The 68,755-nt window shown below is 33.6% G+C and overlaps 11 protein-coding genes across 30 annotated transcripts in view; 5 read left to right on the top strand and 6 right to left on the bottom strand.

Moving 5' to 3' along the window:
- The window catches only part of LOC111405117 (PHD finger protein ALFIN-LIKE 4-like), a 6,845-nt gene extending 6,688 nt beyond the window's left edge, over positions 1 to 157 (top strand). For all 3 annotated transcript variants that reach the window (XM_023033845.1, XM_023033846.1, XM_023033844.1), the window contains one exon: positions 1 to 157. This exon is cut by the window's left edge. The gene's annotated coding sequence lies outside the window, so the exon portion shown is untranslated.
- Positions 158 to 296: 139 nt separating this feature from the next.
- On the top strand, positions 297 to 2,682 carry LOC111405119 (PHD finger protein ALFIN-LIKE 4-like). 2 transcript variants are annotated; one of them, XM_023033848.1, is made up of 3 exons: positions 297 to 1,080; positions 1,664 to 1,799; positions 2,061 to 2,682. In XM_023033848.1, exons 1-3 carry the CDS (start codon positions 764 to 766, stop codon positions 2,322 to 2,324), a joined length of 717 nt encoding a protein of 238 aa, XP_022889616.1. In that variant the 5' UTR covers positions 297 to 763; the 3' UTR covers positions 2,325 to 2,682. The 2 variants fall into 2 exon arrangements, with proteins under 2 accessions (XP_022889616.1, XP_022889615.1); XM_023033847.1 differs by having other exon boundaries at positions 585 to 1,080; positions 2,058 to 2,682.
- Positions 2,683 to 2,861: 179 nt separating this feature from the next.
- LOC111405120 (60S ribosomal protein L18a-like protein) lies at positions 2,862 to 6,003 on the bottom strand. 13 transcript variants are annotated; one of them, XM_023033855.1, is made up of 6 exons: positions 5,874 to 5,987; positions 5,431 to 5,505; positions 4,667 to 4,742; positions 4,196 to 4,322; positions 4,005 to 4,122; positions 3,769 to 3,869 (listed from the first exon to the last, which is right to left on the bottom strand). In XM_023033855.1, the coding sequence occupies exons 3-6, from the start codon at positions 4,674 to 4,676 to the stop codon at positions 3,798 to 3,800; spliced, it is 327 nt and encodes a 108-aa protein (XP_022889623.1). In that variant the 5' UTR covers positions 4,677 to 4,742; positions 5,431 to 5,505; positions 5,874 to 5,987; the 3' UTR covers positions 3,769 to 3,797. The 13 variants fall into 13 exon arrangements, 12 of the variants coding, with proteins under 12 accessions (XP_022889628.1, XP_022889626.1, XP_022889629.1 ...); XM_023033853.1 differs by having other exon boundaries at positions 5,436 to 5,505; XM_023033860.1 differs by lacking the exons at positions 3,769 to 3,869; positions 5,431 to 5,505 and adding an exon at positions 2,862 to 3,427 and having other exon boundaries at positions 5,874 to 5,999.
- Positions 6,004 to 7,065: 1,062 nt separating this feature from the next.
- Positions 7,066 to 10,575, bottom strand: LOC111405116 (uncharacterized methyltransferase C3H7.11-like). Of its 3 annotated transcripts, XR_002704729.1 has the most exons (10): positions 10,197 to 10,566; positions 9,982 to 10,071; positions 9,561 to 9,665; positions 9,221 to 9,328; positions 8,820 to 8,891; positions 8,657 to 8,707; positions 8,006 to 8,068; positions 7,792 to 7,916; positions 7,419 to 7,526; positions 7,066 to 7,330 (listed from the first exon to the last, which is right to left on the bottom strand). XR_002704729.1 is itself a non-coding variant. In XM_023033842.1 (9 exons), the coding sequence occupies exons 1-9, from the start codon at positions 10,515 to 10,517 to the stop codon at positions 7,493 to 7,495; spliced, it is 969 nt and encodes a 322-aa protein (XP_022889610.1). In that variant the 5' UTR covers positions 10,518 to 10,567; the 3' UTR covers positions 7,066 to 7,492. The 3 variants fall into 3 exon arrangements, 2 of the variants coding, with proteins under 2 accessions (XP_022889610.1, XP_022889611.1); XM_023033842.1 differs by having other exon boundaries at positions 7,066 to 7,526; positions 10,197 to 10,567; XM_023033843.1 differs by lacking the exon at positions 7,066 to 7,330 and having other exon boundaries at positions 7,422 to 7,530; positions 10,197 to 10,575.
- A 10,396-nt stretch (positions 10,576 to 20,971) lies between these two features.
- On the top strand, positions 20,972 to 22,003 carry LOC111405115 (mitochondrial import inner membrane translocase subunit TIM23-1-like). Its single transcript, XM_023033841.1, has one exon. It carries the CDS (start codon positions 21,088 to 21,090, stop codon positions 21,661 to 21,663), a length of 576 nt encoding a protein of 191 aa, XP_022889609.1. The 5' UTR covers positions 20,972 to 21,087; the 3' UTR covers positions 21,664 to 22,003.
- A 3,690-nt stretch (positions 22,004 to 25,693) lies between these two features.
- LOC111405112 (telomere repeat-binding factor 4-like) lies at positions 25,694 to 30,604 on the top strand. Its single transcript, XM_023033837.1, has 7 exons — positions 25,694 to 25,851; positions 25,931 to 26,086; positions 27,032 to 27,213; positions 27,515 to 27,599; positions 28,695 to 28,778; positions 29,916 to 30,156; positions 30,315 to 30,604. The coding sequence occupies exons 2-7, from the start codon at positions 25,937 to 25,939 to the stop codon at positions 30,365 to 30,367; spliced, it is 795 nt and encodes a 264-aa protein (XP_022889605.1). The 5' UTR covers positions 25,694 to 25,851; positions 25,931 to 25,936; the 3' UTR covers positions 30,368 to 30,604.
- A 1,214-nt stretch (positions 30,605 to 31,818) lies between these two features.
- LOC111405114 (casein kinase 1-like protein 2) lies at positions 31,819 to 33,099 on the bottom strand. The gene is made up of 4 exons (XM_023033840.1): positions 33,081 to 33,099; positions 32,950 to 33,007; positions 32,610 to 32,737; positions 31,819 to 32,355 (listed from the first exon to the last, which is right to left on the bottom strand). Exons 2-4 carry the CDS (start codon positions 32,978 to 32,980, stop codon positions 32,095 to 32,097), a joined length of 420 nt encoding a protein of 139 aa, XP_022889608.1. The 5' UTR covers positions 32,981 to 33,007; positions 33,081 to 33,099; the 3' UTR covers positions 31,819 to 32,094.
- A 2,071-nt stretch (positions 33,100 to 35,170) lies between these two features.
- Positions 35,171 to 39,891, top strand: LOC111405113 (telomere repeat-binding factor 4-like). 2 transcript variants are annotated; one of them, XM_023033839.1, is made up of 6 exons: positions 35,171 to 35,534; positions 36,499 to 36,680; positions 36,982 to 37,066; positions 38,166 to 38,249; positions 39,200 to 39,440; positions 39,591 to 39,891. In XM_023033839.1, the coding sequence occupies exons 1-6, from the start codon at positions 35,478 to 35,480 to the stop codon at positions 39,641 to 39,643; spliced, it is 702 nt and encodes a 233-aa protein (XP_022889607.1). In that variant the 5' UTR covers positions 35,171 to 35,477; the 3' UTR covers positions 39,644 to 39,891. The 2 variants fall into 2 exon arrangements, with proteins under 2 accessions (XP_022889607.1, XP_022889606.1); XM_023033838.1 differs by having other exon boundaries at positions 35,180 to 35,560.
- Positions 39,892 to 41,036: 1,145 nt separating this feature from the next.
- Positions 41,037 to 45,661, bottom strand: LOC111405111 (casein kinase 1-like protein 2). Its single transcript, XM_023033836.1, has 14 exons — positions 45,363 to 45,661; positions 45,214 to 45,254; positions 44,041 to 44,110; positions 43,783 to 43,931; positions 43,595 to 43,690; positions 43,450 to 43,520; positions 43,102 to 43,163; positions 42,933 to 42,996; positions 42,764 to 42,848; positions 42,556 to 42,682; positions 42,358 to 42,440; positions 42,230 to 42,287; positions 41,890 to 42,017; positions 41,037 to 41,635 (listed from the first exon to the last, which is right to left on the bottom strand). Exons 1-14 carry the CDS (start codon positions 45,436 to 45,438, stop codon positions 41,375 to 41,377), a joined length of 1,371 nt encoding a protein of 456 aa, XP_022889604.1. The 5' UTR covers positions 45,439 to 45,661; the 3' UTR covers positions 41,037 to 41,374.
- Positions 45,662 to 48,554: 2,893 nt separating this feature from the next.
- LOC111405109 lies at positions 48,555 to 51,396 on the bottom strand. Of its 2 annotated transcripts, none has more exons than XM_023033835.1 (2): positions 51,312 to 51,396; positions 48,555 to 49,065 (listed from the first exon to the last, which is right to left on the bottom strand). In XM_023033835.1, exons 1-2 carry the CDS (start codon positions 51,330 to 51,332, stop codon positions 48,685 to 48,687), a joined length of 402 nt encoding a protein of 133 aa, XP_022889603.1. In that variant the 5' UTR covers positions 51,333 to 51,396; the 3' UTR covers positions 48,555 to 48,684. The 2 variants fall into 2 exon arrangements, with proteins under 2 accessions (XP_022889603.1, XP_022889602.1); XM_023033834.1 differs by lacking the exon at positions 51,312 to 51,396 and adding an exon at positions 49,589 to 49,673 and having other exon boundaries at positions 48,563 to 49,065.
- Positions 51,397 to 59,011: 7,615 nt separating this feature from the next.
- Positions 59,012 to 60,898, bottom strand: LOC111405108 (beta-fructofuranosidase, insoluble isoenzyme 1-like). Its single transcript, XM_023033833.1, has one exon. It carries the CDS (start codon positions 60,701 to 60,703, stop codon positions 59,159 to 59,161), a length of 1,545 nt encoding a protein of 514 aa, XP_022889601.1. The 5' UTR covers positions 60,704 to 60,898; the 3' UTR covers positions 59,012 to 59,158.
- Between the last annotated feature and the right edge of the window lie 7,857 nt (positions 60,899 to 68,755).

The raw sequence follows: 68,755 nt of genomic DNA, 5'->3' as shown, positions 1-68,755 counted from the left end.
CTCAAACTCTGCTAACTGCTGTTGTTGATCAGGCCGCTCTCGTTTTTAATTGTCTATTTATCTTTAGCATTAACCTGTGATTTCGTGTTCATTATCAGGGGGTTCGTTCTTCGGAGTATAGTATTATTTCATTCTAGATTTCGCAAGTAGAGCCCCATGTTACGTCTTCTTCATTCATATTCTATGGGGTCTGGTTTCTGAGATATGCATTTCTCTACCTGAAACATTATTTTAAGGTTTTTTAGATTAATTCGTAGCAATTTATTTTTTTAAAAATTTTTTTTTTTTTATCAAGGATTCAAGATAATGATTTCTCTTTATGGATATATTTCCATTTTTAAGGTTTCTAGTATTTCTTCCCTTTAATCTTTCCCAAGCCACTGCAGAATACAATGTATTCTTCTGGTGAAAAATTATTAACAAAGGCTTGAAGGTTAAAAGTAAACCATCTCCAAGCAAATAAGTATCTAATGGAAAATTTATATTTTAGAAAATTGGTAAACTTGATATCCAGTCTCAGTTTAGTCATTATCCATTTTTTGTTGTGCCATTCACATTATAAGATCCCTATAAGATATTTTCCCATTGCTTTGCATTCAACTAATATCTGTTATGATGTTGCAACATCCATGTTTAGCATTATGGTATTCACATTTGCCAAAGTATACTTGCATGGTGATTTTATTGTAAATTCATTTGTTCCTCTATCTGTCACACAAGTGCTGGTGAGTTATGTTGTCGTAGTCCTTTCCACTTGTAAACTATGTTATGTTTTGCAAACTGTCATCTTTTCTTTTTTTCCACCCATGCTATTATTATTTTTAAGTACGTGTGCTGCTTGTGCTTTATAGAGAAGGAGAATTTGTGCTTGTATGGACTTCCTAGTGAGCAGTGGGAGGTCAATTTGCCTGCTGAAGAAGTACCTCCAGAACTCCCTGAGCCTGCTCTAGGGATCAATTTTGCTAGAGACGGGATGCAAGAGAAGGATTGGTTATCTCTGGTTGCTGTTCACAGTGATGCCTGGTTGCTTGCTGTTGCCTTTTATTTTGGATCTAGATTTGGTTTTGATAAAGCTGACAGGTATATATTAAATGCTGTCTTTATTTCGAAAATATTTGGTTTAGCTTAAAAAGTTATACATAATTAACCTTTAAACTAAATATTTTTGTTATTGATGAGAATTGTAAATAAGCAAGTTACTTATTTTGAGATCAAAGTAAAGCTACTTTTAAAAAAAAAAAAAAAAGTAACTTTTTTCTATTTAAGTAAGTTATCTAAACATGTTTCGTAAAACTGTACCTTGTTTTATGCTCAGCCAAACATGTTCATGGTTTGAACTTCTAAACACAGCTAGATTCTGTTTGTGCGATATGCGTTGGCTCCTCAAGTTCAAAATGTTTCCAAGTGTTGTATGAAAGATAGTTGTGTGGATGGAAATCAGGAGGTTTATATAATTTTAGTTTTGAAAAAGGGTTGAGGGGATGAATAATTTCTCTGGGCATTAGACAGAGTCATCAAAGCATACACAGTTGATGCAAATGATTTTAGCCCTTTGACATACTGTTTAAGCATCTTCCTTATTACAATTGAATTTTAGTCAAAGATCATTGTTCTTTTTTCTCATTTTCCAATTATGAATCAAATTTGAAATTTTGTTTCCCAGGAAACGGCTTTTCAACATGATCAATGAACTCCCTACAGTATTTGAAGTTGTGACTGGTGCTGCAAAGAAACAACAGAAAGAGAAGTCTTCGGTCTCCAACCACAGTAGCAACAAATCAAAGTCAAACTCTAAGCCGGTAAGTGTGTTTCATGTGCAATACATCAGTCCCCAGGAAATGGTGTTTTTCACCTTTTATATAACAGACCTTGGTATATCTAATCGTAAAATGTAAGTGGATTTTAATGAGAAGCTGGCCAGGATAATTGCCCTTTTGTCAAAAAGTTATAGGAAAGGCTTAGCTAAACATGCTTTATATACGTATGTTATAAACATCCGTCCCCCCTCCCCTTCTTCTTGTTGATATAGTCACTTGGCATTATTTTATGACAAGCAGCAGGGATTGGAATCTCCGGAAAAATATCCAAAGTCACAGCCGAAGGATGAAGAAGAAGAAGTGTTTGATGAGGAAGAAGATGAAGAACATGGGGAAACACTCTGTGGCTCCTGTGGAGAAAACTATGCATCAGATGAATTTTGGATCTGCTGTGACATTTGTGAGAAGTGGTTCCATGGCAAGTGTGTGAAGATTACCCCTGCTAGGGCTGAGCATATCAAGCATTACAAGTGTCCTTCTTGCACCAACAAGAGAGCTCGACCCTGATGTAGAATATGGTCCTCAAACTCTGCTAACTGCTGTTGTTGATCAGGCCGCTCTCGTTTTTAATTGTCTATTTATCTTTAGCATTAACCTGTGATTTCGTGTTCATTATCAGGGGGTTCGTTCTTCGGAGTATAGTATTATTTCATTCTAGATTTCGCAAGTAGAGCCCCATGTTACTTGGAATATCATGTTTTTTCTACCATTCAGTAGGAATTTCAGCTCTGTAATGTTCTGTGATCAAGACTAGTACTTCATTTCCGATTAGAATGTTGCTTATGAGGTCCCGTGAGGTGAACTAATATGTTTGTCAACAGTTACATGTGCCCAGAGAGAGTAATGAATTAACGTGCACCTGATAGATTGTTGACTTATGAATTGAAGAATCTCAGGTGCGTGTACAGACAAACTAACGTTACTAAAACATCAACATTCATTCAAATGCTCCTAAGGGGGATGAATCTATTCGAAATAAATGAAAATAGGGATTACATTATGTTGACATCCAAGGTTTGTCCACGACATGGGAGACCCAAAACAAACGTTTCAACAAGATTATTGAAGGAAATGGGTAATCTCTTGCACGAAGAAATAACTCGTGAAAGAAAATTAGCACAATCGACACATGATTATAACCTTCATAATGACCCATAACTTGAGAATCTTTCATTACAAATCAACACTCTAGAGGTGTAAACCAAGCCGTACCATATGTCAGTCTGTCTCCCTAGAACAAGACAAAACCACACGCCCAATGTCATGAGAGTATCTATTCAAGTTAGAAAATAAGAAAAAATGTTACTAGGGGAGAGGAGTTCAAACCCAACTCAAGTCTTAGTGGATCTACCTTACTTCCCTGGGGATATTGGGTAAACTAAAACACATATGTACTTAGTGATGCAGAAACCTCCCGGAGAATCATCAATTAGGAGTTTTGACTATAAAACTACATGAAAGATGGCCTAAAGTAGTTGCCATCTTTTGTAACTTGTAAATATTAGCATAAACACATTATTTTTTTAAGGATAACGCAGAAGTGCATCAATGAGCTTTTAGAAGACAACAACAGCAATCGTAATCACCACTGCCACAGTAAATATCAAAGCCTGCAAGATAAATCAGATTGTATGAAGCAAGATCCAAACTACACAACAATGTCATAGACAAGCAGTAATTCAAAATATAATTGGCAAATGGCAATTTTCCATTTATGAAAGAATCTAGCACAAAAGTTGCAACTTTTAAGCTTTACCAAACATGCTGATAATAGACTTACAGCAAGGTTAAAACAACAAAATATCTCAAATTGTCCAAACAAGATTAACACGACACCATTATCAGGGGGCTCCTCTACCATTGAACTAATAGCCCGCCATCAAAGCCTCCCACCAGAGACTCCATGCTAAATAGTTTTCCTATTGAAAATAAGATGTTTCCATAACTGTAAAAGGTGACAAAATTATAACTCTACAATGCTTAAGTAACAAAGAGAAAAAATAAAAAAATAAAAAAATTGGGCAAAGTATTTCCTTTTTTCTTTTTTCCACGCTGCACAACAATGAAAAAGAAGATGTCAAAGCTATCAGGATGGGCAGCATAGGATAGAGAGAGACTGGTGTGCTTACGTTAAATTTTTGCCTACTAATGACACCAAAAGTAAATAAGCATCAAGGGAGCACTTACAGCTATTACATTTGCAGAAAGCCCCATTCGTTCTCTAGGATCTTTGTGATAATACTTTCCGAAGTAAAGAATAGTGGCATAATACCACAACAAAGGGCATACAAACCCGAGTAGAAGACTGCAGAGAATACATACATGTGAAAAAGGGAAATAAATTGGAGTTGACGGCACATAAGGATTTCAAAACTCACAAAAACCATCCAATTCCACAGCCAAAGCAAGGGAGTGGTTTGTCATAGATGCCTAAATGATTGTCTTCCACACCTCTAATGGAAGCATAATCTTCATTCTGATGCTGATTGTCATCTTTTAGAAATCCTGTACTCATTAAAATTCCTTGAGCCACTTAGCTAGAAGGTAGAGCTTACAGCACAAAATTGACTACCAATTTGAAGGTAATCGTCATGAGAAAAAGAGATCTAAAAAGAAAAGGAAAATAGAATTTGTATAAACAAGCAACTATCTAAAAAATGTACTAAAAGGAAAAAAATATAATAACATAGAAAACACGGTTTGGAATGATGTTGTCGAAACAAGCCAGTTCCATTGATGTGGTGGTCACACTCGTAACAGAACTAACAATATAAATGCCCAATTTGCATAACAGAAAACATTCCAGGAGAGGAGGTTTAAAACACGAGTAATTGTACACGGTAACATACTTTGATCCATGTTTTCCGATATAATGAATTAGGTATGGAGCACGATGATATCCTTAATTTTCCTCCTCTCTAACTCCTGTAACAAATAGCATCAACCAAGCAGCCATCATATGTACTAAACTTCATAAAACATTTATCCAATGTTTGGAATGTTCAATTCTATCCAGTACAGCGTAACAAACATGTGATTAATAGTTCAAGAATTAGAAGAAAGCTAAGGCAAGCAATCAGTATACAAATCCATGTCCTATAGAAACTCGATTTCGGCATTTCCACAAGACGACATGCCTAATTTTTTTCTTGAAGATAGCGGTACATGAAACATATCAGATTCCTCGTAATGAGATTTTATTATCAGTGTGAATGAAAAATACATCAGTTAAATTCAACATGCATAAAACAGAATACCATTATGGCAAGCCTGGTCAGCCGATAATTCAGCAAGTGCACATAAAATCTACACATGAAAGGGCACTACAAACATGTCTTAAGAAATTAATCAATTGTTATGCCTGAAAAACGTTGATCAGATGGGCATATCTACTGAGAACAGTAAGTTAGTATCAGAAAGTACCTAAGGAAGAAAATTACAATGAAAACTTGTTTATTATTTTGTCCACTTCTATCAAGTTCCGTGCCAAAAGGCACTTGAAGTCCTTCCACAAAATTTCCACTATTCTTAAAAAGAAATAATTTTATTGGATACCCAAAAAACATAGACAATTTATTACTAAAAGAACTTCGACCAAAATTCCAGAAAAAACCTTACTGCAGATTAACACCAGATCAAATGTGATCGCTGCTTTACCATCATATATTTAATCCAGCTGCAGCTTTTTCTTTGGAAAAACACAAAAAGTAAGCAAAACTTCAGCCTACTCTGAGAGTATTCTGTTAAAAAATTTCTACAGCAATAAGAAAGATAAAACAGTTCAAAATTTTAACATGAATTGCACCGAAAATGGGAGGGAATCAGTAACAAGCCAAAAAAAACCAGTTCTTTGACATGTAATACTGATATATAAGAAATCTAAGAAGAAAAACCCTTGAAGAAAATAAGAAGAAAACGTAAATACTAAGCGGACCGTTTGAGAGAATATTTCTAACTAAAGCCAGATACTTACAAGTAAAGAAAAGAATGAAAAGGGTTTAAAACAATTAACAATTTGATGATTCTGGAGAAAAAAACATATATGTCATTTCTTACCCTGAACTGAAGAGATGAGTTACGGAGAAGATTAGTGTAAAAAAGGCAACTGGTACCTTTTTATACTCCGACGTTGCAAACGACAAGAAACCCAAGGAAATCTATGGTAAATTACTTTCCATTAGGGTCCCAACCTTGGGTTGAGTTGCACTCATTTTATCAAGTATTTATAATTGTGGCACTCCTGTGAAATTAATGGAAATCATTTTTACCCACAAGATGAGTTGAAGAAAGGAAACACGTTTCATGATCGTTGAGTAAGGGCCAGTTTGGAAGCGATTTTTTCACCAAAAAAATTGATTTTTTATCGTTATTTTACTATTTCAGTCGTCATATTTGACTTCTTCTCTCACAGGTGAACCCCACTTTTTTCAACGGTCAAAAAATCAATTCTCAAAATCACTCCCATACAGGCTCTAAATATGGAGTGTTCGAATTTATAAATGAAAGTTGAAATCATGTTCAATGTTATTTAAACATAACAAAAAAAATTGACATAAAATAAATTTAAAAGTACATAGGTTGGATGGACAACTTTTGTCGTAATGATTTTTTTAGGAACAATTTGTTTCAAATTAGTTTAGTTTTAATAGTACAAAATTAAGCCATTGTTTGGTATTTATTTAAATCAAATTTCAATTTAAATCTGATTATTATTAATCACATTTTTTATGAATCCTATAACCTTTCAACTACACATTTCAAATATTTCTATCAAAATCTACCAAAATTCTAATTTTAATCCCCACCAAATAAGGGATGAATCTTTTTCTTCTTTGATTTTAATTATTTTAATATTCATACATTGTGTATGTTAAACACATAAAATTAAATTTTTCGTATCAACAACCAAATAAATAATAAATTTTTTATTATAGTCAACTTTTATTATTAACTTTTTTTTTCAGTAAAATAAAAAATTAATTTTGAAAATGTTATTTAGCAAACATTAAGCACCTATAGCACTAGGGATGCTAAGCGCACTATATACATTGGTGTCACTATCACATTATCAAATAAATAAAATTTCATTGGACAACTTGACAACGAAGCAACTGCCACGTATAATGTGCAAAGCACTAAAAGACAATTTTCTTGACTGCATTACAAAATGTTTGAATGGAAACTATCATCAACAAGAAGATATTAATTAATGGAAGATTGAAAACAAGAATGCAAAAAACATAAGATCGATTACAATTTACACAAATATGATTATAAGTAAAATTATAATGTCAGTATAAACACACTTTTGGGTAATTTTAGAAAAGACAAAACAAACAAGAGAATTTGCATTATGAATTACAAAAAGAATTAGTCCATTCAAGGGTACAAATGACCACAAATAAAAGAACCATCTGAGGTTCGTTCACGCGAAACCGCAAAATGAGCCAATTCTAGGCATGTTCCAGGAGTAAGCACCTGAAAAAGCAGGCTCGTGTCGACGAAGACGACGACTAGGACAAAGGAAAAAATATCAATTATTTGTCAAATGATACATGGAGTGACGACCAAATAATGTAACAAATGACTACTTGTAATAACCTCGTGCTTTCAGTAGTTAGCTAGCTGCCAATCTGGTCTCCATTCATATAAGAACGGAATAAGGAAGCTTGTGATCATGGCTTGCTGAAAATGGCACGAATCCAACGGCTATCTTGCAATAGAGTACATAACATCACCGAAGGTGTAGCAAGGGGAAATGCTAAAATTTAATTTTGTGAGAAAAAGTGCAACTTTTTTGCCCCCAAACATATTAGTTATGCTTATTTTTTCTTAATTTTTAAGTTAAAAAATTTACTTATCAAAATAAGTAACATACTCATTTTCAACTTTGATGAATAAAACTTTATTTACTTATAAATAAAACTGGATATAACAACATACTGATCTCTAATGTCATAAGAAGTGGACATACCGCTGAACTGAAATATTATGAAAACGATTCTCCATTTGTCTGCAGTATGTGTTCATATCCACAATGTTAAAGCCAGCTCTTATGAACAAACTGGACAAGAAATCCTCGGAGAAATAAAACGAGCACTGTAAATTAAAGAAAACCATCAGAACTAAGGCTAATCAAGTAACTCAACAACATGAATTTCACAATCCAAAATCTGCCAAATACTTACCGTGCCATCCCCTCTAAAATAAAAATTATCACTGATCATCTGGTTCTTGTTCTCTAATTTCGCCTGAAAATTTTGCTCTTCAGATATATGCCAAGAAGGCATGAAGCTTGCTATTCAATAGCAAGTTTATATATACATATATAAGTAAATAATAACTGTTTTTACAAATCAAATTTAAAAATAAATAAGTTACTTTCCAAATAACTTTTTGCCTACTTAAAAAGGAAAAAATAACTTAGCCAAACATGCTCAATATGAAGCAAGACGGATAGAAAGAAAAGAAAGACGGGACAGACAAGAAATATGGATAACAGGATGCAATTAATAACGGATATCAACACGTCTTTTGCACTAGTTCTTCAAAAGAAATGGCCTTGAATCCATTGAATCTGGGATATTTGACAAATCAAAACAGTCCCTGGTAAAAATTTCACTTATCACTTTGAGAATTTTGTTGGCTAAGAATGTAATCAATTATGCATATCAAAGGATTTACTCTGGGATAAAGCATCATCTTAATTGCTTGGTCGAGAGGAAACATAGAACTACTATGAGAAGGTGAACACGAATTGGGAAAAAAGAAGTGCATCTGCTTTATTGTTTTTACATCTTAAGTCAACAAATGATCTGGACCTATGGGAAGGAACTAACTTGAGCAGAATCTCCAACAGCATAATCTCTGAAAAGAATGTGACCATTTGGCTGCAAATTAAGATATCCATGAGATGATAATTCCATGTAAATAGAACATCCAAGAAATGAAAGGAGAAAAGTAAAAAGAATAGTAGTAATGCAACTGAAAAATTAACACTACCTTTAGTACATCCTTAAGGTTTTGTACCACTGAAAGCATCTTATTCGGAGAAACTGCAGACAACATAAAAATCTGCAAAACCAGTTAACAAGTAGTTAGGCAACTGTTGAAGACAACATTTAAATTAACTATATATGGGCATCTATAATAGCTAAAGTTGTTAGATGAGATGCTTAGCACGGTATCAGAGCTAGGCAAAACAACTGATTCCCAGTTTTGCCGCCGTCCATTCAATAAAATTGTGCACGTGTCACACCTTTATCAAAAAAATAATTTTCATGACAATAATTCCATAATATTTCTTCCTGACATTTCCTTCATTGTCTGTGATTATTTCAATATCTGACATCCTCCAGATCTTTAACAATAACATTTACTCTTGTCCCATGAATTTAACTTACCAAGGTAACAACATCAACAGAGGATGGAAGAACTTTCTCAGTGAGGTCATCATTTGCAACATCACAGAGGAATACATTTATTTGGGCTTCACTGAAATTTGAATGCGACTGCAATCGATCAGACACCAAATGTTAAGCATGAAACTCCCATCAGCTGATAGACTGCAATAGCATAACTATTATTTGCATAAACTTAAAAATCACAAATCAATTGAAAAGCAGCAAGTGTACAAACACAAAAGTTCTCGTATCCTTGAAGCATCTTGATTTTTTCCATTTCCGCTTAAGGGGTTGTGAGATTATTAATCTCGAAGACAAGGTGGAAAAAAAGTTCACAAACCTTAACAAGAGTTACAGCCTGGAGGGAAAAATCACAAGCATGAACAAAGAGTTTAGGATATGCAGCAATGAGGGGAAAGAGACTGTTCCCAGCTCCACAGCCCACCTGAAATTCACTCAGCAACCAATTAAGAGCATGTTCAGTTAAGGTTAAAAAAGTAAAATACTAAAAGTATTTTTCCCAAAATAAGTAAAGACTATTTTGAAACGTAAGTTTTTGAAATGAGAATCTTTAAAAATAAAAAATAAAAAAATGTAACAAATATCAAACGTGTTCAGACAAAAAATTTACTCAAAAGTAGCTCTAAGCTTATTCAAACATATCGCAATATTTCAGTGGCACATTATGTCAAACACTACAGCTACCGTCTACAGTAACTTGTACCAGCGTATCGTTTAATATGTAAAATAACCATCTTCACCTCTAAAAGAACCTTCGCATTAACATCATCATCCGTAACCGAAAAATAATTGCCCCAGTCCTTCTCCAGGTAGTGCCTGTTCTTGAAAAACTGCGTTGCAATTTCGAAAACAATTTCAGCTTGAATATCGAGCTATAAGTTATAAAAAAAAAAAAATTTAAAAAAAAAAGAGGGGCTGCCAATTAGCTTCAAGTGAGACCGAAAAATCAAGAAACCTTGTTCTTATGGCGCTTGTAGAACTTGTCCCAGTAATTAGCCGACTTCCTGCAGAAATAGTGTTCATTGGTATCGTTATCATATTTAGCGGAGGCTAATGAACCAGCTCGAATGATAGGAATTTGGGGGCAGTTTCTCCGATCACCGGCTACTGTTGGAATTGCGCCCTTGATAAAAATTGAAGATGATAACATTTCAATCGCGGGAACACGGCGGCACACCGTGTTGATTGTTGTTTTCGAATTTGTTGTACCCAACAGATTTTCCATAACTTGCCAAACCAGATGAACAATTTCAAAACAGTAAAAATAGAATATCATTTCAGAAAATGAATTGCACAAAATAAAATAGAAGCACGAAGAAGTCCAGAATTCGGAATGAGGAAGATCGAGTTGAGAACTAGGCTCTTTGTCCTTAAAACGTTTTTACCCCGTCGGACGGTGCTTACGGTATGTGGTAAAGCGTCTCCTAAGATACAACGATCAGATACTTGTAGAAGCAGCACTTCGACTGCAATACAACGAACCAGAACGGAAGTACTCTCTGTAGACTATTGCAAAGAAGAAGAGTATGTATGCAGAATGATTTCGTGATATTTCTGTGTGTGTTTTAAAATTGAAAACATGAGGACTATTCAAATAGAGGAGAGAGTTGACGGTTGAGCAGTTTTCATCCACCACTCACGTCCACTTAACGCACAGTTTTAGCAAACTGATGGGTCGGTTAATAAACTATCAAAGGGATGGAATTAATTGAATTTAAAATAAAACCAAAAAAAAAATTTTAATTAATATTAACACAGACCCATACCCACATCCACTACTCGACCCGGCCGGCCGATCGGACGGTGGCACGCACGCGTGTGGCCTTTGGATTAGTCTAAACATTGTCTAAGACTCCCCCCTTTCAAATACTATTGGTATCCCTTGGGGCCCAAACCCATATCCAAACTTGAAATTTATTAAGTGGTTCAAGGTTGTGTTTGCAACCTATGTGGGATTGGAATATTTTTCCAATTCTTTCGCATTTATTCCTCTTATTTATTAACCAACTTTCAACTGTAATTTCTCATTCATATTGAAGTGGTTTTTCATAATTAAATATTCTACACTCATCTACTCGTAACGTAGAATTTAATTAAACATTAATTTCGATACATCGAACATCAGGTCTCACTTAAAATTGTGGTCAAAGTTAACCTAATTAACCCACCATTTCCAACAATCCCCCACATGAATGGAAATTATCATAACTATGCAATGCAGACACGAACAGAAAGTACAGGCGAAAGACTTATTGCATCAAGAGAGGTAGCTTTTGGCTTTGAACCTGCCTTAGTGGAATACTATCGAGTTTACTTGGCTAATCAGTGAACTGATGTCTTAAACTGTTCAGCCGTTGGTGTAAACCAAGGCAATAGTATCCACACAATAACCTTTCTATTCAATTCTTAGGTTCTCATAGTTGTGTTCATTTTGGCCCTGAACAATTCTTGGGATTCATAAGTGTTTTAGAGAATTTTAAGCCCCAAATTCTCATAGAAACGGCCCCACTTCACGCTTATATAGGTTATCTCCTATTAAGAGTATTCTGCTATACCCCACTTGATTTATCCAAACTATAGGAATCATTAAAAGTTACAACATAGTCTTTTACTTTCCGCAAACAGCACTTTTTATAAAGGGATGGTTAAGTGCTTAATTGAGTCTTAATAACTTAGTTGTCCTATTGAACCAAGATCTTAGGATCTCCAGTCAACAAGGTTGGGTTACCATCATCAAGATTCGTGCATGTTCGGCTTTAATCTCATTCCCTTTGATAGATAATATACTTGATCTCTTGTTAGACCTTTTGTAAGCGGATCCACGAGATTCTCCTTTGATTTCACATAATCAATTGAGATAATACAATTTGAGATCAACTGCTTTATGGTATTGTGTCTACGACGTATATGTCTAGACTTACCATTATACATGCAATTTTGTGCCCTTGCAATAGCAGACTGATTGTCATAGTGAATACTAATTGCAGGCACCGGCTTAGGCCAACACGGGATACCCTCTAAGAAGTTACGAAGTCACTCTACTTCTTCTCCAACTTTATCTAATGTAATAAACTCCGATTCCATTGTTGATCAAGCTATGCAAGTTTCCTTTGAAGATTTCCAAGACACTGCCGCACCACCAAGTGTAAATATATAACCACTTGTGGATTTAGAATCTTTCATATCAGATATCCAATTTGCATCACAATATCCTTTTAATACTGCTGGATATCTCATATAATGTAATCCAAATTTTAAGGTATGTTTTAAGTATCGAAGTACCATATTCAATGTCTTCCAGTGATCATTGCTTGGATTACATGTGAACCTACTCAATTTATTAATTGCGAACGCAATGTCAGGACGTGTGCAGTTCATTAAATATATCAGACTTCCAATAACCTGAGAATATCTTAATTGATGTGCAGGTTCACTTCTATTTTTTGCTAAATGTAGACTCGTGTCTACCGGAGTTTTGACTGGACTTTCATCAAAAACTCCAAATCTCTTTAGCACAGACTCAACATAATGAGATTGTGAAAGAACGAGGCCATCTGGTGTTTTAGAAATTTTAATTCCAAGAATTACATCTGCTATACCCATGTCCTTCATGTCAAAATGTTTTGTTAGCATTTTCTTAGTAGAGACAATGATATCATGATTGCTACCCAGAATTAGCATATCATCCACATATAAACATACTAAGACATATGCTGTCAGTGTACTCTTATTATACACACATTTATCACACTCGTTAATTTTAAAACTATTTGACAGCATTGTTTTGTCAAACTTTTAGTGTCACTGCTTTGGCGCCTATTTTAGTCCATATAAAGATTTAACGAGTTTACAAACCTTTTTCTCTTGTCCATGAGCGATAAATCCTTCAGGTTACTCCATGTATATTTTTTCTTCCAACTCACCATTTAGAAAAGCTGTTTTAGCATCCATTTGATTAATTTCGAGATTATGTATCGCAGCAATTGCAATAAGGATTCTTATCGAAGTAATCCTCGTTATTGGTGAGTAAGTATCAAAAAAATCAAGACCTTCCTTTTGTCTTTATCCTTTTGCTACCAAACGAGCTTTGTATTTATCAATAGATCCATCCGATTTTAACTTTTTCTTGAAAATCCACTTGCAACCTAGAGGTTTATATCCAGGTGGGAGATCAACCAACTCTCAAGTATGATTTTGCATTATCGATTCAATTTTACTATTGATAGCTTCTTTCCAAAAAGGAGCATCTGATGTTGACATTGCTTCACTGAATGTCTTTGGTTCATTTTCGATCATGTATGTTATAAATTCTGAACCGAAGGACGTAGACTTTCTATCCCATTTACTGCGTCTGAGTTCTTCTTCATTTTCATCATCATTTGCAGTATTGTAAGTTCGTTTTCTTGAACTTACATCACTTTTGTCTTTACGAGGAAAGACATCTTCGAAGAAACTTGCATTCCTTGATTCAATTATTGTATCTTCATGTATATCCTAATCTCGGATTTATGCACAAGAAAGCGATATGCACTACTGTTATGAGCATATCCAATAAATATGCAATCTACAGTTTTTGGTCCTATTTTTATTTGTTTAGGTTTTGGCACTTCTACCTTTGCCAAACACCCCCACATTTTCAAGTATTTATATGAAAGTTTATGACCTTTCCATAATTCGTAAGGTGTTTCATCCTTTTCTTTGTGTGTTATTTTGTTAAGAATGTGATTTGCCGAGAGGATGGCCTCCCACAAATTCTGTGGTAGGCCAGAACTAATCAACATAGCATTCATCATTTCTTTAAACGTGCGGTTCTTTCATTCCGCAATACCATTAGATTGAGGTAAGTAAGAAGCCGTTGTTTGATAAATGATGCCTTGTTGAGAACAAAATTCTTCAAACAGCGCTCCATATTCTCCACCTCTATCACTTCGAACAATTTTTATTGATTTGCTAAGTTGATTTTCAACTTCATTCTTATAATTTTTAAACATTTCCAAAGCCTCGTCTTTGCTTTTTAATAGATAAATATAATAGTACCGAGTGCAATCGTCAATGAAAGTGATGAAATACTTTTTCCCACCTTTAGTTTGTACGAATTTCAAATCACATATGTCGCTGTGAATTAATTCTAAAGGTAAAGTATTTCTATCAACTGAAGGAAATGGTCTTTTGGATAACTTAACCTCAACACAAGTTTCACATTTGTGATTAGGATCGAAACTTAGAGAAGGTAGCAAATTTAATTTTATTAATTTGCGCACAGATTTAAAGTTTGCATGTCCTAATCTTTTATGCCGTAAACAAGAAGAATCAACAATATACGCAGAAGTAGAAGCTTCATTAATCTTGTTCAATTTAGGTACAACAGTAAGGACGTTCATCTTGAACATCCCATCGGTCATGTAACCTTTTCCAACGTACATCCCATTTTTAGTTAGTACAAATTTGTCAGATACAAATACTAACTTAAACCTATTCTTGCTAAGAAGATAACTAGAAATAAGATTTTTCGAATGTCCGGCACATGCAGCACATTGTTGAGGACGAGTTTCTTGCCAGATGTCATCTTCAAGGTCACCTTTCCTTGCCCTTCAACCTTTGAACATGAGAAATTTCCCATGAACAGTTGTTCTCCATTGATAGTTTTGTAATCAGAAAACACATTCTTTTCAGCACAAATGTGGCGAGTGGCACCAGTGTCCACCCACCATTCCCTGGGATTTCCAACACTATTACATTCAGATATTACAGCAGATAGGTGCATTTCTTGAACACCTTCAGACAGATTTTCAGTTTCAACAAAATGTGTATGGTCATTTTACTTTTTAGGCTTGTGACAGTCAATTGCACGATGTCCAGGTTTGCCACAGTTGAAGCAGTCCCATTTGAACTTCTTGTTCTTCTGGTTGTTTTCTTTTTTCTTCGGAGCAAAGTTTGAGTGCTTCCTTTTCATGTTCTTCTTTGAACTTGATTCAACCATGTTTGCCTTAGCTTCCATGTTTGGTCCCCCGTTCCTCCTTTAAGATTTCTTAGTATCTTCTTTGATCCTCAAACGCACAATCAACTCCTCCATGTTCATTTCGTTACGTTTGTGTTTGAGGTAATTTTTGAAATCTCTTCATGAAGGCGGGAGTTTTTCAATTACCGCTGCTACTTGGAATGACTCACTTACAGTCATTTTTTTCAGCATGTAAATCATGGAGGAGTACCTGCAAATCTTGAACTTGGGAAATAACAGATTTAGAGTCAATCATTTTATATTCCAAAAATTTTTCGACAAGAAATTTTTTAGATCCAGCATCTTCAGTTTTATATTTTTTCTCTAAAGATTCTCATAATTCTTTTGCAATTTTCATTATGGTATATACACCATTCATTCAGTACATAATTTTTGCATAAGAAATCGGAATGTTTCCATGCGTCCAAGGCAATAATCGAAGCTCGATTATTTTCTCCTTGTTGAACAGTAGGAGGACCCTCCGTGAGAAACTTTGTTAGGTTCAGAGTGGTGAGATAGAACATCATTTTCTGCTGTCATCTTTTAAAATCGACCCCATTAAATTTTTCAAGTTTCTCTCCGTGAGGAACATGAGTTGAACCAGAAGGACCAGACATTGTCGGCGTCACAGTAGCCACAGTTGGCGTCACAGCCACAGCAGGGGGAATTGCATTGATCCCAACAGTGTTAGCCATTTCTATTTTCAAAACAGAAGATCAACCAGTCAGAATTTACAAATTAAAATTCTGCAGAATAGTAATTTCGCATAAGAGTCTGCAAAGTTTAGAAATAAGCAAGTGCAATTTTGGAAAATAATTTATAAAAAACGTCTTAAGATTGTTGATTGATGTTTTCGAATTTGTTGTACAGAACAGATTTTCCATAAATGACTTGCTAAACCAGATGAACAATTGCAAAACAGTAAAAACAGAATATCATTTCCAGAAAATGAATTGCACAGAATAAAACAGAAGCATAAAAAAGTCCAGAATTCAGAATGAGGATGATCGCGGCGAGAACTAGGCTCTCTGTCCTTAAGACGTTTGTAGCCCGTAATACGGTGCTTACAGTATGTGGTAAAGCGTCTCCCAAGATACAAAGATCAAAAACTTGCAGAAACAGCACTTCGATTGCAAGACAACGAACCAGAACGGAAGTACTTTCTGTTGACTATTGCAAAGAAGAAGAGTATGTATGCAAAATGATTTCGTGATGTTTCTGTGTGTGTTTTAAAATTGAAAACCTGAGGACTATTCAAATAGAGGAGAGAGTTGACGGTTGAGCAGTTTCCATCCACCACTCACGTCCACTTAACGCACAGTTTTAGCAAACTGATGGGTTGGTTAATAAACTATCAAAGGGAGGGAATTAATTGAATTTTAAAAAAAAAACCAAAAAAAAATTTAAATTAATATTAACCCAGGCCCACATCCACATCCACGACCCGACCCGACAGGTTGGTCGGACGGCGGCGCGCCCGCATGTGGCCTTTGAATTAGTCTAGACATTGTCTAAAACTCCCCCCTTTCAAAGACTATTGGTACCCCTTGGGGCCCAAACTCATATCCAAACTTGAAATTTATTAAGTGGTTCAAGGTTGTGTTTGCAACCTATGTGGGATTGGAACATTTTTCCAATTCTTTCCCATTTATTCCTCTTATTTATTGTCCAACTTTCAACCATAATTTCTCATTTATATTGAAGTGATTTTTCACAATTAAATATTCTACACTCACCTACTCGGAATGTAGAATTTAATTGAACATTAATTTCGATACATCGAACATCGGGTCCCACTTAAAATTGTGGTCAAAGTTGACCCAATTGACCCACCATTTCCAACACACCGCACACCTTCAATACAGTTTTCTTTTGTGTGCTCCAGGGAAAAGGGAACAAATTTTCGAGCATTCGGCAAGGAACGTTGGTACATGTACACTACAAATTTATTATTCAACGATTTAAATTTCAAATAGTTTTTTCACAATTGACACTTGACAATAATACAAGTGTCAATCAAAGTATCAAAAAATCAGTATACAAATAACAATTTTCATTCAGCAAGTATCCTCGCCTCCAAATTTAATTATGGAACAGTTTAGGTTCGATTTTATTCGATTTCATTCGGTTATCCGGTTTTATATTATAAACTTTTTTTAATATTTAAAAAATTACATTAATTTTATTAATGACATATTTAATCTTAACTTTTACAAAATAAAGTAATCCAATCTTATTTGTTTTTTGCGTCCTTCTTTGCCGCGTTCTTCGTAGTTTTGATCGTTAAAATCACAGGAAGAATAATATAGCAATCTCACAATAATTAAGAGAGACACTTTCGAGTTTCAATTCAATTTCTCCGGAATGGTAGGAACGGCACTATGGTAGAACAACGGATTTTGATAAAACTTATGTGAATTTGATTAAGTTGAGCTTAAACTAAAAATTAGAAGGCAAAGCAATTTCCTACAAAATCCTTACCGACCTCTCACTGTAGGGGTTGGTCCCACATGTATTAAAAAAAAAAGTCGAAGCCCGCATTGTGAGTATCTGGCAGGGGTTTGTAAAACAGATCCTTGTAAGTGTAGCAGGGTTCAAATTAGAAATAGGAAAATCATATTTTTAAATTTGAGTTAAATTAACTAGTTAACAAATTTATTTAAAAAAATAAAATAATTTAGCTTATTTAAAATAAATAAATTAAAAAATTAAGAATATTCTGTTCTTATTCGATTTTTCAGTTCTTGATATTGAATCGAGAACCAACGCGATTCAGATACTCATTAGGTATTTAATTTAGGGAAAATTGCAGTAAAAGTCTCAAACCTTTGAAACATTAATAGACTTTTCCCAAACCTTTTCATTTGTTGCAACCTCACCCCTAATCTTTCTAAACGTTGTATGTGAGTCCCCTTTGAATGGTTTCCGTAAAAAATTCCGTCAGTTGACCATCAAAATCTTTTAATCAATTTTAAAAGGATAAAATGGTAACTTTCTATTTACCATATTAAACAATTAAAAAAACTAAAAAAAAAAAGATCTTCTTCTCCACCCACCCACTCCACTCCATTCCATTCCACCCCACCCCCTAAATCCAAAACCAGCAATAATAAATTCACCGTCATCGTTATCTCCCGCCACCTCCTCTCTGACTGAAACCAACAGTCTCAAGCAACAGCGTATTGAAAGAATCTTATCTGATCTCCCTCTCTCTCTTCTCAAACTGGTGGCAAATTTTACTAGGGATGTAAACGAGCCGGGTCGAGCCGACTCGCGAGGCTAAAGTTTCGGCTCCGGCTCGACCCGAGCTTTTGTTCGGGCTTTTTTCCGGGCCGAGCCGGGAAGACTTGTTTTCTTCCTTCTTTTTTTTTTCCTCTTCCCTAAACTACTGTCTTAAAGACAGCGAGCTGCTGCCTTTTAAGGCAGCCTCAATTAATTAATTTTTTTTTAAAAAGCTCGCGAGCTCACAGGCCGGCTCGGGCAAAGCCCATGCCCCCAAAATGGAGCTCGACCCGAGCCTAGGCTTGGGTCTATCGAGCCCCGAGCCGAGTCACGGGCGGCTCGAGTTGGCGAGCCTGATTGCCATCCCTAAATTTTACCATCTGGGCATTGGCAACATCGAGTGTCACAGTCAAAATGCACTGGACCGTAAACCCCCATTCTCTCACCACAACAAACACCATCTTTTTACCTATGGCTCGAATTGCCTGACACGAGCCTCGGATCGTCCTTCAACCCTTCATTCAACTCATCCACTTTCGACCCGAAATTTCCTTCGACTTCAAATCATCTAATTGGGTTTCACTGTAATTTTTGGCCAATGGATCTACAGCGTCAATTATCGTGGAAGAAATATTGGTAGCTGCTGCAGCCGCTGCTGCTTCTTGGCGTTTGCGCAAGTGTTCAAGTTTTGTAGCCTCCTTTTTGGACAATTTCTTACTACTTCCTTCTTCATTTTGCGATTGATCTTGTTGAGTTTTGGATTGAGGGGAGCATGCGGGGTGGGTGGGGAAGAAGATCCAATTTTATTTGTTTATTTTTATTTTTTTGATTTAAGTTTTTTTAATTGTTTAAGGTAATAAATAGAAATTTATCATTATACCCTTTTAAAATTGATTAAAAGATGATCAAAGTTTATTTTGATGGTCAACTGACGAAATTTTTGATGAAAACCATCAAAAAGAGCCTCGCATGCAAATGTTTGAAAATGTTAGGGGTGACGGCTGCAACAAATGAAACGTTTGAGGAAGTCTGCTAATGTTTCAAAGATTTGGAGTTTCTGCTGTAAATTTTCTTTTAATTTAAGAAGAATCGTTCGATTCGATTTGAGTTTGATTCGAAAGTTTTGCCCAATCCTAATATACTCCTTTATTTTCAATTTGTTTAATAGTAGTTCTATAATGGTGAATATATTCATAGTCTTACCTATATTGTCATTTCATAAAAAATGTAAGCTTTAATGTTTACATAGTGTGTAGAAGACGAGGATTCGTGAATAAAATTCGAAAAAAAAACCTTCATTGTGGGTATTATGATCTCTATTGGGTATTCTAAGCACGGGATCTTTTGCTCGAGGACTTCGGTTGGGGTTTCCCAACCTTCACTCGTCTTAATCCTCAAGTGTTCGTGCTCGATCACATTATTCAAGGTCAATACTCGATCTTCTGGATTCACGGGAAGTCCTACTCTCCAAGGACTCTATGTCAACTATGCTACCGTTCATCATAAAATTCTATTACGAGTAAGACATTCCTCCCAAGCAGGACTCCGTTGGATAAGTACATCCAATTGACACAATCCTATAAGGACTGAACTACCTACTCCTATAAATACCAACATTGGACATTATTCAGGTATGTTTTCATTATTTCCAGTTTATAATCTCACGCATATAATTCCCTTTCTAATTGAAGAATCGGAGGGGCGATGAGAACATACCTCGTTGCCCTATTTTCAAGTATCGGAAGACTACGATCGTGCTAATTGAGGATAGCCAAGCTCGGGAAATCATTAGGTACGATTTTTGGTAGCATCGTGTTCGATTTTATTCGGTTCAGTTTGATTCCATTCGATTTTCAGGTTTTATACTATAACTAATTTTTTTTAACATTTACAAAACTACATTAATTTTACTAATGACATTTAACTTAAAAAAAATAATGCAAACCAATCTAATTTGTTTTTTGCGTCCTTCTTCGTAGAGTTCTTAATAGTTTTGATGGTTAAAATTACAGGAAGAAAAAAAATAGCGAGCTCACAATAAGTAAGAGAGGTACTTTCAAGCTTCAATTCAATTTCTTCAAAACGGCAGGAACGGCACTACGGTAGAACAACAAATTTAGATGAAACTTAAATCAATTAGATTAAATTGAGCTTAGACTAAAAATTAGGAATAGAAAAATCATATTTTTGAATTTGAGTTAGATTAACTAGTTAACAAATTTATTTAGAAAAAAATAAAATAACTTAACTTATTTAAAATAAATAAATTTAAAAAATAGAAATATTCGATTTCTATACGATTTTTCGATTCTTGATCTTGAATCGAGAACAAACGGGTTCGTTGGTCCTTTATTCATTTACCCATTGAGTATTTAACTTCGATTCGGATCTGATTCGAGAGTTTAATCCAATTGCGCGCATTCTCGTTGAACCGGTCCGTTTAATTATCTAACTGAACCGATCGTATCTAACCCGTCCGATTTTTATTTTTCTCCCTCAAAAAGTCGCCGCTTTAAAGTCCAATAAGAAGAACAAAAACCTAATACACACAACTCTCGTCCTCCCCCGACGCCACGATCCCGGACCTCCAATCGGATCACTGGACCACCCAAACCCAAAACCAGTAATGGCATACCAATCTGGAGCTCCAAAACATAACACCTCGCACGATGATAGCGAATCAAATCGTCGACTCTACAACCCGTACCAAGATTTGCAGGTACCGATACAAACCCTATACAAGCTGCCCACCTCGCCGGAGTACCTTTTCCCGGAAGAATCCCACGCTCAGCGCAGGTCTTGGGGCGAGAATCTCACCTACTACACCGGAATCGGCTATCTCGCCGGCTCATCTGCCGGCGCCGCAAAGGGGTTCGTCTCAGGGGTCAAGTCAATTGAACCCACTGACACGCTCAAGCTGAAGATCAACCGGATCCTCAACGGGTCGGGCCAGGCTGGCCGACAGATCGGAAACAGATGCGGGATCATCGGGCTCCTCTATGCTGGACTCGAGAGTGGCATGGTGGCTTACAGGGACAGTGATGATGTCATCAACAGTGTTGTGGCTGGACTCGGCACTGGAGCCCTCTACAAGGCGGCGGCTGGGCCCCGGTCCGCTGCAGTGGCTGGGGCAATTGGCGGTGTGCTTGTTGGGCTTGCTGTTGCGGGGAAACAGGCCTTGAAAAGATATGTGCCCATCTGAATATTTACTTCTTCGTGTTCATTCTATCGGGTTTATGATCTTATAAGTTACAATAATATCAAGAATCTTTCTATTTGAAGCTGGAAAATGCAAATTTTGATGACTTTTTGAGGAATTATGGTACTGAAATTGAGTTATAGTATGTTTGTGCAGGTTCCTGCTTAATATTAGTGCTATAATGGTGAATATATTCATAGTCTTACCTACATTGTCATTTCATAAAAAAATGTAAGCTTTAATGTTTACATAGTTTGTAGAAGACGAGGATTCGTGAATAAAATTCGAAAAAAAAAACCTTCATTGTGGGTATTCTATGATCTCTAACGTGTATGAATTTTTATGTATTTTTACTCTTACTACTTTTTGAATAGTTCCTATTGAAACTACTCAATGCATGTTTAATTTAAATCCTTTGGTTGGTAAATTCCAAATTGGTTTTTATTTTGCTTCAACTTATCATGGCAGGATTTTTTTTTCTATTATCATTGTTTTCCTTATGTTTGTGCCCTTCGGAAGTTTGTGGGTTCATCAACCAACTAATATTTGGAGTTTTCAACTTTTATATATGCTTTCATATATAGTGTTAAGACATTATTTTTATGCATGAAAATATAGTGAGTGAAGACTTGAAAACCGAGGTTGTAAGGAGATGGTGTGATAATTATTAGAATTATTCTTAGCTGGGTGTTACCCGATAGTTGTATAAGCTCGTACTAGTTTAACGGTTTGATGAATGATGAATCCATGTTTTTTGTAGACGCACGTTGCAATGGATAACTTGTTTCTTCGCATTTCCTTTCCCTCGTGACTTATGAACTAGGCGGATTATAATTATCTATAACAGTAATTCGTTGGCTTGTTTCAACCAAAATGTTGTTGTAGGGATGAAAGGCTTTATCTTTTTGAGTTTTAGATTAATTTATTGAAATTCATGCATTAAATTTTAAATCAAAAATCAATGTGTTGAAAATAGAAGAGAAATAAAAATGTCTTTTGGTTCAATATGTATATTTTCAAATTTGTGGTGCAAGAATATCAATTGCGGAAATTCGCTGTTACAATCTCTAAACTTTGGGATAAATATCAATTGCGGTAATTATACTTACGCTCTACTCTAATTAATTACGCAATTGTATTTCAATTTTCTTCAATTAAGTAATTATGTTAAATTTAATTTTAATTGGATGATTTTGTTTGGTTCCCTCACTTGAATATTCGAGATTTGATGACTTAATAGTCCATGATGCTCACCATTCATATCAGCATGGTTGTACATATTTCTTGTTAGCAGCTAATGATTACGTGTGATAATTATCATTTATTGAGTGTGACATTTCGATTATCGTTGAAATGGAACAGTTTTCTTAATTGAAATCATAAATGTATGCTTGCTGAGTTACTTGATTGAACTTGGTGAAATATACTAATGAAATTTATCATTGAACTTCGCCAGCTTAAGCACTAGATTTCCCTAATTAACTGTTTTTAACATAAAAATCACGAAGGGTCCGTTTGATTGTAAGAATGAAATTTAAATAGAAAGAAAATGAATTTCAAGAAATTAAATTGTCTAGAATTTGTTTTATTGAGAATTGTTAATTGATTGGTATAATTTTTCACTTGAAAAATGTTGAAATTTCGAATTTTTTGGCGTTTGTTTGATTTTGTTTTCTATGAAAATTATCAATTAAAGGGATAGAATTTTTTTACAATTGTATATAGAATTTGTTTTCATTGCACAAAAAAAAAAATGAAAAAAAAAAAGCCTGGAGAACCCATTTTCTTGCCAAATCCATGAGAATTGCAATTCCTCAAAAAGGTGGAAAACGTGGTCATGTGAGAGTGAAGGTGAAAAACCAATTGTCAAGAAAATTTGGCCAATCAAACATGTAAAAATGTGAAAAATTCATCTAATCAAACTGGCCCGAAAACGTCCATGAAAATCTTCGCCTATGTTTGAGCACCCTTTTTTTTTTTTTTTTTTTTTTTTTTCTATAATTGAAAATGAGTTTGGTATTGGTGAATTTTTGAATAATATGTAACTAAAAAGTTTAAAAAATAAATAAATAAATTTAAATGCAATATATTTTACTAGGGGTACATGTAGATGAAAATGAGCTTTTCAGATAATGAGACACAAACATGAGCTTTACCTCGTAGAAACCATCATAAATTCCATCAAGATAGTCACCAAATCTTCACGCGATTATTTTATTTTATTGCTAATCTTATCGAACAGAAACATAGCTAAGTATTTATTTTATTTTATCGTTCATTGCTATCGGAGCGATGCATAAAAAATAAAATGGAAGAAAGAATTTCAATTCATTCTCTTCGTATCAACTCTGTCTGTGTCGTCAAGGATTGTTCAATATAGAGAGGGCACTACTGCCTTTTTTAAGGAGATGTAGAGTCATCGCGCTCCTCTGACTTTCGAGTGACATGTCTTTCTTTCTTCTGTTCTTTTTCTTTATTTTTTTGTTTCTCGCCATCATTTACATCTTCGTTTAGGGTTATTTTGCTTGTACAGCCCCTAGGAATCTACAAGCTTACAGTCCCCTCACATGAGATCATGTGGGGGGGGGGGGATGGTTGTCACTCTCGTGTAGCAAGCACAACACCTTGGTTTATAAAGAGGTGATGATGGAGTTGGCACTTCTATTATAATATCACTAGTGAAAGCATGTGAGGTTGCATATGTTCACAAGTGCAAAACTTCTTCAAAGAAGTGCAAGTTTAATCTAGCAATGATTTATCGTTCTAGATAAAAGCAAGCATTTCTTTTATTTCTTTATATTTTTCCCCTTTTGATTAAGAACCACGTTAGGACTACATAGTCATATATAGGACTACATAGTCCCAATGCTTGGCTCTCTAAATAGTTGTATTTTTTCAATAAGAAAAAGCGGTATTTTTAATTCATTTGGTAAGAATTAACGATGTTAAAGTATCTTTAAGAGACTATCTAATTTTAAAGACCACATTCTATCATTTGGAGAGTATCTACAAATTTAGAGATTTAAAATTTTGAAGTACTTTAACAAACTCTTTATATTTAATACTTAATTTTATTACTCCCAAAAATATTTATTATTTTTTCTATATTTTATTTTAACTAATTTTTTTAGATTATCTTATTATTTTTCTACATTAAAAATTGAAATAGCTTAAATGCATTTAAAATATATAGTCTTTCTAAATTAAAAATATTAATTTAAAAAATCTCTTACGCCATGTTTGATATGCCTCTATTTTTCATGGCAAATGAAAATTAAATTTCATTTCTCATTTTTTGACATGTTTGATGGCAGAAATTTTCCATGAAAAATATTTTTCATAAACCCATGCCACATAAGCATTTTTTTACTTTTTGATAAAAAGCAATTCCCACCAAAATGGTGGGAATTGCAATTCTAGCTTTTTCCCTTTTTTTCTGTTTTGTTTATTATTATTATTTGTAATTGAAACAAATTCTAGGAACAATTGTAAAAGAGGATATTCCTTAAATTAACAATTTCCAAGTAAAACAACATCAAACGAACACCAAAAAATAGATAATTTTCTTGATTTTTTTATTTTTTTGTTGGTAATGGAAACAAATTTTATTCCCAATAGTCAATACTAATAAAATCTATCCTTTTAATTGACAATTTTCATATAAAATAAAGTCAAATGAACATCAAAAAAATACTTTTATTTTAATATTTTTCACGTGAAAAATTATATCAATTAAACACAATAATTTACAATTCCCAGGAAAACAATTTCTAAGCAATTCAATTATCTAGAATTCGTTTTCAATTCAATTTAATTATATCTTTGCAATCAAACGAACCCTTAGAGCAGATGGACTATTTAAAATAGAAAACATTTCATTCTTTAAAAAATCTCTTGAAGATGCTCTCAAGTTGAAAAGTTGAGAAAGATGTTACAAACAAAATTGCCTAATGGATTAAATTGCAATAAAGTTAATAAACTAGGGACTAACAGTTAATTTCTACTTTCAATAAACAGAGTTTAAAAAGGCCCAAATCAAGGTCCACCGAGCGGGAGCGATAAAGAGGAAACGGCAGATTTCCACCCCTCGAGAGTTTCGCGCATACACTTCATTCTCTAAATTCTGTAAAATCTCTCAATAGTCGACAATTTTTTGCATTCGAACGTAGAAGATTAATCGATTTTTCAACGGTACATACCGAAATTTCCAATCAGTCCTTCGGACTGCTAACCGCGGCGAGGTGTAGTTAATTTTTTGTGATTCCGGAAGGGTAAAATGGGGAATCAGAAAGTGAAGTGGACGGCGGAGGAAGAGGAAGCCCTAAAAGCGGGAGTGGTGAAGCACGGCCTCGGCAAGTGGAAGAACATTCTCAGAGATCCTCAGTTCGCTCCCTACCTCAGTAATCGTTCTAATATTGACCTTAAGGTTTCCTTTTTCTATACCGCATGCCATTCACACAATTTCTCTATTCTATTTTACGGTCTGTTGATTTTCAAAATTTTCATTTTAGTTTATCTATCTGGACATTTTAGTTGAAACATCGCTATTACTTGATCACGCGTGTATATTATATGCGTGCTTGCTTTTGAATGGAGAGGCACGTTTCTGCTTAATTTAAAGTGCAGGTATAGCTAAGCTTAACAAATTTAATTAGGAAAAGGCCTGTTGTAAGTTTTAAAATAAGCTTAAAAAATACTTTAATTATTTCGTTAAAATAAGTTACTTTTTATTCTCATGAAGATTAAAAGTACTTATCTAAACATATTTGGAAACAAAAATTCACTCACTAGTGTGTTTGACGTACTTATAAGCTTTGTCAAAAGTAAAGTATCTTGTTACAAATCCGATCTTCTGCTTGAGGAGACATTTGTGCCACCATGGTCAAACAATAGCGATCCCTGAAACCGTGAAGAGAACTTTTGAAAATTAAAGGTATCTATGCTATAGGCTCTTGTATCCTCTTAGGAAAATTAACTAGACAGGATTACTTCTAGTCAAATGTATAATTAAATAAATGAAATTGTTAGAGCTGATGTTCCTTTAGAAGGGCAGAATCGAAGTATAGTGCTGCACTGCGTAACTGTTGAGTTCTACTGAAGCTTTATTATGCCATTCAAACTATTGATAAATAATCATGCTACTCAAGGAGACATGTATCTTGGTTACAATATGCAACTGAGGCAGAGAAATATCTAAAATTTGTTAAAAGAGAAAAAAAAATGACGCTTGCTATTATATATGGTGTTTTTTAGTTTTAAGCAATGGATAGGCCTCCCTTAATTTACCTGGCCTTTTGCCGCATGTATTTATGTTTTATACTTCCTGTTGCTCATGGTATTTACTTGTCTTCATTTTGTTTCATCCACACAGGACAAATGGCGGAACATGTGTATTAGCCATGGACAGTGCTCCAGAAAAAAATCGAAGGCTTCTAGAGGAAAAACAATTTCACCCGTGGCTCTCTCCACTCTCACCACAGGAAACTTAGTTGCTGAGGCTGACGCTGTTGATGATATTTCCAGAAGTCCATGGGACGTCAGAGATGCTCCAGGGTATCGCTTTGTCCTTTTACATGTTATAATGATTTCTTACAATGCTTATGTCAACAGAAAGGAAGAATATAAGAAGACGTTGGAAGAAATTATGTTTTCTGGAGGCTAATATCTGGTTTACTGTGTGTAACTCCAGTTTTTCTTTACTCTGGAAAAACTTGAATTTCTTTTATTCTTATCCATACAATTTACTGGTTTCTGTCTCTGTGTTTTCTCATTATTGCGGAGCTATCTTTGGTTTTGCTAAGAAATTGTCTCATAGGCATATATTTCTTTTTCACGGATGCATGATGTTTATTAGGTACAAAGCCATGATATTTGAAGCACTATCATCCATCAGAGACTCCAATGGATCCAATATTGATGATATCATGGGATTTATTGAGGTCAGATGGATGTTCTACTGTTCTCTAGTTTCTAATTTTTGTTTTATTTAGAAGGATTCATATGAAGTGATGAAAAAATAGTTTCTGAGATAAACAGCTTGTGCATCATTGTGTTTCGCAGTTTAATCAGCCTATCATGAGATCCATTTGAAAATGAGCCCTAGAGTTTTAACCTTTTGAGGAAGAGCTTATGAAGTCAACTAAGCTTATGATTTGTTTGTGAGAAGTTCAAGGCAGCATTGGTATCATGGTATCAAAAGAGTCTGCAGTATAAAAAATGGTGTCTTATAGATGGATTCAATCAGTGGGACTCTTGAATCATAAAATCGGCGTAATCTAAAAAGCCAAAATATTTGGAGACTCAACTTTTTTTTTATGGAGTTGTGGTTTTGTGTTTATATCCTAGGCTTGTAATATTGCCTCCTGTTTCAGTTACTATGAATCAAAGAGAAAATTCCAGACATATTTCCACGAACTTATTGAGTTACCTTTTATACTAAAGAAATCAGCTCCATTTCACTAATTTATCTATTATTTTCTGTTAATTTTATTGCGAATAAAATTTAATGAAGGAATACGTACCATAAAGAAAAAAGGGAAATCATCAAATAGAAACTCACTATACCATGTCAAAGAAATTTCTTCTGCAGTTTACGTGAATTTAAAGTGCCTTGTCATTTGAACAGCAAGTAAAAGGTTGATTTATTGTATTTTATAACTGAAATTTGAAAAGAATGTTTGTAGAATTTAATATCAATCCATGTATTTATTTATGTGATTCCTCTCGTCTCAGTGAGACCATTTGTCAAATGTGAATAACATTTGACAATTTCTTGCGTTTCATGGAAAAGAGAAGTTCTTGTAAGAAATGCCAGTTTAATTTGTCACCCACCACACCAGGTCAGTGACCTGGGTTCGTGAAATTCAAAAAGAAAATTGGTCACTTGCCACTTACAATTTCCATGCAAGCAGGTCGCAGAGAAGGGCTGCCAGAAGTTGGCCTAGTTAATACCTTTGTGCTTCCTTTTTTTTTTTTTTTTGAACTGTAATTGAACATGAATTCAATATTTAGTGTGACTCTCTTGTGTGTAACAGAAAAGGCATGAAGTGCCACAAAATATCAGACGAATACTGAGTACAAGGCTGAGGAGACTTGTCTTGCAAGGAAAACTTGAGAAGGTATATGATTCTCAACCCTGAATTGGCGTTTCAAATTATAGAAGGTGTTTGATAGGTATTTTTATGTAAAAATGCATTTTAGAATAGTAAACTGATGTGAAATGTGTGGTTAAGAAATAAGGAAATTTTTTTGATTTACGTCTAATATTATTTTAATAAAGAATGTGTGGTTGAAAAGAAGAGAGAAAAATGCATTTTGAAAAAAAATGGCTACCAAAAGGGGCCATAAAATTTTTTCGTGCACTACAACTTTATCTGATTTGATAGTGCATGAATCTGTTGGAGATGTGGGCTACCCTTGAATATTCACCATGATATGAACCAAAATATTATTCTCTGTTTGACCGTGTAACTAAATGCCTTAGCTTTTTATTTTTTTTGTTGGCTGAATCTATAATTGCTTTTGAATATTTTTCACGAACAAAAAAAATGCTGCAATCTATTTGTTTTCTCTACGCGCCAACAGATTGGATTGTTGTAGCATACTATTGAATTAACTACTTTCAATAAAATCATTTGGTGTGGCTGTTTCAAAACAGTCTATACTTGGAAACATATACCTGTATTTTTATAGTTGGGCTCACTGCACTTAATGTTTATGCATGAATTTGTTGTGCTGCTTTTAAAATGAAACTGAAAATGTTTTTCTTTAAATTATAGCATGGTTGTGTATATGAAGGGCAGGTAGTCCCCAATTTATTTCACACGTCTGTGTTTGGGCATTTGCATTGCTTTTGTTTAGTTCATTTTACCAGGTAGACTGTCGAGATTTTGTCAACCCATTCATTGTCAGAAAGAGGTTAAAGTTAGCCTTGATGGTGGGTTTGGCTAGTTGGTATCCATCATCGGCGCATGTTGCAGCTGTGGACCACTTCATATATGCTTAAGCCTTCTAAACGTGCGTCATTTCACAACTCAGCTGAAATCCATCCATGCTCGCTATTGAGGTGCAGAGAAAGCGAACATTACGAGCCTGTTGACATTTCCTATATTCATTATTCTGGTGGAGGGGATGGGTTTCATTGATTTTATTCTGGCGGACCCCCTCTTCGTCCCGTTCTCATTATTTCTGCATCAGTAGAGGACATAAAATATGGTACCTTTGGTAATCTGTCTTATATATACCATAACCTGCAGGTCCAGGACCGCTACAAGATCAAAGATGCTGCTTTGGGGACGAAAACACCTATGCCAAAACAAAAAGATATATCTGCTGAAACAGCGGAAGATGCTGCTATGACTGCTGCCTACAAGATTGTGGATGCAGAATATAAATCGTTCGTGGCAGCAGAAGCAGTTAAAGAGGCTGAAAGGGTCTCAAAAATGGCCGAAGATGCAGATTCATTACTGTTGCTTGCGAATGAGATATTTGAGAAATGTGAGTACTGCTATTGCTTTTCTTTTTATCCTAATCATTATCATCACTATCTTATTTATAAAAAAATCGAATTATTTCGAGCATGTTTGGCTAGAATTAAAAACTTTATAACCCTTCTTTTTTATTTTTTATTTTTGTATTTTTATTTGCATTTTTAGGTTCGAGAGGTGAAACCGTTCGCTTGGCAAAGTCATCCTATAATTTTGATTAATTACTAAATTCTCGGTGTACATAAACCCGGTCGAGAATGGAGATACTCTCCGCGGGTGGAACTATTTTGCTCTAGTTAGAAGGCAATAGGCTTAAGCATTTTGTAGACTCGAGGGTTGGTTTCTTATTTTGCTACGATTTTAAGAACCATTGCTCATTACAGTTGTGCATTCTACCCTTCTATGATTATCTTTGTAGCTGTGAAATATTAGTTTTTAATTAGTTAATTTATCGCTCTTGTTTGTTTTCTTTATTTATGTTCTAATTTTAGTTAGCAATAAGTATAGAGCGTAGCAGCATCTTCAATGCTAATGTCATTTGCATTAAAAGGATTGTCACATTAGTTAAAATAGGAAATGTCTTTAAGAATTACATTTCTATGCAACATGTCTAGAGTCATTTTTAGCTGACATTTAAGGAAAAAACTATATATTGTCAAAATAACTGTTCAGATGTAAAGGTTTTCATTCGATATTTTGTGATTTAATTTACATGACATTTAATTTGAATAGATTTTAAATAATAAAAATACAATAAAATGATTGTCATTATAATTTAATTAAATGTTAATATATAATAGATGAGATAGACAACATATTATTTTTCAATCAAAATGAAATGAGAGTTGCGATTAAAAAAGAAAAAGAAAATATAAGCACTAAGATAGACAACTTAATTAATTTCTCTATTTCAAATTATATAAAGCTTCTTGATATGATTGGATATGCTTGCATGTCTAGTTCAATTTTATTTAGTTACGGCATAACATTTTTCAGTCAACATGAAATCAAGTTGCGATTAAAAATAAAAAGAAAATATCAGCAGTAAATTAATTTGTCTATTTCAATTCCATGTCCATATATTTGGTATACAATAATGTTACATTGTTTCTCATCTCTAAATTCATAATCTTATTTCGAATTAAAAAGGAAATAGAAAAATAGAAAAAAAAAATATAAACATGTGTATATATACAATTTCACAATTTCTTATCTTAAAATCATTATTTGTATATTTAGTCCCTGTTTGAGACTTATGTGTTTTAACATCATTTCAAACACATTTTTCAACAAAATATTAATACAAGCAAATTCAAAATTTTTCCTTATTTCTTACACACATTTTTCATCAATACACTATTCAAAAATTCATTCTTATGAAAGCTCAAACAAGGGCTTAGTCAACAATAAAAGTAAATAAGTTGTGCTCGTAGGTTTTGAGATAGGTGTTCACTTGTTTTTCTATTCATTGTATGGCACCAATTTAAAGAAATTTACTAAAAAACTGATTTTTAGCCAAAACAACGGTGACTTAAATCTCCTTGGATTTTTCGTCATATACAACGGAGGAGAAAAAAATTCATATCCATTGAACTAGAATTTACCAAGGATAAAACTTTGTTTACGTTGTTTGTAATTCATACGTGCCAAACTTGTAACATCAATCCTTTGCTAAGCTAAACCAGACCACAAACTCGTCACAAAATTGTACAATGAATCAAACTTACATGAAAATTTAAGGTACCTCAATGAGAAATTAAACTGTATTTATAGTAAAAAAAACATAAACATAATAGATAGTAAGATCTCTCTGTGTGTGGTTTTTGCAGGGTTCCCGACTTGTACTCGTTTTAAATTCCAACGAGCGGCTTTCCATACTGCACAATCCTCTGTGTTCCAGGAATAGAATGTATACCGTTCCGAAATTTACAGTAGGGGGGGAATGAGCCTAATAATGCACCCTCTCGTCGTTGAAGTTCAAGCTCTCAACACCTTTGAGGGTAGCATCAAAATTCTTTATATTAGAGGCAGTGCGCTTGTGATCTGATGATACGACTGGTGAACTTCTTTGAGCAGCACTGGATATTTTGCGGAGTCCTGGGCTTGCATCTCTCCGTGAAGGATCATAATCACTAACTGGATCGCGGCTACTGGACACAGCAGGTCGCCTTGAAGATCCACTTAAACGGAAAATACTAGAACTCGGTAACTGCAGAGAGCATTACCAGAGGTAAGAGGAAAATGGGACAAAACAAAACATCAAAAGAAGAGAAACGAAGATTTCAACACATCCGAAATATTCTGCTTAGCATAATTCTGTTCCATTTTATCCTCCACCAGAAAAAGGGACTGCAATTATATTTAGCCTCACCAGGCAAAATTTTACACGTTACCACCACAATACCGAACAGCAAAGAGCACACCGGGTAGAAAGGAGGGGTTTGAGAGTGACAGCAATCTTACGTCTTTACCCGTGGCTGAGTCATTTGCAACTGGGCCTTTTTGTTTCAATAAGCTTCCAGAACTCAAAATGTTTCTACCATGAGTAGCATTTGCAGAAGACAGACCAGTTGCATTTCCTTCTTCACCACCTGCAAAACGTTATAAAATTATTCTTAGTAGTGGGATTGGCAGAGAAGCAAGCAGCTTTATCAGCAAAATTATATTTACAGAGAAAAAGTAGAAGTGAAAGTAAACAATCGCACATAGCTAATTGGTACAATGAACGGCAAGACGCACAGAGAAACCCAAGAACTGCACTTGGAATTTAAGATTAGAAAATAGATAAATGCACAAGACCAACCTGATTGCCTATCAATATTGGCACGAGGCATCCCTGAACTTGTTCCAACAGTTGCTCCCTGTCCCAAAAATCATTATGCTATTTGTATCTCATATGTATCAAAAGGTGCGCGTAAAACTGATGTTACTTACAAGGGCACGAGATGGAGGAGTGGCATATTTCCCTAATTAACTGTTTTTAACATAAAAATTACTAAGGGTCCGTTTGATTGTAAGAATGAAATTTATATGGAAAGAAAATGAAGTTCAGGAAATTAAATTATCTAGAATTTGTTTTATTGAGAATTGTTAATTGATTGGTATAATTTTTCACTTGAAAATTGTTGAAATTTCGAATTTTTTGGCGTTCGTTTGATTTTGTTTTCTATGAAAATTGTCAATTAAAGGAATAGAATTTTTTTACAATTGTATATAGAATTTGTTTTCATTGCGCCAAAAAAAAAAAAAAAAAAAAAGCCCGGAGAATCGATTTTCTTGCCAAACCCATGAGAATTGTAATTCCTCAAAAAGGTGGAAAACTTGGTCACGTGAGGGTGAAGGTGAAAAATCAATTGTCAAGAAAATGTGGTCAATCAAACATGTAAAAATGTGGAAAATTCATCTAATCAAACTGGCTCGAAAACGTCCATGAAAATCTTCACCTATGTTTGAGCACTTTTTTTTTTTAAAATTGAAAATGAGTTTTGTATTGGTGGATTTTTGAATAACATGTGACTAAAAAGTTAAAAAAATAAAAAATAAATTTACATGCAATATATTTTATTAGGGGTACATGTAGATGAAAATGAGCTTTTCAGATAATGAGACACAAACATGAGCTTCACCTCATGGAAACCATCATAAATTCCATCAAGATAGTCACCAAATCTTCATGCGATTATTTTATTTTATTGCTAATCTTATCGAACAGAAACATAGCTAAGTATTTATTTTATTTCATTGTCCATTGCTATTGGAACGATGCATAAAAAAAAAAAAAAAAATGGAAGAAAGAATTTCAATTCATTCTCTTCCAGTAAAGCGTTTGAATCAACTTTGTCTGTGTCGTCAAGGATTGTTCAATATAGAGAGGGCACTACTGCCTTTTTTAAGAAGATGTAGAGTCTTCGCGCTCCTCTGACTTTCGAGTGACATGTCTTTCTTTCTTCTGTTCTTTTTCTTTATTTGTTTGTTTCTCGCCATCATTTACATCTTGGTTTAGGGTTATTTTGCTTGTACAGCCCTTAGGACCGTACAAGCTTATAGTCCCCTCACATGAGATCATGTGGGGGGGGGGGGGGGGGCGGCGGGGGGGGGGGGGGGGGGGGGGCGGGCCCCCCCCCCCCCGAAAGAGAATTTGATGGTTGTCACTCTTGTGTAGCAAGCACAGCCCCTTGGTTTATAAAGAGGTGATGACGGAGTTGGCACTTCTATTATAATATCACTAGTGAAAGCCTGTGAGGTTACACATGTTCACAAGTGCAAAAGTTCTTCAAAGAAGTACAAGTTTATTCTAGCAATGAATTATCGTTCTAGATAAAAGCAAGCATTTCTTTTATTTCTTTATATTTTTTCCCTTTTGATTAAGAACCACGTTAGGACTACATAGTCACAATGCTTGGCTCTCTAAAAAGTTGTCTTTTTTCAATAAGATAAAGCGGTATTTTTAATTCATTTGGTAAGAATTAATGATGTTAAAGTATATTTAAGAGACTCTCTAATGGTATTTTTAATTCATTTGGTAAGAATTAACGATGTTAAAGTATATTTAAGAGACTCTCTAATTTTAAAGACTACATTCTATCATTTGAAGAGTATCTACAAATTTAGAGATTTAAAATTTTGAAATACTTTAAGAAACTCTTTATATTTAATACTTAATTTTATTACTCTCAAAAATATTTATTATTTTTTTTCTATATTTTATTTTAACTAATTTTTTTTTTTTAAGATTATCTTATTATTTTTCTACACTAAAAATTGAAATAGCTTGAATGCATTTAAATTATATAGAGTCTTTCTAAATTAAAAATATTAATTTAAAAAGTCTCTTAAAGTAGATGGACCATTTAAAATGGAAAACATTTCATTTAAAGGATCTCTTGAAGATGCTTTCAAGTTGAAAAGTTGAGAAAGATGTTACAAACAAAATTGCCTAATGGATTAAATTGCAATAAAGTTAATAAACTAGGGACTAACAGTTAATTTCTACTTTCAATAAACAGAGTTTAAAAAGGCCCAAATCAAGGTCCACCGAGCGGGAGTGATAAAGAGGAAACGGCAGATTTTCCCCCGTCGAGAGTTTCGCGCATACACTTCATTCTCTAAATTCTGTAAAATCTCTCATTAGTCAACAATTTTTTGCATTCGAACGTAGAAGATTAATCGATTTTTCATCGGTACATACCGAAATTTCCAATCAGTCCTTCGGACTGCTAACGGCGGCGAGGTGTAGTTAATTTTTGTGATTCCGGAAGGGTAAAATGGGGAATCAGAAAGTGAAGTGGACGGCGGAGGAAGAGGAAGCCCTAAAAGCGGGAGTGGTGAAGCATGGCCTCGGCAAGTGGAAGAACATTCTCAGAGATCCTCAGTTCGCTCCCTACCTCAGTAATCGTTCTAATATTGACCTTAAGGTTTCCTTTTTCTATACCGCATGCCATTCACACAAGTTCTCTATTCTATTTTACGGTCTGTTGATTTTCAAAATTTTCATGTTAGTTTATCTATTTGGACGTTTTAGTTGAAACATCACTATTACTTGATCACGCGTGTATATTATTATATGCGTGCTTGCTTTTGAATGGAGAGGCACGTTTCTGCTTAATTTAAAGTGCAGGTTAGCTAAGCTTAACAAATTTAATTAGGAAAAGGCCCGTTGTAAGTTTAAAATAAGCTTAAAAAATAATTTTAATTATTTGGTTAAAATAAGTTACTTTTTATACTTATGAAGATTAAAAGTACTTATCTAAACATATTTGGAAACAAAAATTCACTCACTAGTATGTTTGATTTACTTATAAGCTTTGTCAAAAGTAAAGTATCTTGTTACAAATCCGATCTTCTGCTTGAGGAGACATTTGTGCCACCATGGTCAAACAATAGCGATCCCTGAAACTGTGAAGAGAACTTCTGAAAATTAAAGGTATCTATGCTATAGGCTCTTGGGAAAATTAACTAGACTGGATTACTTCTAGTCACATGTATAATTTAAATAAATGAACTTGTTAGAGCTGATGTTCCTTTAGAAGGGCAGAATCGAAGTATAGTGCTGCATTGCGTAACTGTTGAGTTCTACTGAAGCTTTATTATGCCATTCAAACTATTGATAAATAATCATGCTACTCAAGGAGACATGTATCTTGGTTACAATATGCAACTGAGGCAGAGAAATATCTAAAATTTGTTAAAAGAGAAAAAACAATGACGCATGCTATTATATATGGTGTTTTTTAGTTTTAAGCAATGGATAGGCCTCCCTTAATTTACCTGGCCTTTTGCCGCATGTATTTATGTTTTATACTTCCTGTTGCTCATGGTATTTACTTGTCTTCATTTTGTTTAATCCACACAGGACAAATGGCGGAACATGTGTATTAGCTACGGACAGTGCTCCAGAAAAAAATCGAAGGCTTCTAGAGGAAAAACAATTTCACCCACGGCTCTCTCCACTCTCACCACAGGAAACTTAGTTGCTGAGGCTGATGCTGTTGATGATATTTCCAGAAGCCCACGGGACGTCAGAGATGCTCCAGGGTATCGCTTTGTCCTTTTACATGTTATAATGATTTCTTACAATGCTTATGTCAACAGAAAGGAAGAATATAGGAAGACGTTGGAAGAAATTATGTTTTCTGGAGGCTAATATCTGGTTTACTGTGTGTTACTCCAGTTTTTCTTTACTCTGGAAAAACTTGAACTTCTTTTATTCTTATACATACAATTTACTGGTTTCTGTCTCTTTGTTTTCTCATTAGTGCAGAGCTATCTTTGGTTTTGCTAAGAAATTGTCGCATAGTCATATATTTCTTTTTCACGGATGCATGATGTTTGTTAGGTACAAAGCCATGATATTTGAAGCACTATCATCCATCAGAGACTCCAGTGGATCCAATATTGATGATATCATGGGATTTATTGAGGTCAGATGGATGTTCTACTGTTCTCTAGTTTCTAAATTTTGCTTTATTTAGAAAGATTTATATGAAGTGATGAAAAAATAGTTTCTGAGATAAACAGCTTGTGCATCATTGTGTTTCGCAGTTTAATCAGCCTATCATGATTTATCCATTTGAAAATGAGACCTAGAGTTTTAACCTTTTTGAGGAAGAGCTTATGAAGTCAACTAAGCTTATGATTTGTTTGTGAGAAGTTCAAGGCAGCATTGGTATCATGGTATGAAAAGAGTCTGCAGTATAAAAAAAATGGTGTCTTATAGATGGATTCAGTCAGTGGGACTCTTGAATCATAAAATCGGCGTAATCTAAAAAGCCAAAATATTTGGAGACTCAACTTTTTTTATGGAGTTGTGGTTTTCTGTTTATATCCCAGGCTTGTAATATTGCCTCCTGTTTCAGTTACTATGAATCAAAGAGAAAATTCCAGACATGTTTCCACGAACTTATTGAGTTACCTTTTATACTAAAGAAATCAGCTCCATTTCACTAATTTATCTATTATTTTCTGTTAATTTTATTGCGAATAAAATTTAATGAAGGAATACGTACCATAAAGAAAAAGGGGAATTCATTAAATAGAAACTCACTATACCATTCAAAGAAAATTCTTCTGCAGTTTACGTGAATTTAAAGTGCCTTGTCATTTGAAAAGCAAGTAAAAGGTTGATTTATTGTATTTTATAACTGAAATTTGGAAAGAATGTTTGTAGAATTTAATATTAATCCATGTATTTATTTATGTGATTCCTCTTGTCTTGGTGAGACTATTTGTCAAATGTGAATAACATTTGACATTTTTTTGCGTTTCATGGAAAAGAGAAGTTTTTGTAAGCAATGCCATTTTAATTTGTCACCCACCACACCAGGTCAGTGACCTGGGTTCGTGAAATTCAAAAAGAAAATTGGTCACTTGCCACTTACAATTTCCATGCAAGCAGGTCCCAGAGAAGGGCTGCCAGAAGTTGGCCTAGTTAATACGTTTGTGTGTTTATTTATTTATTTATTTTTTAACTGTAATTGAACATGAGTTCAATATTTAGTATGACTCTCTTGTGTGTAACAGAAAAAGCATGAAGTGCCACAAAATATCAGACGAATACTGAGTACAAGGCTGAGGAGACTTGTCTTGCAAGGAAAACTTGAGAAGGTATATGATTCTAAACCTTGAATTGGCGTTTCAAATTATAAAATTCTTTCGTGCACTACAACTTTATCTGATTTGATAGTGCATGAATCTGTTGGAGATATGGGCTACCCTTGAATATTCACCATGATATGAACCAAAATATTATTCTGTGTTTGACCATGTAACTGAATGCCTTGGCATTTTATTTTTTTTGTTGGCTGAATCTATTATTGCTTTTGAATATTTTCATGAACAAAAAAATTGCTGCAATTTATTTGTTTTCTCCACGTGCCAACAGATTGGATTGTTGTAGCATACTATTGAATTAACTACTTTCAATAAAATCATTTGGTGTGGCTGTTTCAAAACAGTCTAATACTTTGAAACATATACCTGTGTTTTTATAGTTGGGCTCACTGCACTTAATGTTTATGCATGCATTTGTTGTGCTGCTTATAAAATGAAACTGAAAATGTTTCTCTTTAAATTATAGCATGGTTGTGTATATGGAGGGGCAGGTAGTCCCCAATTTATTTCACACGTCTGTGTTTGGGCATTTGCATTGCTTTTGTTTAGTTCATTTTACCAGGTAGACTGTCGAGATTTTGTCAACCCATTCATTGTCAGAAAGAGGTTAAAGTTAGCCTTGATGGTGGGTTTGGCTAGTTGGTATGCATCATCGGCGCATGTTGCAGCTGTGGACCACTTCATATATGCTTAAGCCTTCTAAACGTGCGTCATTTGACAACTCAGCTGAAATCCATCCATGCTCGCTATTGAGGTGCAGAGAAAGCGAACATTACGAGCCTGTTGACATTTCCTATATTCATTATTCCAGTGGAGGGGATGGGTTTCATTGATTTTATTCTGGCGGACCCCCTCTTCGTCCCGTTCTCATTATTTCTGCATCAGTAGAGGACATAATATATGGTACCTTTGGTAATCTGTCTTATATATACCATAACCTGCAGGTCCAGGACCGCTACAAGATCAAAGATGCTGCTTTGGGGACGAAAACACCTATGCCAAAACAAAAAGATATATCTGCTGAAACAGCGGAAGGTGCTGCTATGACTGCTGCCTACAAGATTGTGGATGCAGAATATAAATCGTTCGTGGCAGCAGAAGCAGTTAAAGAGGCTGAAAGGGTTTCAAAAATGGCCGAAGATGCCGATTCATTACTGTTGCTTGCGAATGAGATATTTGAGAAATGTGAGTACTGCTATTGCTTTTCTTGTTATCCTAATCATTATCATCACTATCTTATTTATAAAAAAATCAAATTATTTCGAGCATGTTTAGCTAGAATTAAAAACTTTATAACCCTTTTTTTAAAATTTATTTATTTATTTGCATTTTTAGGTTCAAGAGGTGAAACCGTTCGCTTGGCAAAGTCATCCTATAATTTTGATTAAATACTAAATTCTCGGTGTACATAAACCCGGTCGAGAATGGAGATACTCTCCGCGGGTGGAACTATTTTGCTCTAGTTAGAAGGCAATAGGCTTAAGCATTTTGTAGACTCGAGGGTTGGTTTCTTATTTTGCTACGATTTTAAGAACCATTGCTCATTACAGTTGTGCATTCTACCCTTCTATGATTATCTTTGTAGCTGTGAAATATTAGTTTTTAATTAGTTAATTTATCGCTCTTGTTTGTTTTCTTTATTTATGTTCTAATTTTAGTTAGCAATTAGTAGAGAGCGTAGTTGCATCTTCAATGCTAATGTCGTTTGCATTAAAAGGATTGTCACATTAGTTAAAATAGGAAATGTCTTTAAGAATTACATTTCTATGCAACATGTCTAGAGTCATTTTTAGCTGACATTTAAGGAAAAAACTATATATTGTCAAAATAACTGTTCAGATGTAAAGGTTTTCATTCGATATTTTGTGATTTAATTTACATGACATTTAATTTGAATAGATTTTAAATAATAAAAATACAATAAAATGATTGTCATTATAATTTAATTAAATGTTAATATATAATAGATGAGATAGACAACATATTATTTTTCAATCAAAATGAAATGAGAGTTGCGATTAAAAAAGAAAAAGAAAATATAAGCACTAAGATAGACAACTTAATTAATTTCTCTATTTCAAATTATATAAAGCTTCTTGATATGATTGGATATGCTTGCATGTCTAGTTCAATTTTATTTAGTTACGGCATAACATTTTTCAGTCAACATAAAATCAAGTTGCGATTAAAAATAAAAAGAAAATATCAGCAGTAAATTAATTTGTCTATTTCAATTCCATGTCCATATATTTGGTATACAATAATATTACATTGTTTCTCATCTCTAAATTCATAATCTTATTTCGAATTAAAAAGGAAATAGAAAAATAGAAAAAAAAAATATAAACATGTGTATATATACAATTTCACAATTTCTTATCTTAAAATCATTATTTGTATATTTAGTCCCTGTTTGAGCCTTATGTGTTTTAACATCATTTCAAACACATTTTTCAACAAAATATTAATACAAGCAAATTCAAAATTTTTCCTTATTTCTTACACACATTTTTCATCAATACACTACTCAAAAATTCATTCTTATGAAAGCTCAAACAAGGGCTTAGTCAACAATAAAAGTAAATAAGTTGTGCTCGTAGGTTTTGAGATAGGTGTTCACTTGTTTTTTCTATTCATTGTATGGCACCAATTTAAAAAAAATTTACTAAAAAACTGATTTTTAGCGAAATCAAACGGTGACTTAAATCTCCTCAGATTTTTCATCATATACAACGGAGGAGAAAAAAAATTCATATCCATTGAACTAGAATTTACCAAGGATAAAACTTTGTTTACGTTGTTTGTAATTCATACGTGCCAAACATGTAACATCAATCCTTTGCTAAACTAAACCAGACCACAAACTCGTCACAAAATTGTACAATGAATCAAACTTACATGAAAATTTAAGATACCTCAATGGGGAATTTAACTGTATTTATAGTATAAAAAACATAAACATAATAGATAGTAAGATCTCTCTGTGTGGGGTTTTTGCAGAGTTCCCGACTTGTACTCGTTTTAAATTCCAACGAGCGGCTTTCCATACTGCACAATCCTCTGTGTTCCAGGAATAGAATGTATACCGTTCCGAAATTTACAGTAGGGGGGGAATGAGCCTAATAATGCACCCTCTCGTCGTTGAAGTTCAAGCTCTCAACACCTTTGAGGGTAGCATCAAAATTCTTTATATTAGAGGCAGTGCGCTTGTGATCTGATGATACGACTGGTGAACTTCTTTGAGCAGCACTGGATATTTTGCGGAGTCCTGGGCTTGCATCTCTCCGTGAAGGATCATAATCACTAACTGGATCGCGGCTACTGGACACAGCAGGTCGCCTTGAAGATCCACTTAAACGGAAAATACTAGAACTCGGTAACTGCAGAGAGCATTACCAGAGGTAAGAGGAAAATGGGACAAAACAAAACATCAAAAGAAGAGAAACGAAGATTTCAACACATCCGAAATATTCTGCTTAGCATAATTCTGTTCCATTTTATCCTCCACCAGAAAAAGGGACTGCAATTATATTTAGCCTCACCAGGCAAAATTTTACACGTTACCACCACAATACCGAACAGCAAAGAGCACACCGGGTAGAAAGGAGGGGTTTGAGAGTGACAGCAATCTTACGTCTTTACCCGTGGCTGAGTCATTTGCAACTGGGCCTTTTTGTTTCAATAAGCTTCCAGAACTCAAAATGTTTCTACCATGAGTAGCATTTGCAGAAGACAGACCAGTTGCATTTCCTTCTTCACCACCTGCAAAACGTTATAAAATTATTCTTAGTAGTGGGATTGGCAGAGAAGCAAGCAGCTTTATCAGCAAAATTATATTTACAGAGAAAAAGTAGAAGTGAAAGTAAACAATCGCACATAGCTAATTGGTACAATGAACGGCAAGACGCACAGAGAAACCCAAGAACTGCACTTGGAATTTAAGATTAGAAAATAGATAAATGCACAAGACCAACCTGATTGCCTATCAATATTGGCACGAGGCATCCCTGAACTTGTTCCAACAGTTGCTCCCTGTCCCAAAAATCATTATGCTATTTGTATCTCATAGGTAACAGGTGTGTGTAAAATTGGTGTTACTTACAAGGGCACGAGATGGAGGAGTGGCAAGCTGTGATTGTTGATACTTCAAAATAGTCCAGTCAAATACATAGTCAAATTGAAAACCTGCAGGGTGGGAGGAGAAGATGAGGCAAAACAAGCATGACAAATGATAAAAAAGAAAACATTTAAATAAGAGGGTATAAGTATTGTAATGCTCGCCGATAAAATATAACAAAACCTTCACGAATAAAAAGGTCACGGAAAATTCTCTTCAGATAAGCATAGTCCGGTTTATCATCAAACCTAAGCGATCGACAGTAATGGAAGTAAGACGCGAACTCCGTAGGATAGCCCCGACATAAAGCCTGTAAAAGCGTAAGCATGAAATTCAGTTCTCCAACATAGAAAGGCCACCAAGGTCCAGAAGAAGGGTGAAGCATCTATACCTCAATAGAGGTTGAAACTTTCTTTTCACTGATTTTTTCGTACTTTTGTTTCTTATTTCCTGCTTTGAGCCCCTGCCAGGGGAGACTACATATTTTGGAGATAGTAAGTGGGATATATTGCGGGAAGATCATTAAAACACTGTGGGGGTGGGTTTGATAGAGATAATACCTTCCTCTCAAGAAGTATATGAGAACATATCCAAGTGATTCTAAATCATCCCTCCGACTTTGTTCTGTCAAGGCCGGACAATAGAAACAGAAATAAAATCAATGCTTATCTAGATAACTGTCATTGAATGTCATAGTAGAAAGCAATTTGATATAACTTGCAAGCTTACCAATGCCGAGGTGAGTATTCATGCTAGCATATCTAGCTGTTCCAGTCAAGTTTTTATTTTCTCTGCATTAGGAAATGTTATATTTCTGGGCTGAGTTTGTCAATTTAGTATATAAAAACATAGAATATTGCACAATAAAATTTATTGAATATGAGGTAGTGCACACAGAACCCCCAGGTGGCAAAAACAGAAGGCAAGTATCTCCTTTCCATATTACACTTCAGGATGAGAGAAACAATATTATTAGGGAAGGAAGCCCACAAGCATCTATCTTTGTTTGATGCCCTTCATTCTTATTTCTTGAATTAAGAGCAATAAACCTACTCATATAAATTCCAGAGAAATTACCTATATGGAATGTGCTGATGGGTTGAGGAGTCTCTATACTTCTTTGCAAGCCCGAAATCAATAACATATACCTGTACATAATTGATAAGAGTTACAGCAAATAAATCATACTTAAGATAGATAGTGATGAAAAATTAAACCAAACCTGGTTTGCACGCCTTCCTAAGCCCATAAGAAAGTTATCAGGCTTAATATCCCGATGCAGGAAAGATTTAGAATGAACAAATTCAACCCGGTTAATCTGAGAATAAAAATATCAATGTCAGGAAAAGAAATTGAAGAATGAAACTGTCATTAATTCTTAACCAGTGAAAAGCAAACAAAATACCCTACCATCTGATCTGCAAGCATGAGAACAGTCTTCAGAGACAGTTTTCGACTGCAGAAGCTGAACAAATCTTCAAGACTAGGTCCCAATAAATCCATGACAAGGACATTATAGTCTCCCTCAACTCCGAACCATCTAACATTCGGAATTCCAGCTTCCAAAATGGGAAAAAATAGCCAATTAATAAGGACATCAAAGTAATAACCATTAAGTAGTAAGATGAAAAAATGAGAAGGAACTAGAGAAATGAAACAGATCATTACTTCCTCCTTGTAGTAATTTGTACAACTTAGACTCGTAGAGTAGCTGGGGATGCTTTGTCTTGACATTTTCCTGAATGTAAACAGAAAGAGCAATTAGTGACAGTTAAAAGCAAAATAATAGCTGATCAGCAAACCCCCACCCAAAAAAAAAACACACACACACACACACACACACAAAAACAAAGAGCCTGGCACAAGTTCAGCATATCGGAAGTCAATGTCTTGCTTTCATAAATCAGTACCATTTTCATTATTTGAGCTGGCTAATCGTAATAATTTGACTGAATGAAATCAAACCGTTACAAGTCATTTCAAACACTTCAGAGACCAAATTCCACATTTTGTCAGACACAAAGTTCAATGTGATTCATGGGAAAAACTTTATACTAACAAAATCTCAACTCCCAGGATGCCACCATTCTTTCCAATTTTAACTCAGCAAGATGGTATTATCCAAAGGCGCCTACTTAAGAAGACATAAATAACTATAATTAATGCACTAAAGATCCATTTGAATTGCAGGAGAGATACGTGGAGAAATGCTTCACAGAAAAGTGGTGAAAGAAAAGGAAATAATTTCCTGCTAAACAACAAAACAAAATGTTAAAATAGCTAACTTCCCTCCACTTTCCTTATTGGAGCATTCATATGACACCTAAATTACAAATACAATATGAGTAAACGACAATAACAAATACAACACTATTCTCTCGCTTTCAAACACACACAACTTCCTTTACGGCTTCTCCTATCTCAACTCCAAATAAACCCATCTCTGTGATTGACTGTTGTAGCAATGTAGTGATAACTAGTCCAATAAAATATGGGAAATTGTCAGCGCTTGCTATTATCCACCAAAACTTCAAAACAAAGCTTAAACGTCACCATATAACATTCTTTTCAGCCTATTTATTAGCTAGTATAAATTATAAAAATCGCTATCAAACCCATCAAACAAAACATACCCAAAATCACCAATACCATTACATGACTACAAAAACATTATGTAAATGAGAGGTAATCATCCTTAATTTCTTATTTATATATCTGTACATGATTCAAATAAATGCACAAATAGTAAAAGAGGTCGGAGAAACAAAATATTCCCAAATTTATGGGAAAGAAAATTCATAAACCTCTATTTTTTTCAATTAGAAAATTCAATTCGCTCACCAGTTTAATAGCAACCTGCTCATTTGTCTGGATATTAGTACCTGCAATATACAAAACAGACTAATAAAATTACGCAAAATAAACTAAAAAACCCATAATAATAATTAAAAAAAAATTAATCAAAACCATAATCAACAAGAAAGACCGACCCAGATAGATCTCTCCAAACGAGCCACTGCCAATTTTCCGGCCGAGCTGGAATTTGTTCCCCACGCGCGGTTCCATCAAATTTAGCAAGAAAAAATAACCCTAGATTTGAAGGGTTTTTTCTCCCCTTTTTCGTTCTTTTACAAAAGAAAAATTAAATCAGGCTGAAAATTATAGATTTAGAGAGAGAGAAATGAACAATTGAATGCATCAAATCATCTGTGGCTCTCTCTCCTCGGCTCTGCGCTTTCTTTGATTCAGTCGACGACCCCCCTCAAGTCTTTTTGCCCCTCAAGTCTTTTTGCCATACAACTATTTAGACACGTGTGTATATAGATGGCTTGTAAATACCGAAACACGACGTTGTTTCGAATCTATTCCCACTACGACGTCGTATGGTAACCGTTTTGAAAAAATTGCAAGGGATGTCCGCATTATATTTAAGTTATAGCAATTTGGTTTCGAGTGTAAATTATTGGCTAACATAGTCTCCAACGTGTCATGTTTGTAGCAAATTAGTCCTTAACATAGTTTGGGAAACCGTCCACTTGATTGTCAAACGAGTGCATGACTTGCACACTTCTTACCTTCGGAATGATAATATAAGTAAAAAACATAATCATCTAATCTTCATAGACCTCAATTCTTGTGAAATTATATGAAGAGCATTATGTCATATACCGTACGCTTGTAATTATATTTTACTTTTAAATTGATGCTAGTTGAACTCTGATGTTTCTATTCGTGGTATCACATTATGTTTAGCCAATGATGAACTCTTCTTTGTTACTCTCCATTTCAAGTACTTGATCTTTGCGTCAATTCTTAGTGTAAACCCAATCTTTTTCTTCTCTCCTGCTTTAGACCGCTCCCGCCTCCACATGTTTTGATCCTTGACGTCTTTCTTGTAGTGCTTGATTTCATGAATGATATGAAGAGAGTTTCTTAACTCTGGTGGATTGAAAGATCTTTGGAAAGAAATGAGGGCAAGTTACTGAAAAATACAAGCCATTGATACTAGACGGGTGCTGATTCAGTAAATCGGGGCTGGAGGGAGAACTTTGACAAGGATTTTGAATGTGTACTCCGAGAAAACCAGGGATGTGCTTCCATACACTGAAAAGAAATACATACCAAGTTGCTATACTACACGCAAATACTGAAGTGTTGTATCCGTGTGAAGTGACTCATTATTAGAGCAACTTGGCAATTAACGACAAATAATTATTCAACAAACTGGCCTGCAACCAAAATATATGTTGATTACCTGGAAAAGGAATATAATTATTCAACAAGCTAAATATAAAATTCAAATGAATAAAAAATGTTAAGATAATACTGAAATAGAAGAAAGAATCTTGGCCTACAATTTTTATATTACCTGAAGCACTCTTATGTTTCCAGATCAGATACCATTATGGTTTCCATCCATGGGAAAATCTTTTCAAAGAGAATTAGTTAGTTTCTATCGAATTTTATATTTAAGCATGTTCAGACTGCTTAAAGTAAGTCATACTTAATTACTTATTTTGTCAAGAATCGTTTCAAATTAAGTTTTAAGCAGATTCAATCATTCTCAGGTAATTGGAACTCAGAAACAAGCTGCTGATAAGAAAAAGAAACATAAAATTTGTCCAAAATCCCGTGGGGGGTCTATCTTGCATTGTTAACCAATACACAGCGTGGAAAGTAGTCACAAAAGGGCAAAGAGAGGGATCCTCTCATATTTTATAATTCTTAAAGATAAAGGGACATAGAACTACTTAAACGACGAAAGAGAAGAATAGAATTGAAGAATGAAAGCTCTGCTCATTTACTACAAGTAGAGATGCCTCAACTGAGAAGCGATCTTGTCAAGTGTTCACGAGCTGTGGCTAGAGCTTGAGATATTGTCTGCAAATATAATGTCTCGAATTAGGATACTATGACAGATGGAATGAATCACCAAAATTACACAGAAAAAGTGTGGTCCTCTATTTAAAATTAGCCAAAGTTACTGATGGAGATTCTAGGAGGAATAAGATTAAGTGCTTATTTGATTCCCATTATTTTCCAAAATACATTTCTCTCTCTTTTCTTTTCAATCACAAATTCTTTATTAAAATAATAGTACACGTAACTAAAAAACTTTTTCTTATTCTCAACCACACATTTCATATCAATTTACTATTATAAAATACATTTTTGCATAAAAATACCTATCAAACACCCCCTTAAATTAAATTTTAATAATTGAACGTGTTTTTACTTAACAATTTCATTTTCTAGTTGTACAAACATTATGCCAATAACATTTCCCATAGATATTCTGTTAATTTGGCAAAGAAAATTCAATCGATGTTAATTTGAAATATCGCCTATGTTAGATAAGTCTAAAGAAATTAATTTAAAATTTACCTTTAAAAATCAAATTTTAATTTTAATCACAAATTTTGTATCCACATCTTACTATATATATATATATATATATATATATACACACACACACATATAGTTTAATGAAGATCACATGGGTAATCTTGGAAGTCAAACCAAATTAATTCATAAAAGCCAAAAAAAATTAAACAGAAAAGGAACTAGAAAGCAATAGCTATATACATGAATTATAAAATAAAAATAAAAAAATCAATTAGTCGAATTATCATCACATGGAAGCTCCTTAACAAGTGGATCACCATCACATAGCAGCCTCTTTGTTAGGATTGATTATCAGTAACTTTTTAGGGATTTTGTACGAGGAATTGAGGATCATGAAATGTATGAAAATAAGTAGTAGTACTTTCGATTTTGTGATTGAAATTAAAGTTTGATTTCTAATAGATAATAAAAATAAAGTTTAAATTATTCATAAAGTTAGATGAAAAAGGCATATTCTAGTTGCACACTCATAGGTTGTAGCCTCAATAGGTAATGCAAACATTAAACTAATGTTTTTGATTGTTGCTAATGCCTTGTCGCATTTTGAGTTCCAACTCCATGGGTGCCTTTTCTTTATTAGACCAACTACTATATAAGATTTTCTTTAATTTTTAGCATATTATTTTGTAAACGAGTTGTTTCAATCACCTTCCCATACCACCGAGACTCCAGACTCCCCATCCTCCATTTCCTCGTGTGTGCCTTCATTGCACATATTTTAATGTTTGACTTAGTCATCTTGTTACAAGATGAGTGAAAAGATTTCTCCCTCACCTTGTGGTAAGTTCCAATTACAATGGAGATTAAAAAGGACACTTGTCCTTTATGGTGATCTGGACTTACCTACAATAAGTCCACAAAACTTACCGCCCCAAATATGCATTATTCTTATCAGACTCATCATTATTAATAGAAACATTTTACATTCCAATTGGCACGTACAATTACATATGCCATGAACATTAGAGAGTGACATGCACAAATCGTAAATATCATGGGGCTATCATGGGTAGTACGAACGAGAAAATCACGGCTCCAATCTGGTACTATAATCAAATCCGGAACATTCAAGTCATGATATTTTACACTTGAAAGACAAGATAACGATGGGACGAGCATCTGTATACCTTCAGTTCGAGCATTTGTCTTTTGAGTTTTAGTAAAGACTGACTTCTCAAAAGCTAGCTTCGCACTGTTTGTTGGCCAGTCATTCGAATAGTACTTGACTGCAACTCTCTTTCCTTCAGAATCCAATAATAGTATGTTCTTTATAGTTGGGCAAACCTCCTGAACAACATAATCAAATCAACTATAGATTATCAAAAGCCATTAAACAAATCAACCAAGAATTCATTCTTAATTCATTATCGACAACGCCATAATTAGATTCCAATAAATGTTCATGATTTTAGGCATACACGCACATTCCATATTAGATATGAATAAAGAGCCAAAACAATAGCTTGTGGTATTTCGTAAATTTACATAATTCAATCAACCATAGATTATCAACACCAACCAAACTAATCAAAAAATATTCTTTCTCAATCCAAATCACATAGAATAATTTACAATGCAACAATGACATACCAATCATGCACAAGGATTCAAATAAAAGCTTCCTTCCTAAAATTGGAAAATTCATAGACAAATCAAAATGGGTAGCTTGAGATAATCCAGATCTTTAAGTACTGGGGATGAAACTCATGAAAATATTAGATCCTGTAAAAACTAAGAATGCTGAATACAGAAATGAAAAATTAGATGCAGAAAATACAGATACTAGAGAGAGAGAGAGAGAGAGAAGTACGCGACTGAGGAAGGTGGCCATTTGATTGATACAAACTGAGCTGCAGATAGAATTTTTGTTTGTCTGTGATTGTGTGAGATTGGAGTTTTTTCCGTTGCTTTGGAAGGGGGAAATTGCTGTTTATATCTTTAGGAAAATATCTGATGGAAGTCCCATTCTTTGAAAAATACAGTAATAGTCCTTATTCATTTGTTTCTAAACCTATAAGCCCCCAAGTTTGCGAATTTGGATTTAACCAAACCATCCAATAGTCACGTGTATCTAGGGATGTCAACGAGTCGAATTGAGTGGGCTCGCGCCGAAATTCAAGGCTCGAGCTCGATTCTGGTAAAATTAAGTTGAGCTTTTTTTGCTTGAGCCGAGCCGAACAAACGCTCGACCTGAGCCGAATCGAGTTGAACGAAGCCGACTCGATTTGTTTTGTTTTTATATATATATAACACAGGGGCAGTACATAGCTGCCTTAACAGGCAGGCCGCTGCCCATTTTAAAGGCAACTACAATTGCCCTTTTTTTTACGCGAGCTAGCTCGGACTTGGCTCGATTTCCGGAGTCGACGAGCCAAATTGTCGACCCTATGTGCATTTTTTTCTAGTGATTGTCAATATTTTGAAATTTTTTTAGCAAACGGTGTAAGTGTTATGCCCTAAATTCAATCGATTTAGGTTGTAAACGCTTTTAATATATTTAATGCATTTAATTTTGGCGAGATCTATTATTTATTTAAATTAATTTTGTAATAAATAAAATTAAATAATAGAATCCGAAGATCCAATTTTTAGGTAATCTGTTAATTACAAGGAGTTGTGATTGTGAGATACAAATTACATATAATTGGATCTTGAATAAATCATGGTCGTAAGTAATAACGAGATACGGATATCGTTAATACATTTAGACCATCACGTGTGGCATTTCTTACTTGTGAAGTAAGTAGCTAATCTCACGAGTTAAAGTGTAGTAACACTTAAATGAACACGTGGATGTTTTGTTATAGAACAAAACATTGGAGACCCGCTAAGAGATTTCACATGGATAACTATTTGAGTGTCAGTGGCTAATCTCTAACGTTCGGTAGTGGAATTGGTCCTTTGACTTGAGGTCGTCATAGTACCTTATATGAGGACAGTCATACTTTGGCGGTGTTGGATGTTGCTCTGAAAGGGGCAGCCAATACGACATCGTTCGGGTACGTCAAGAATCGTATGAAGGTTGTGCAAAAGCCATTAAACAAATCAACCAAGAATTCATTCTTAATTCATTATCGACAACGCCATAATTAGATTCCAATAAATGTTCATGATTTTAGGCATACACGCACATTCCATATTAGATATGAATAAAGAGCCAAAACAATAGCTTGTGGTATTTCGTAAATTTACATAATTCAATCAACCATAGATTATCAACACCAACCAAACTAATCAAAAAATATTCTTTCTCAATCCAAATCACATAGAATAATTTACAATGCAACAATGACATACCAATCATGCACAAGGATTCAAATAAAAGCTTCCTTCCTAAAATTGGAAAATTCATAGACAAATCAAAATGGGTAGCTTGAGATAATCCAGATCTTTAAGTACTGGGGATGAAACTCATGAAAATATTAGATCCTGTAAAAACTAAGAATGCTGAATACAGAAATGAAAAATTAGATGCAGAAAATACAGATACTAGAGAGAGAGAGAGAGAGAGAGAGAGAGAGAGAGAGAAGTACTCGACTGAGGAAGGTGGCCATTTGATTGATACAAACTGAGCTGCAGATAGAATTTTTGTTTGTCTGTGATTGTGTGAGATTGGAGTTTTTTCCGTTGCTTTGGAAGGGGGAAATTGCTGTTTATATCTTTAGGAAAATATCTGATGGAAGTCCCATTCTTTGAAAAATACAGTAATAGTCCTTATTCATTTGTTTCTAAACCTATAAGCCCCCAAGTTTGCGAATTTGGATTTAACCAAACCATCCAATAGTCACGTGTATCTAGGGATGTCAACGAGTCGAATTGAGTGGGCTCGCGCCGAAATTCAAGGCTCGAGCTCGATTCTGGTAAAATTAAGTTGAGCTTTTTTTGCTTGAGCCGAGCCGAACAAACGCTCGACCTGAGCCGAATCGAGTTGAACGAAGCCGACTCGATTTGTTTTGTTTTTATATATATATAACACAGGGGCAGTACATAGCTGCCTTAACAGGCAGGCCGCTGCCCATTTTAAAGGCAACTACAATTGCCCTTTTTTTTACGCGAGCTAGCTCGGACTTGGCTCGATTTCCGGAGTCGACGAGCCAAATTGTCGACCCTATGTGCATTTTTTTCTAGTGATTGTCAATATTTTGAAATTTTTTTAGCAAACGGTGTAAGTGTTATGCCCTAAATTCAATCGATTTAGGTTGTAAACGCTTTTAATATATTTAATGCATTTAATTTTGGCGAGATCTATTATTTATTTAAATTAATTTTGTAATAAATAAAATTAAATAATAGAATCCGAAGATCCAATTTTTAGGTAATCTGTTAATTACAAGGAGTTGTGATTGTGAGATACAAATTACATATAATTGGATCTTGAATAAATCATGGTCGTAAGTAATAACGAGATACGGATATCGTTAATACATTTAGACCATCACGTGTGGCATTTCTTACTTGTGAAGTAAGTAGCTAATCTCACGAGTTAAAGTGTAGTAACACTTAAATGAACACGTGGATGTTTTGTTATAGAACAAAACATTGGAGACCCGCTAAGAGATTTCACATGGATAACTATTTGCTGAAAGGGGCCGCTAATACGACATCGTTCGGGTACGTCAAGAATCGTATGAAGGTTGTGATTCATCAATAAAGGATTCGTCACTCTTAGATAGTAGGAGATTATGATTTGCGTTTCATTCAATTAAGTCGATGATGAAATCCTTGGCCAAGGTGTACTCATAAGTCGAAAAGGAGTTTTCGATTTATATTGACTTAATAGTGGAGTGAAAGATATGATCAATGATCGAGATTGATACAATTTCATATCTCGTAATTGATCGGATCATATTCACGAAAGGATGATAGTCTCTCAGTAAACGAACGAATTTGGTTTTGTCATACCACGTGACATTTTTCGTCACATGTATTGCCTTGACACATTGCTAGATGTCAATCAGGGATGGCGAGTGTGAATTGACGATAAATTAAAATGGTGTATTAATTTATCAATTTTGATTAGATCAAAATAATATTTTACGACGTTAGGTATCGTGGTCGGGAACCTAATGGGTCGCACACAAAAGAGAATTGGAAGATTGCAAATTGTCAATTGGTTAATTTAACAATCGTTGGATAAATTAATTAATTGAATTTGTTATTTATAATCCCGAATTAATTAATTGGATTAATTAATTCACAGACCGCGTTTAATTAATTGGATTAATTAAATATTGGACCGGACCGGGTCCGTTTGGGTTTATATATATACACAGCTAGGATTTGAGGTCCATAGGGTTTTCATTATTTTTGCTGGCACAAGAGAGAAACCCTAGCAGTTACAGTCTATTCTCTGTGTGGATTTCATTGGAGGCTGGACAATTGGACAGTTGTGGGAGGCAGATTCAAGCTGCTGGAAAGGAATAACGCGAAGGAGTTTGCAAATTACAAGTAAAGGTATATTTATTATCATAGTTTTTATCTAAATACAAAGTTGAATCCTGAATGGAAATTGAAATTTGTTAAATTCCGCTGTGCATGTTTAAGTAAATTCCCTACAAACGGGTCAAATGGGCCTTACCCCACTAACCATAGGTCAGTATATTTGTGAGCGGAATTAACTTATTTGCACAATTCTTGTTGACAATTATGGTTGACAGTTTTGGTGTTGTCAAAATTCAGATAATTGATTTTAACAATAGTTTTTGAAATGGATAAAAGTAAAGTTGACAGTGTGAGTTGTCAATCAAGATGTCAAATAAAATTTTACATGTAGCTTATAAGACTATCATAGTTGCACAAATGATATTTCAGATTTCCAACAAGATGAGGAATGATAAGCGTCGTCCTCATTACACAAGCTCGGTGATTCACGTAGAATAATAAGGGTGTGTGGTTTTTTGTTTTCAAACTGTTTTCTAGTTTTAGTTTTCGAAAATATCCAAAACGTGTTTAATCCATAGTTTCCGAAAATGCATTTTCAAAAACAAGAAAAAATTTATAACTAAAAACTCAAAACAATTTTTTTTCTGTTTTGAATGTTTTCGGTGATAAAACTCAAAATGCGGAAAATATTCAAAACACGCTAATTTTTTTTTATTTTTTTAATCCAAAGGATGCCCAATAGTACTTTTAAAATAAAATGTTGTCATTTAATACAATTTAGTGAAGCATAATAATTTTAAAACCCTAGAAACAATTTTCAATTTCCATTATTGCTTTTCTTTTTGGTGATAAAAATTCTAAAGAAACATTGTTTCTTTTTTTACTATCTAAGTGACAATAAAATACATCCAGAAGGATAGAGGACAAACTTAGGGCTAGCAACGTTCAGTTCGGGGTTGGTTCGAGCAAAATTATCATCAAACCACAAATTTTTTTGATCATACCATAACCGTACCATAATCACGTAAGTTGGTTTGATTTGGAGGGTTAATAACTACGAAAATAAATTATTTTTTATAAATCCAGCTGTCAAAATTGAAAAGAAAAAAAAAACAAACAATTTATGAAAAGAAGTTAATGAAAACAATAACACAATACTAAACAAATTTAGCAAACAATATCCCAATTTCCAAATGCAAAATCTGAATTTAACAAACAAATTTCATATATGTTTGATATTTATGTAGTAGGGTGTAGAGTTACTAGGTTAGGTTAGTTAGACTTAACATGTCGGTAATGGACGAGAATTTTGGGAATTTTGGGTTAGAAAGAGCGGAAATTTTGACGTATAACCCAATGTAGAAAGATAATTCCAAAATCACTAGTACACTTTTTTAATTCCTAAAATACTATATCTTGGTAACATAAAATTTCAAAATTACTAAATAACCCAATTAACATAAATATAGGAAACCGATTGCAACGAAGATACATATTTCTCTCCAAGTCATTAAATAGCTCCTAAATGTAGGAATTTATTATAGAAACAATTGGATTATTAAATAACATCCGTGTGCATTTGGAGGTATAATTCTAAAATCATTTTTTATTATTTTTGAAATTTCTATTTCTAATCACTTCATATTACTAACTAATGAAAATTCATGTTTGGCAATTATTATTATTATTATTATTATTATTATTATTATTATTATTATTATTATTATTATTATTATTATTTCGAAATGTAAGGCAATATATTTTAAGACATCGTGTTGCTATAATATAACTTGCAATGTCTTAACATTTTTAAATATACTATTGTGATGTGCACAATATAATGCTTATTTTTGTATCATATTGTATAATCTATAGCTATTATGGAGTGTCTAAAGGAGTAATGTTATGTAAATTATGAAAAATGGAATGTTGCAAATCATGATATGTTCTTATGTGAATCTTGAATAATCAGTGGTTGCATATATAACATTTTGTTACATCCATCAATCATATTTTGTTATGATGTTATGTCAAATTAATGATGTATATGGTAGATTACATACTATATTTTTTTTCATGTTTTGTGAAATTATATTGTATATAAAATATGTTACATTTGGTACTTCGACAACTTATATGTAATATATTTTGTCATGTCAATCATAGTATTTTAAGACTCCTATCGAATTTTATATTTGACTCAAGAATATTATAAATCTTTGAATTGTAGAGAGAGCGTATTGGGATTGATGCTCAAAATTTGGAGTAAAAGGGACTAAGATGAGAGGATGAGAAATCTTTGGGATGTATATAAATTTTTGAGTAATGCTATTCGTAGTCGCCCTACGTGACATACACATGACAGGTGATTATTTGATGTATTAATATGGTAGTTTTTTTATTCATTAATGTATCAAATAACCACCTGCCATGTATATACCACGTAGGGCGACTGTCGCAGTGAGCGACTGTAAATAGCATTATTCTAAATTTTTTGGGTTATCATAGTTTTGATTTTGAACGGATGAGGTACTATGATTTGAGAAAGTTTGGATGGTTCCACATTAATTTGGGAATTTTGGATGATAAATTTGGTGTATTTGATTTGGCGTGTTTGGAGGATTGATACAAGCTAGTTAACTAATTGATTGTATGAGTAAAGTTGTCTATGACATTTCACTTTTACTTATTAAAATACAGTATTTATAGGATAAAAAATGTGAAAATGTAAAATTTGAATTAGTAAATAAAATGGGGTAGGACATGTAATTTCCACTAGAAAGAATCATAAAAAGAATAATGAAAAATTGAATTGTCTAATTAATTTATTTTTTTAACGGGTAATCAGTTTGGGGCGGGGCAACGATGTAAATACTATACTCGTCCCATCCGAATCGAGAAATTAAAATCAAATACTATATCCATCTCATTGCGTCATCGGTTCGATTTTTTTTTTTTTTTTGCCCCATTAGATTCAGTTAATCGCAATTTCGATTTTGACAATTCAAATTACCATCCCTAGATGGACTAGCTATTTTCTTTCCGACGATTCCTATTTTTGGTCTACAAATTTATTATTTTATTTTTGTAACAAGAAAAAATAATAAATTCACCAAATTTAAAATATATATTATCTGGTAATATATTAGCATAAATTTATTATGATTTACTAAATAATCAAATTAATTGAATAAATATCATAAAACAATTTTTAAAAATGTTAAACTAAACGTATTTTCTAATTTTCTATTTTGAGAATCCGTTTTTCAAAATGACAAACAAAACACGCTTTCTGTATTTTGAAAATAGTTCCTCAAAATAGAAAACTAAAAATGAATTCAAAACTGAAAAACAGAAAATGTAAACGCAAACCAAACGCACCCCAATTGTTTCTAGACTAGGGACATGCTAAACATGGATCACGTTCACCTTTACACATATAGTTGATGTGATGCACCTTCTAATTGCCAGAATGCAGGAATAGAATTATCCAAAAATTAAAAAAAAATGTTTAATTCAATAAACAAGATTGTTTAAATGTTCACGTTTATATTATATCAAGAGTAAATGATTCAATTTTTTACCTAACTTCAATGATCAATTTTTGAATTAATTCTGAATTGCAAACTTTCAGCCCTTTGAATCACAAGCTTTCAGCCTTTGAATTTCAAGAACTTGATACTTCAAGCTTCCATGTTTTCTATTGTATTCTTCAAAGTTAATACTACATCAATGGTGTCCTCTTTTAATTTAAGCAAGAAACTACTTACTGGATTGGAAAATTGAATAAAACAAGAAAATAATTATTTTCTCTATTTTTCTTTTTCCAAATTTGGACACCATGAAATTACATATTACAATTGTTATAGGATTTCTAGTTTCTATATAGTCTCTATTTATAGAGACATAATAGTTTTAATCATTGTACAATAATAATTCCACATTTAGATATGAGTTTTAATTAAAGTTCAAATCCAATTAGTTTACGTTTAATTACACGTATAGTTTTAGAGCTTCAAATATAATTATAACTAAGTTTACAATTTTCATAGTAATTACAATTAAACATAAAAAACTTTATTATAATCACAATTAAGCCAAAAATATTATAAATACCGTAATTAAGTTACAATACTTTATAGAGGTATCACAGGGGTCTTATCTAACATATATTATCCAACATCCAATAATTAGCTCATGTCTAATTGATCCTAAACCACCCAATTTAATTATTAGTCTTTATTTTTTCAATAATGGCAAAAAACTGAACTCTTTCAATATATAAGATCATAGAAGTTAATAATTTGCAATTATTTTCTCTGATATGTCGTATATGTATTTTATTCTCATCCGAGATCGGATGATTGGGTATGAGGATAAATAACCGTTTTATTCTTCTAATTATTCTCATTAACTTAAGCATCATTGTATTCAACAGTCTCGTGAACTAATTACAACTGTCGAAGTTCGATCGTCACTAAACACAGAGCTCAAATTTTAGTCGTTCATCAGAAAATATTTAACTAGTCACTCTACCCAATTTTCGAGGGTGAAGGTTCTCAACACGAATTTCTATTCTTTATTTTGCTCATTTTCAAATTTCAAACTCATCGAGATCTTTGACCAATCAATTGATCTCGCCAATTGATGAATCAAATAATCATTAAAATCACGAAAAAATGTGCATAATCTCGTCAAAGGATTTAAAAGAAAAATACAGTGGTCAAGTAAAATTTAATTTTTCTCAAGATCATGCTATAGAATTAACTCAACTCGTGATCCATTAAATACACTCCAAGTATACTAATATCACATTTAACTATTTTTGTGATAAGGACTATTACAAACATGAATAGTGAATCGATCAACACTACAACTTTTCGATATAAGATACCAACTCTTATACATTGATTGTGAACAAATTATTTATAATGAAAGTATAATTGTGTCATATTATACTTCTCAACAGAATAAGCAACTTATATTATCATAAGTGATCATATGCATTTTAATTTGTATGCTTAACAATAAATAAATATAAAAAATAAATAAAATCACAATTTATTTATTAAATTATTATTTTATCATAGCAAGATATACTACATGATTACACAACCCAACACTAACGACCTCGTGTTTAGAGGATGATTTCTATGCTATAATATAAGTAGTCAACACTACGCATACTGGGTTGGCCGACGAGGACTAATGATTTTATCAACAATTTATTAAATTAAAAGATGACGGTAATGAAATCAAGACACCATTATATATTTATATATCTTATCAATAACCTTGTCACGTTTAGGGGAGTAGTGAATTTACATTATAGAATACGAAACAGTATCATTATCGTTGCAATTCACATTTACTAAAAATGAACTCTAAAGATTTTTGTAACTCAATATCTAATAATATTTTTTCCTATAATGATTAGCAACATAAAGGGATTTTCCAAAAATAATAATTAATTATGAAGTACAAGAAACATTAATTTAAATATACTTGAAGGAAAAAATACTTTGAAGATGAACTCATTTAGTGGCAAGTAGAAAATAATTTTAGAAATTTATAATGGACTTGTAATTTATTAAAAACACATTCAGTTCATCGTGGCATTAACACCCGCACAAATCTTTATCTCCATGATTAGTACATTGTATTGAATAGACTTATTTATTTATTTTGCTGCGAATGGTATATGATTGAACTACTGATAGGACTACTTTCAAAGACTCTGATATTTTGGTGATTTGATGGGGCTGATAGCATAATAAAAGAAACAGTAGCTTAACAATATCATTTTGTGCGGTAAAATTCAAAAATATTCGATAGGATTTCGAAAAAAAGGAAAAGAATATCGGTGCATTTATACTATAATGGAAAATGAAATAATAATAATAGAGGTGTATCCAATTTAAAAAACAAAAAATAAAGAATTGTGCTGAGAAAAAAATCATGGGTTCTCTCTCTTAATTTCTCCTTTGTAGCTCATCTCTCACTGGTTCATCAGCTGGGGATTTTTCATGCTCCAAGCATTCAAGCTCTCAATTTCAATAGTCTCAGTCCCATTGTTGAATGCATATAAATGAGCATGAGTGTATTTTGCAATAGTGGGATAAACCCTAGATGTAATGCATGTTTTTCCTTTAGCACCAAAACTTTCCACCACGGAATGATCAATCAAACTCCTTAGAGAAAGCTTCTTGTCTGTTAGGTCGACGTCGACAAAGCCTGCAAAAGACGGTTTATACATATTTTCCTTGTCCTCTAACGAGGACTTGGATGCATCAGAACACATGAGAACTACATATTTGTCCTCTTTATCCTGGAAAATCCTGAAAAAGACTGGAGTGTATTCTTCTAGATTTTCTGAAGCCAGTGTTAATAGTCCAAATGGTCCGAGCCCGCCTTGAACGGTCGATCCCTTCTGGCCGCAAAGCTTCTCGGCGTCATATCTATCCCAGCTAGGATCAAATGGCTCCGCCTTGTCCAAGCTTTTAAATGTAAATGTCACCTCAACATCAGCCTGAGCAGCTGATATTCCTTCAATTTGGATGCGATCATTCTTCTCGAGCTTCTTATCGGACCATTCTACCTTCTTTCCTCTAAGAGTTTCCAATTCTTCAACGGGCCATTGTAACAATTGCTTGCCATTGGGATCGAGCACAATGGTACGTGGAATAAGCTGGATTCCGGCCCATCCCTTTCTCGCATCATCGTCAACTGGATCGGATTCATTTGCCCAACCCCACAAGATTCTTCGATTCTTAGCAGGATCGAAGAACGATTTGGAAGCGTAAAAATTGCCATAATCATACCTCAAGCCCTTCCATCCATCAACCATGTCTTTATCAGGAATGTACCTGTCTTTTTCTGTGTCATACGTACCTAAAGTGTAATAATCATATCGAGTAGCATCGAGGCTAATCTTCATTACATGCTTAATATCCCCTTCTATAACAGAAGTGTCTAACTCTTTCGTACCATGCTTTGAGACGGGGAAAAAATCTGGACATTCCCAATTTCCAGTTCCTTGAACAGAGTGCAATGGCTTTTTCACCTTAGTCCATTTCATGAAATCTTTACTCTTGTACAATAATGAAATCCCTTTTTCCTTCTTCCTACTGCCAATAGTGATTCTCCATTGACCATCTTTGCCCAACCATGCTGTCGTAGGGTCTCGGAATGCAGTTTTGTTGACGTGTTTATCAGCTACGATCAATGGATTGTTATCTGGTTTGTTCCACTTCACGAGATATGGATCAGAAATATTCTCAGGCACTGCATAGTTTTGAACCTGTGTTTTATTTTCGTCGATGATTCCACTGTAGAGAATCACAGGCTTGTTTCCAGGGAGGACTGTGGCTGATCCAGACCAACACCCATATTTATCAAATGGTTTTGATGGGAAAATTGCGGGCTCTAATCTTTCCCAGTTGATCAAATCCTTAGACACGGAATGCGCCCAAACAATATTACCCCACACAGCACCTTTAGGATTGTACTGATAGAACAAATGATATACTCCATTGAAATACATTGGACCATTTGGATCATTGATCCAATGCTTTGTGGGTTGAAAATGGTAGCCAGTTCTATGCAAGTCCTTGACGGTTTCGGCAGAAATGGATTGTAAATGCACGTAAACTTTGTGGGATGCTTCTACTCCATTGTTTAATAACAAAGAACATAGAAAGAAAAATGGCAAAGCCGGAAGAAAACTTTTTTCGAACCCCATTAGGTTTGATGGAATAGAATAATAACATTCTTGAATTGTGATATGGTATTTATAGGAATGTTGTCGGAGAAAGAAGGGCGGAGGGTGGTCATGGAAGGAGGGAGATGGCGATAAAAAGGGCGGTGTTTTAGATACTTGAATGGATAACATAAAATTAGCTATGACAAAGGAAAGGATAGAAATTCGTCCATAAAAAACAAAGGAAGAAATGACTAATGAAAAATTAATAAATATTGTAAAATGAAAGATTATTAAGGTTTAGAGGTAAATGACAATTATATCACTTCAACCCTAGAAATAATTACTATTGTATCTCTAATTCTGCCATATAAATATAGAGTTTTGATTCTTAATAAAATACACAAATTTATTGACTTCTCTCTGTTTTTTTTCTTTTTTTCATTTTACAACACGTTATCAGCACAAAAAGCATAATTCTTCAAAATTTTGTGAAGATAGTAATTTTTTCTTCTATCACATGTATCAAAATTAATTAGATAATATGTGAATTTTTTTTATATGCAGATAGCACGTTAATTTGCATGTTCGATCTTTCTGTCTTAATCTGTCTAAATTCACATTCAATCTATGATGTTAAAAATTAATTTAGGAAATTTCAGCCAATTCATAGTCATATTTCGACATATTTGTCTTTATAATGTAATCACGTCCAATTTATCCAAAGCAATTGTTACCTTTTTAATTGTTTGCTAAATTAATAGTATGTAATAGTTTACACAGAATTTCATGGCTTTAGTCAAAGTTAGAATGGTTGTTAACGATTACCTTTTTTTTTAATACAAGTGGACTTTTATTTTATTATTATTATTATTATTTTTTTTTTACTTTACGTACAAGTCATGTCTGTGTGGATTTGTGTCGCAGTCATTACATATTGTAATTAATATTTTTAATTTTGTTAAATATTTTTAGGTGTTCTTATATAAATTTTAAATTAATAATTTATCATATTGTTGTTCCTGAATTAACACAACATTATAATTAATATTTCAGAAAAATATTACTTGCTCCTGAAGAGCATAAATTATAATTTTCAATATTCCATAAAAATATTGACATATTTCTCTTGAAGAAACAAAAGTAAAATATAACGTACTCCCGAAGTAGCACATGATTTCAATAACATATTATTTTAGTATTTTTCCCTGAAGAAAAATACGTAACTTATGTTATGTTGACTACTTGATTAATTATTTTATGATGTTTAATCATATTTTTCAAAAGTAATTATATTTTCTCTTGCTTTATTGTGTAGTTACTCAAATGGCAAATATCACAAAACTTAAGTTTACTGCACTTGACATCTCCAGCAAAAATTATTTATCATGGGTACTTGATGCTAATATCTATCTTGTCTCAAAAGGTTTGAGGGAGACAATAAAAGAAGGAAATAAAGAATCCCTGTGATCGTGCAAAAGCACTCATCTTCCTTCGTCATCATCTTAACGATGGACTGAAAATTGAATATCTTACTGAGAAAGATCCACAGGTTATTTAAAAAAAATTAACAGAAATATTTGATCATCAGAGAACTATAGTCCTTCCCAAAGCCCGCTATTAGTGGATGCACCTTCATTTGCAAGACTTCAAAACTGTTATTAAGTACAATTCTGAATTCACTACAACAGATAACCGATTTCGCGACAAAAAAATGTTGTCGCAAAAGTAATTTAGTAACGATAATACATTTGTTGCAAGTTTTGTTGCTCTATATGAGTCACACAATGTGTTCTGCGACACCTTTCGATAGTTCATAGCATTAATAAAATCACTACACTTGTGACGCAGAAAATACGAAATGACGTTACAATATTTGTAGCCATATTGTCGTCGCAATGTATATATGTCACAAAAAAATTAAAGGGCGACAAGTTAGTTTGTCGCAATGAATATTCCAATAAAGTTTTTACGAGAATTATGTTTGTTGCGAATGTTGAGTCACCGAATATATTTTGCAACAACTTTCGATCATTCATCGCATTAACAAAATCACAACATTACTTATTTGCTGCAGAAAATATGAAACAAAAACACGATAGTTTTAATTATAATAATGTCGCAATGCATATATGTCGCGAAAAAATAAAAGGGCGACATGATAGTTCGTTGCAACGATTATTCCAATAAAGTTTTTACAAGAAAAATATTTGTTGCAAATATTCTTTTAAATGTGTCACTTTTGCTACCTATTTTGTTTCGCAACACCACCTGCACGCAGTAATATATTTTCAATAACAAGTAATATTTGTCGTGAAATATGTTTTACAATGTATTTGATATGTCGCAAAATGTATTTTAATATATTCAATATTTGTAGTACAATATTTTATGTAACAAGTGATGTATGTATTTAAATTTATTTTGCAACACAAATGGTCTGTTGCACCATCATTTGTACAATGAGTATAGTTGTTGCCAAACTTATTTCGTAATTATTTATTTACATCACATATTTTATATAAAGACATATAATATTATTACGCAAAGTATTTTGTAACAATGAACTTTTATTTATATGTCAAGTTGTCCTCGTAGTTAAATTTAGTCAGCAACACAAAGGGTTTGTCGCTTCAACGATATACAAATGTCGCCTAATTGATTCTATTTTTATTTATGTATCGCGGAGATTCTATTTTAAACACACAATATTCGATTTCTTTCATCACAATGGAATCGTTATTGTGGTGCACATTTATATGAAAATGTAACATAACTGGAAATAACTAGTGACTTTATGAAGAGCACGCTTCAACATACAATTATTAAAATATAATTGATATAAAAAAATAAAAAAAAATCATATCACTATCAACCAAATAAATATAGATCAAGTTATTATCTACGAACTTGGTTACCTCCAAAGTCAAAACAAATACAAATAAACTATAGTACTAGTAATTTGAAGGTCGAGCCACTTTCAATGATTTGACAAACTTGAAAATTAAAAAATAGAACTAGGAATGTGGAAGAAATAACTAAAAAAAAAAAAACTCATGTGACTCCCAAATAACATTCTTGACTCAATATACGCTTCCAACTCTCTTTGGTTAAATGAAAACTCCTGTAAAGAAAAGCTCCGCAAATTTAGTCTAACAGGTACATATAGAAAGTAATTAATGAAATATTAGCTTCAAGAAAATATTTCAAATATCTTACATTGAATATTAGAACAAGATCAACAACCATCACAATAAGTAATCAATATATTTCAGTAGCTGATTATTCTAACCTTAAATGTGAATAAAAATTATTTTCAACTCTCAGATGATACATCGTCAGTGTTCGAATCTACAAAGGGAAGGAAAAAATGTAGATAGTCATTAAAAAAAAACATTATGCCAAAAAAAGGCCTATATATATATATATATATATATATATATATATAAAGAATGTTTTACTTACCAATATCACTATCACCATCATCATCTTTACCATCTACAGATTTCTCATCTTCACTGTAATACTAATTCAATGTATCATCTTCTTCTTCCGAAGTATCATATATAACATTATTCATATTTTTATTTATTGTTTCCACATCTATTTGTAATGCTTCATTTTCAATAATATCTAGATCAATATTTCCTCGATGGCATACTTGAGTGCCAAGATCTTCCTGCTGTATTGGCAAGACAATATTTGGTGATTCATTTTCCTGAAATATTACTTGCTCACTACTACCATCATTTTTTTTCAGGAATGTCCCATATGCCTCTATGTTGTACCTTTTCCACTACCTTCCACTGTGGACCCAACAAAAGATCATCCATATAAAATACTTGTTGTGTTTGGATGCCAAGAATATCGGAATTATCCATGCACCATTTACGATTCACATTGATAGAAGTAAGATGGTAATCTATGATTGTTCTTTTTTGCATTAGATTATTATCGTACCAATTACACTGGAACAAAGTGACGTGGTAGTCAAAAACGTATACCAACTCAATAACATCACACAGTATACCAAAAAAGTTGATGTTATCATCTCCCAACACCATTACTCCACTATTTTGTGTTGTACGGCAATCATCCACATCTTTAACAAGGAATCTTACCCATTAGCAATACAACCAGAATAAGAAAATATTCTAAAATCTGGTTTACATGCTAATGCATACAATTCTTTGCTTACAACCGAATCTTTTTTATTATATAATCTCGTTATCTGTGTAATAAAAACATATTAATAAATATACCTTTTGATACGAATGTTATGTTGCATTAATAAATAGATAAGATATGTATTATAACTTACATGTGAAGTAAACCATCCAGGAAACAATTCTTCTAGTTTTTTTTTCCAAATTGTCATGATTTTGTTGTTGCAATAACTCCATGTGCTCATTACAAAAAGAACATGCAATTAAATACTATAACATATTAGTAATTAATAGCAAACAATTTAACATTTGATTAAGAACTTACTCTAAATATTGTCGAATTTCATCACAATTATTTAGGACATACCAATGCGCTCTATCAATTTCTTGTTTTGAAAGTAACTTTGGTTCTGCATGACCTAATAGCCTAGTATTTTGAGAGAAGACTGACAAGCTTGTAGATGTAGTCGATGTAGTCCCACCATCGTCATTGCGCTCAGGTCGATTAAATCTTGTTTCAATGTTGTTGAGATACATCGAGCAAAAATTTAAAGACTCGTTAACAATATATGCTTCAGCATTTGATCGTTCAGGTCGAGCTTTATTCTAAACATAACTCTTATATCGACCTAATATTCTGTCATCAAATATTACATGAAAAGTTTTTGAAAATAATAATTCAATAAACAAGTATATATGCATGAAATATTATTAATTACCTTTCAATTGGATACATCCATCTAAATGCAACGGGACCTTCAAGTTTTACTTCTTTAGGTAGGTGAACAGCTAAATGAACCATTACATCAAAAAATACCAGTGGGAAAATTCGTTCTAGTTTACATAAAATTATAACAATCCCTTCTTCCAATTTCTCTAAATAATTTATATTCAATGTTCTTGAACGTAATTGTTGAAAAAAACAACAAAGCTCTACAATTGCAATACAAACCTCCTTTTGCAAAAATTTTCGAATAACAACGGGAAGAAGTTGTTGCAACAACACATGACAATTGTGAGTTTTCAAACCTAAAATTTGCCTTCATTTTCTCGAACACATTTAGAAATATTTGATGCATATCCATCAGGAAACTTCACAGATTTCAAGAACTTACAAAATATTATTTTTCCCCCCAACGTTAATGTGTAAGAAGCATGAGGTTTCAAAAATCTATTACCATGTGGTTTTAAATGCAATTCTTTTCTAATGTTCATATCTTGCAAATCCAATCTAACCTTATCCGTATCTTTTGTCTTCCCTTCAACATTCAACAATGTTCCAACAATATTATCGCACACATTCTTCTCAATACGCATCACATCTAAATTGTATCTTAGTTTCAATTTAGACCAATACTCCAACTCGAATAAAATGCTTTTTCTTGTCCAGTTTATCTCATTTGAAGTTCGTTTCCTTTTCCTATCTTTATTACTTGGGTGCTTTCTAGGTTTCCCACACCTCACAGCCTGTAATTGCTTTAAAATATCATCTCCTGATAATTTTTTGGGTAGTGGTCGTAGTTCCCATTTACCATCATGTAATTTACTTTTTCTCCAAGGATGGTTCAGTGGCAAATAACGTCGATGACCCATAAAGCATATTTTACTACGTAACCTATTTGAAGAAGTATTTTCATTACATATTGGACAAGCTTTGTATCCCTTAGTGCTCCATCCCGAATAAACTCATCTACTAGTGGTCTCAAATAAACATCAATATCTCTTCCTGGTGCATGTGGCCCTGGAATTAGCAATGACATCATAATAAACGGTTCTTTCATGCACTTCCACGGTGGCATATTGTATTATACTAGAACAACAGGCCACATGCTGTAGGAATTATGCATTTTTCCAAATGGATTGAAGCCATCTGTTGCAAGACCTAACCTAACATTGCGAGAATCTTACATAAATTCTGGGTATAACTTGTCAAATTCTTTCCATGCCTCGCCATCAGTGGGATGTCTTAAAACACCTTCTACTTCAACTCNGATTTCCACCATGTTCTTCCTCCTCCCAAGTTTGGTTAGCTTTAGATGACATGGGAGCACATAGATCGTCTAACGTATCATTCGTCTCATCACCATTTTCTTCTTCGTCCAATTCAAATGTATTTCTTTCAAAACCCTCTATATTATTCTCAAGTTCCTCTCCATGAAAAATCCATCTCTCATAACTTAGAGAGATTCCAAAGTGGTATAAGTGAGATTCTACCACATCTAGTGACTGAAAGAATACATTTTGACAATTTCAACATGGACAACGAACCTTATTGTTCTCATCCAGACATTGTTTTGCTACCTCTATAAATGAATTAATACCATCTAAATATTTTTCACTTAATCTATTACGAAGCCGCATCCAACTCCTATCCATCATGTATATCACTTTATTTGCCTAGACCATACAGGATATGTAGTTAGTAATTTTTAGAAAAATAGCAAATATACAACTCAACAATAATAATAGTACTTGGCAGAAAAATAGCAAATATTCAAGTTTCTGGAAGAAGTAGCATACCATATATCTCTAGGACAAAAACTATTATTGTAGATAAGTGAACAAAAAGAAGAGTAAGATGCTACGAAGTAAGAGGAATCTAATCCATTTCTCTTTTGGGGGGGCGGGGTATAATAACTTAAATATCACTGACCAAATAATTAGTAGACACACCTCATATCTCAATTTGTTAATAATGCAAACCTCACTATTATTACTAATTTTCCTTTCAACACAATCTTGTTACTAATTTTGCAAAACAATGTGGCTACAGTTCCTATTATTCATTCACCTTCAGAGGATGGATTATACCCGCAGCTACTACATCTAGCTGCTCTTTTCGCAGTACTAAAATGTGAGGAACATAATCACACAATCTTATATGTGTAGACTTAATATTTTTTTATTATTGCCAGCACTTTCCAAATGCCAATTTCTGAAATCCCTATTGGAACTTGGGTTCCCAGAATTGAAGAGCCAAATGTTCAACCATTGGCTGTGTTGAGGCCGAGTGCTTCCCTTAGTGATGCACTGAACTTGTTAACTCAAGGTGTACATTTAATTCATTGGAGAGTTGCATACCCAAATTCCTTTTCCAGAAATTCTTAATAACTGCTCGCATTTTCTTGAATTTGTTTACTATTATATTCCTAAATTCAATGCTCTCTGGGTACACCTATGTATTTATATAGTATTTATCCAAAATATGGTTAACCCATATTTATCCAACTACATGAAATTCAAGAATTCAGTTTCCTGAGACCTCAAGAATTCAATTTCTCGAAACCTTAGGAATTCAAGAATTTAATTTCCAATGCCAAGAATTTTATATACGTTTATAGGCAAGATTGATAGAACAAGAATTGTTGGCCTGACCAACAGTAGCTAGATAAAACAGAAAGAATGGCAGTTGATTAATTTAACCTAACAATAACTCAATTAATAAAAAATCAAATAATAATTTAGAAGCAAATAAATTTACAAGAATCACATATACTAACAACACAACAGTGCGAGATGGAATACCTTAGTTGAAGCTTGTCGAACAAGTGGAACCAACACCAATTACTTTAGAAAGTCAAACAAAAACTGAAAAGAGATGAAATCCCCTTCACTGCAAACCCACTCCACCTTCGAGATTGCTGCGGTATTGCACAAAAGTCGACTTCTCTAGTGGAGTTTTGCACAAGAATCTGGAGATTTTCTTCTGCAATTGCACTGTACAGTTTTT

This window comes from Olea europaea, chromosome 12 (assembly GCF_002742605.1).
Source record: "Olea europaea var. sylvestris chromosome 12, O_europaea_v1, whole genome shotgun sequence".
In the NCBI taxonomy this organism is placed as follows: domain Eukaryota; kingdom Viridiplantae; phylum Streptophyta; class Magnoliopsida; order Lamiales; family Oleaceae; genus Olea; species Olea europaea.
This window is presented reverse-complemented; position numbering and strand designations above follow the sequence as displayed.

Excerpts from the sequence above, each read along its gene's own strand:
- LOC111405119 (XM_023033847.1), top strand. The coding sequence starts at position 764 with ATGTTATGTTTTGCAAACTGTCATCTTTTCTTTTTTTCCACCCATGCT. Across the intron at positions 1,081-1,663 it reads GGTTTTGATAAAGCTGACAG|GAAACGGCTTTTCAACATGA; the intron begins GTATATATTAAA and ends TTTGTTTCCCAG. Across the intron at positions 1,800-2,057 it reads CAAAGTCAAACTCTAAGCCG|CAGGGATTGGAATCTCCGGA; the intron begins GTAAGTGTGTTT and ends TATGACAAGCAG.
- LOC111405120 (XM_023033856.1), bottom strand. Across the intron at positions 4,123-4,195 it reads TGTGGAATTGGATGGTTTTT|TCTTCTACTCGGGTTTGTAT; the intron begins GTGAGTTTTGAA and ends TATTCTCTGCAG. Across the intron at positions 3,870-4,004 it reads TTTCTGCAAATGTAATAGCT|CGTGGAAAAAAGAAAAAAGG; the intron begins GTAAGTGCTCCC and ends ATTGTTGTGCAG.
- LOC111405116 (XM_023033842.1), bottom strand. The coding sequence starts at position 10,517 with ATGATATTCTATTTTTACTGTTTTGAAATTGTTCATCTGGTTTGGCAA. Across the intron at positions 10,072-10,196 it reads ACAAGCGCCATAAGAACAAG|TTTTTCAAGAACAGGCACTA; the intron begins GTTTCTTGATTT and ends ATTGCAACGCAG. Across the intron at positions 8,892-9,220 it reads CTGTTGATGTTGTTACCTTG|ATTTTTATGTTGTCTGCAGT; the intron begins GTAAGTTAAATT and ends CTGGTTTTGCAG.
- LOC111405115 (XM_023033841.1), top strand. The coding sequence starts at position 21,088 with ATGGCATACCAATCTGGAGCTCCAAAACATAACACCTCGCACGATGAT.
- LOC111405112 (XM_023033837.1), top strand. The coding sequence starts at position 25,937 with ATGGGGAATCAGAAAGTGAAGTGGACGGCGGAGGAAGAGGAAGCCCTA. Across the intron at positions 26,087-27,031 it reads GTTCTAATATTGACCTTAAG|GACAAATGGCGGAACATGTG; the intron begins GTTTCCTTTTTC and ends TCATCCACACAG. Across the intron at positions 27,600-28,694 it reads ATATCATGGGATTTATTGAG|AAAAGGCATGAAGTGCCACA; the intron begins GTCAGATGGATG and ends TGTGTGTAACAG.
- LOC111405114 (XM_023033840.1), bottom strand. The coding sequence starts at position 32,980 with ATGCCTCGTGCCAATATTGATAGGCAATCAG. Across the intron at positions 32,738-32,949 it reads CAATATTGATAGGCAATCAG|GTGGTGAAGAAGGAAATGCA; the intron begins GTTGGTCTTGTG and ends AACGTTTTGCAG. Across the intron at positions 32,356-32,609 it reads ACTCAGCCACGGGTAAAGAC|TTACCGAGTTCTAGTATTTT; the intron begins GTAAGATTGCTG and ends TGCTCTCTGCAG.
- LOC111405113 (XM_023033838.1), top strand. The coding sequence starts at position 35,411 with ATGGGGAATCAGAAAGTGAAGTGGACGGCGGAGGAAGAGGAAGCCCTA. Across the intron at positions 35,561-36,498 it reads GTTCTAATATTGACCTTAAG|GACAAATGGCGGAACATGTG; the intron begins GTTTCCTTTTTC and ends TAATCCACACAG. Across the intron at positions 37,067-38,165 it reads ATATCATGGGATTTATTGAG|AAAAAGCATGAAGTGCCACA; the intron begins GTCAGATGGATG and ends TGTGTGTAACAG.
- LOC111405111 (XM_023033836.1), bottom strand. The coding sequence starts at position 45,438 with ATGGAACCGCGCGTGGGGAACAAATTCCAGCTCGGCCGGAAAATTGGC. Across the intron at positions 45,255-45,362 it reads GTTTGGAGAGATCTATCTGG|GTACTAATATCCAGACAAAT; the intron begins GTCGGTCTTTCT and ends TGTATATTGCAG. Across the intron at positions 43,932-44,040 it reads CAAATTACTACAAGGAGGAA|CTGGAATTCCGAATGTTAGA; the intron begins GTAATGATCTGT and ends CCATTTTGGAAG.
- LOC111405109 (XM_023033835.1), bottom strand. The coding sequence starts at position 51,332 with ATGGCCACCTTCCTCAGTCGA. Across the intron at positions 49,066-51,311 it reads TGGCCACCTTCCTCAGTCGA|GAGGTTTGCCCAACTATAAA; the intron begins GTACTTCTCTCT and ends TATGTTGTTCAG.
- LOC111405108 (XM_023033833.1), bottom strand. The coding sequence starts at position 60,703 with ATGTATTTCAATGGAGTATATCATTTGTTCTATCAGTACAATCCTAAA.